General features: G+C 34.4%; 3 protein-coding genes and 1 non-coding gene across 5 annotated transcripts; 2 read left to right on the plus strand and 2 right to left on the minus strand.

Annotated features, from left to right (window-relative positions):
* Nucleotides 1-10,727: 10,727 nt before the first annotated feature.
* On the minus strand, nt 10,728-10,834 carry LOC127077753 (small nucleolar RNA R71). The gene has a single exon (XR_007787529.1). It is a non-coding gene; the product is annotated as a small nucleolar RNA R71 (small nucleolar RNA).
* A 2,049-nt stretch (nt 10,835-12,883) lies between these two features.
* On the plus strand, nt 12,884-17,017 carry LOC127135034 (probable receptor-like serine/threonine-protein kinase At5g57670). The gene is made up of 7 exons (XM_051061849.1): nt 12,884-13,504; nt 13,622-13,876; nt 13,972-14,129; nt 14,218-14,297; nt 14,463-14,598; nt 15,110-15,259; nt 16,775-17,017. The coding sequence occupies exons 1-7, from the start codon at nt 13,324-13,326 to the stop codon at nt 16,934-16,936; spliced, it is 1,122 nt and encodes a 373-aa protein (XP_050917806.1). The 5' UTR covers nt 12,884-13,323; the 3' UTR covers nt 16,937-17,017.
* Nucleotides 17,018-28,046: 11,029 nt separating this feature from the next.
* Nucleotides 28,047-35,444, minus strand: LOC127135035 (uncharacterized). Its single transcript, XM_051061850.1, has 15 exons — nt 35,006-35,444; nt 34,731-34,910; nt 33,678-34,086; nt 33,120-33,238; nt 32,937-33,014; nt 32,350-32,490; nt 31,465-31,509; nt 31,195-31,361; nt 30,987-31,065; nt 30,834-30,919; nt 30,266-30,395; nt 29,695-29,827; nt 29,290-29,435; nt 28,869-29,055; nt 28,047-28,727 (listed from the first exon to the last, which is right to left on the minus strand). Exons 1-15 carry the CDS (start codon nt 35,294-35,296, stop codon nt 28,522-28,524), a joined length of 2,397 nt encoding a protein of 798 aa, XP_050917807.1. The 5' UTR covers nt 35,297-35,444; the 3' UTR covers nt 28,047-28,521.
* Nucleotides 35,445-38,544: 3,100 nt separating this feature from the next.
* Nucleotides 38,545-40,135, plus strand: LOC127135036 (uncharacterized). 2 transcript variants are annotated; one of them, XM_051061853.1, is made up of 4 exons: nt 38,545-38,966; nt 39,221-39,318; nt 39,628-39,698; nt 40,006-40,135. In XM_051061853.1, exons 1-3 carry the CDS (start codon nt 38,690-38,692, stop codon nt 39,679-39,681), a joined length of 429 nt encoding a protein of 142 aa, XP_050917810.1. In that variant the 5' UTR covers nt 38,545-38,689; the 3' UTR covers nt 39,682-39,698; nt 40,006-40,135. The 2 variants fall into 2 exon arrangements, with proteins under 2 accessions (XP_050917810.1, XP_050917808.1); XM_051061851.1 differs by having other exon boundaries at nt 38,547-38,966; nt 39,789-40,135.
* Nucleotides 40,136-72,089: the final 31,954 nt, after the last annotated feature.

The raw sequence follows: 72,089 nt of genomic DNA on the forward strand, positions 1-72,089 counted from the left end.
GGGTGATGATGTAGATGCTACAATTTTTAAATAGTTGGTGGACTCATTGAGATATCTCTATAATAGCATACCAAACATCTTATATGTGGTTGGAATGTTAAGTATGTTTATGAGCAAACCAAAGTGGTCACATCACCAAGTTGTTGTCAGGATAGTGAGGTACATTAAGGGGACTCTGGAGTATGGAGTTTTGTTCCCTTATGGTGTTGAATCTGATTCAGATCTGATATGCTATTTAGACTCTGATTGGTGTGGAGATAGAGTTGACAGAAGAAGTATTTTTGGACATTTCTTCAAGTATCTGGGAGGTCTCATTTCTTGGTGCTTCAAGAAGCAACCAGTGGTTGCATTGTCAACCTATGAAGCTGAGTACAATTTAGGTGTTTTGTCTGATTGTCAAGTTGTTTGGATTCTGAACTTATTGCAGGATCCAAAGGCCAAGATGAGCATGCAAGTGAAGTTGATGATTGACAACAAATCATTTATAAGTCTTGCCAATAATCCAGTGATGCATGGGAGCAGCAAGCACATTGACACAAAGTTTAACTTTTTGATAAATCAAGTTCATAATTGAGTGCTTGAAGTTGTTCATTGTAGCACTCAGAAACAACTTGCAGATGTGTTGACCAAAACAGTCAAGACTAAACACTTTATCCATTTGAGAAATGAAATTGGTGTTGTTGATGTTAGTTAGTTTAATTTGAATTAAGGGATTGTGTTAGTTATAATTCATTTCATTTGCATTTAGAGTCTGAATTTGAATTTTATTCAGAGACTCTGATAGTATATAAATTGGGTCTAGTTCAGTTGTAATTGACTCGAGTATAATCAAATTTTATTTTGAAAGTTAGTTACAGATTTCTTTTTCTCTCTTCCATCGTTATGTTCATCTTCAACCTTGTTGTAAATTAGACTCTCTTTTCTACTTAACAAACGACTCTTTCACAGTCGGTGAGTTTAACCAATCTCGCAAGCCTGTATACTTGAATTGTGCGATCCAAAACTAAAGAAATAATTTGTAACCGAATAGATTTAAAGACTGTGGCTCAAAGACTCACTTTTCATTTGTGGAAGAAATTTGTTTGGTTGTTTGAATTAAAGAATTGGATTGGTCTCTAAGCTCTTTAAATTATTGATGTTCAAATCTTGGTTGGCTTAGTTAATATTGTTGTTTTTAGAATGTGGATGGGAAAATATGTGGATGGGAAAATATCTTTCAGTATGCTTGCAACTTCTCTTTGTTATCTAATGAGTGTGTTTACCATAAAAAAAAAAGTAATGATTTTTTTTTTGAGAAAATGATGTCACGTAGAACGTTGCTTCTTTTTTACTATAACAAAGTATTGAATATTTTTACAATTTGAAACAAATTTTTATGCATAAAACATATTAAAAAATAAAATAAAATAATAAAATTGTTCTTTAATATATTTATTATTATCAAACTTAAAATTGGAGATTGTTATTCTTCAAACTAACTTGGTTATAAGAGCCTCTTCATTTTCACGATGAATATTTTTTCATTTTAAAAATAAAAATAAAAAATATTAATGACTCTCCCAAAAATTGTGTTAGAGTATGTGATAACAATTGACTAACTATTAAAGCATTTTCTTTAATGTCTTCTACAAAGATTAAAAAAAAAATTAAAAAATTTCAAATACTTTTCATTTCATTAAATAAGTTTGATGTCAGGGTAAAATAACTAAATGCAGTAATGATAAATACAACAAAGTATGATGACAAACATTAAAATAAATTTTAGCACAAGTTTGTTGACAAAAACAAAGTACGAAAAACAAAGACAAATGAAAATAATTAAAATATCGTTTAATATAGAACCAATTTGTTTTTTAAAAAAATTTAAATGATTTTTTAGTGTAATATTATTGCATAAAAAAAATTTATAAAAAAAAATTTCATAAAAATTTTAAATGAAAATTTTTTTTGGATAGTTATTTTTAAAATATTACTTTAAATATTTTATTGTTAAAACTTTTTTTAATATCAAATTTTAAAAAAAAAATTTAATTTTAAAATTATTTCAAATAGTTTTTAATAAAAATTATTTTTAAAATACGATTTTGGTTATATTTTGATCTTTAACATATATATTTATTTTGTAGAATATCAAAATTAATCTTTTAGTTTAGAAAAAACAAATATAAAAAACTTATTACATTTTAAAAAATAATTTTATAAAATTCATTTTTTAAAATAAGAAAAAATATTTTTTTAAGTTATTAAGGAAGAGATTTGAAAGCAATTTTTTTTATTATGGACCAGTTTATTTTGGCTTTTTTTAAAAATAATTTTTATAGTATAACATAATTGTGTACAAAATTTTACAAAAGAATTTTTTTATAATTTTATAAATGGCACACCATATAATCATCCAAAACTTTTACGATAATAATAGATGTATAGATTCTTTTATTTATAAATTATTAAGTCTCCATAATTTTAATTAATACGAGACTTCACCACACTACTCAATTTATTATTTTTTATGTTTATGAAAATATTGCTCTTTGAATTTATTTTTAAACCGAGACTATTTTGGTTATGTCGTTGCATAGTATATTCTTTGAAATTTGAGCCATTGTAAATATTGTACTACTATGCACACAAAATATTGCATACAACATTACAACTTATATTATTTTGAAAGATTTCTCACATATAACTTATATTATTGTGTCATGGTACTATTGTCAGATGTAGTGATTTGAAAATTATTTTTTGAAAGATATTTTTTCTTTCTCTTTATTCAATTAAAATGTTTTCATTATTTGATTCCGTAAACAAAGATGAATTTTCAAGAGTGATATAATAAAATCATTTGCAAACTTCAAGAGTGATATAATAAAATCATTTGCAAACTTCAAAAATTTAAATTTATAATCTTTATGAAAGATGTAAAGAAGAGTTTATAAAATTAAGATTATAAATGAGAAAAATGCATCTTAAAACTATTAAAACTATTGAAAATAAAATCAACTTAGACGTAAATATATATATATATATATATATATATATATATATATATATATATATATATATATATATATATATATATATATACTCCCTCCGATCTCATATGTAAGCAAAAAAAAAAAATTTGGAGTCTCAAATATAAGCAAAAATTAATTACAATGGTTACAATTAAATATACCATTCCAATTTTACCCTCAAATTTAGTTTTTCAATATTCATGTTTATTCCTATAATAACTCCACTTTTTACACTTCCAAAAGAGCATTTATTCTGAAACGTTGCATTTGTTATCATTGGCTTTTGAAAAGTCATATCCTATTATAAATGGTGCAGTATCATCTTGTACAAAACTCCATGAGTCTTGTTCTTCCTTTTTTTTTTATACTCTAAAAATGGCAAACCCACATCATTTAGCTAATGAGTTTCCATCTTTTGATTTAGGTATCGAAGACAATAAAGTTCCTGAAACAATTCAAACTCCAACAAATGAAAGTGCAGAAAATATCACTCCAAAGAATGAAAGTGAAAATGCTCTAACTCCAACAAATGAAAACACCATTGTTGAATACTTAGATATGGATGAGTTTGATCTGAACAAATTACCAGCATTGAACTTTAGTGTCAAGAAAGAAGAGGTTAAAGATATGATAAAAATTTACTTAGATTATTTAAACTAGGTGTGTTCTTATTTGGATTTTTATGATGTTTAATGTTTCTTTGTTGTTTCTATTGCACTGTTAAAGAATTGTACTGCTATGTTTCTTTATGATTGTGATGTTTAATGTTTATTTTTCTAATCATCTTCTATTGGTTTTTTGGAGTATATATATATATATATATATATATATATATATATATATATATATATATATATATATATATATATATATATATATATATATATATATATATATATATATATATATATTCCAACCATAAGGATCGGCCGTTCAAAGAGGGAAACAATTTATTTAGAATCTTCTCCCAAGAGAATTATCTTACATATTAATATTAATACATTTGATATAAATCTTATAAATATATATCAGTTATTCGCATTGCACACCTAACAAATAGCAGGTTGTGATGATCTATCCATTATAAATAGAAAGTGTGTCATTTTTAAGAAGATAATTTTGAATTCAATTTTAATTCACTCATGTCATTCACATACTGATTTGAACGTTAGAGTGATAACCTTGCATACCATCCCCCTTTTCACTTTACCGGAAGCTCATATCTATTAAACTCCTTCTTAATCACCAATTTTTACTCTATTTATGAGAATCAACTTCTAATACTCGCGGTTTCCACGATTTCACATTCATTCTTTAATTCGTCAATTCGAACCCTTTTGAACTCATCAAATCAAGAGCTTTTGAAATTGAACACGAAGATCCATCGCATTTTATCCAACCAAATAGCACATTTACTTTGATTTCTTGGATATCCAGATTTCTGACTTCCACACTTCTCGGTATTGGATGGATTCAAAGCTACTCGTTCCGTTGCAGCACGTGAAACCATTGTTAATGCTCAAGCGGCGATCAATCAACCGGATCCACCTCCTCCGCAAGGTGTTATGAATCGAATAGAAGAAACTCTTCTACTTTCAGATCTACTCCAAGCTATTCAGATCATCGGATATATTTCAATGCCTCCAATTGGACCTTCAATTATGCCGCCAAACTTGCAACCAGAGACCTTACATTGTTTCCAATTATTGTGAGCTAACCTCGGGCTACAAGGCACCAACGAATTGTTGAACAACTTGTACAACATCATTCGGCAGCATAACTCACACGCGATAGAGAAAAGGTTGATTCGTCTCAAAGAAATCCTACATAACGCGTCTCCACGAGGAAACACCGCTCACGAACCTATGTCAAAGAGAACTTAAACCGACATCCATGAGCTTAGCGCGATGAGAAAAGATGATGCTTTAAAATCACAGAATCAACATAGGAGTAAGAAATGCTAGAGTCCTCTCTAGAGCCCCGAGGGAGATCAAGGCAGTCACACTCTTCCATAGGACCAAGTAGAAAATCAGCCACAAAGAATCAGGAGAAGCATCCTCTGTGTGCCAACATTTTGGATAGTAGAATACCGAAATTAATAGAGAAACATCTTAAGCTGAGCGATTACAACGAAAAAGGATATTCAGGCAAACACGTGTAACTCATTAATAATCAGTTGAATTAATTTTATGTGGATAAGGATTATAAGGTGTAAATTGTTCACACTAACTCTGGTCGGACTGGTCAGGCTATGGTTCAACTATAACAACCTAATTAAATACAGATCTAGAATAGTATTAATTAAAGCATTATACATTGGTATTGAGTACATTCACAACTATCTAAGCGACATCCCAAGACATGTATGGTACAAGCTACATAACATAGTATGTGTACAAGAATAGATATCTAACAAAATACTAAATAGAGATCACACAACGGAAATACAAAACACATAACAAAATCTTCACACCATCGGGTCATCTTTCCATTGCCTTATCCTTGTCTAGAGTTACCTAAAATATTCAATATGGGGTGAGATACAACTATCTCAGTCGAGTCCCAACAAAACATCAAGTCCGCTCGACCAAGGATTTATAATACTCAACACATATCCTAATACTATACTCATGTATTAGGAAACAAAACAAGAAATCGTAGCTCTTATAGTTTCTAATAGTACATACTATATTGATCACCTAGCCACACAATCATATATATCATAGGAGGTGGTTAGTTAGAACGTACGTAACGAACTACTAAGCCTATTCTATTAGAGTGGGTTTTACATTGTGACATACCCCATAGACTCATGGAAAAATTCCCACTAAGGTGAGGTCTTCCGAGTTTACCTGCCTCCCTTTTCCTGGGTCTTATACTTCTAATAATCACCTACCTTTACGACCGACCCTAGGTACACCAATAATTACTATACTCATGTAATGGATTCCCCTTTCAAAATCCCATTATCGATACATGCCGAAATGAAGTTATGTTACACTTCTACAACTTATCCTTTTCTATGGAGTTCTCACTTGATTCCTAGGTTTTCTCACGTACATGCTTTTATCTTTCTATCTAATTAAAGAGTTACATGCCACTAGGGTTTCATTCATTTCAATTTCCTTCAACTTGGAAGAATATTATGTTAGAACCCTAATTCTCAATTAATACACATTCCCTTAATGATCATTATCAATTACTATAAGTGAATCGTTAAGTGTTTCCAGTTGAATGACTGCACTTTATCACTTATAACATAGCAATGGAAAGATACAAAATATGAACCAACTAGGGTGGAAAGGAAATACAAGAAAATGGGAAGTCAGAGGCTCGCACAACCCATCAGTGTCAGCCAACACGGGTCGTGTTGGGATTAGGATTCTCCCTTTATACATGAATCATTGAGGGACATTACCCCCCATGTTGGTCAACACGGGCCATGCCAGACTCAGAGCACGCCCCCATATCATAACCACAGGGAAACACTGATCCCCCATGTCAATGGGCATGAGTCTTATTGAGCCCAGAAAAACTAAGTTTTTCATATTTGTGATCTTAGTACATGCATTCAGTCCAATTCTTAAGTTCAACAATCATTCAATATGACCATTCACAATGAAATATACTAGGAACTCAACCAACAAGATCATTTACAACACATTCTCATGGTGTTCATGATCACTCAAATCAAGCTTCATGCTAAGAAGATTAATAAGCCACAACATTGTTCTATACCATAATCAAGCAAAAAAATCATGTTGTTGACTTAGAATGGCTACCAAAGTCGAATTTATCATAACATGTAAATTCATCACACATTCTAATCATAATCAACACATCTACAACACATGGATTCAAGCAAGATAACACATTTTCATCTAAGCTAATCCCACCCATCATGCATATACTTAGATGGTTCTAAATTACCAAATAAATACCTATAGAACCCCATATTTGATTTCAAGAATATGAATTTGGATAGGAGTTAAGTTGATTAACATTGATCCTTATCTTGCCTTGATACTTTCTCTTCAATAAATTAATTATTACTCATATATGCAATGGAAATAGTGTTTGGATTCAATATTTCTATTCCTCTTCTCTAAATTTTACCTCTCCCCGTCTCCTTAGCTTTCATCTTTTCACCAATTTATGAATTTTAGAGTGATAAAGGAAATGAGGTTATGAGCATTTTCTCTTCCAATTTCCTTATATACATACCTTTCCTTTTTACTAAAATACCCTTAATACTTAGGCCAAATTGCTAATGAAAGTCATTCTTACTAAATATGGATTAGGAAATTTAGATAAAGGCTCCTAATATCTTTATTAGATGTTAATTCACCATCTTAAAGAATGATAGCATGCTAATAAAACTTAGGGTATTACATCTTCCCCCTTCAATTAAAATTCGTCTTCAAATTTAAGAGGTTAATTGAAAATGTAAGGATACATCTCGCATCACCGACTCTAGCTCCCACGTGGCTTGGCCTGGATGCAATTTTTACCACATCATTTTCACAATGGGTATCTCTTTCTTACTTAATGCCTTGACTCCATAATTCATAATATAGTTAGGTTGAGATTGAAAAGAAAGACTAGCTTCAACTTTAACCGCATTCGGGAGGACATGTTGAAAGGAATCTAGAACAAATTTCCTAAGTTGAAATATGCGGAACACGTCATGAAGCTCAGATAGTGAAGGTGGCAAAGCTAACTGGTAATCCATTTCACCTACCCGACTTATGATCTGATACAACCTGATGTACCTTATACTCAACTTCCTTGTTTTGGGCGGTCCCTTTAGCCCTAGCTTCGGGGTAGCCTTCAAGAATACATGATCTCCCTCTTCAAACTCCAACAACCTTCTCCGCAGGTCTGCATAACTTTTATGACAGTCTTAGGCCTTCTACATCTTATCTTGGATCGTTCTTATTTTCTCAGTAGTTTCTTAGATTATCTCTGGTCCCAGAATCCCCTTATTGTCAACTCTCGCCCAATACAAAGGCGTTCTACATTTTCCTCAATATAAGGCTTCATACGACGCCATCTGATGCTTGAATGATAACTATTGTTTTAGGATAATTCTATCAATGGTAAGTGGTCCTTCCAATTTCCCCCATTTTACAAGATACATGCCTGCAACATATCTTCGTATGTCTGAATGGTTCTTTCTGTCTGACCATCTGATTGAAGGTGATCTGAGGTACTAAGATTCAAATTCGTCCTTATTGCATGATGAAGAGATCTTAAAAACCTCGAAGTAAACTTCGGGTCCCGTTAGGATGAAATACTAGATAAAACATTATGCAATAGAAAAATATCCATAATTAACTACCTTGCTAGGTGGATAACTGATAACTCACTATGTGAGGTATTCTAGCCCTTAACACTTAATTTTATTTTGTTATTAAGCAAGTTTGTTAGGTTTATTTAAGTTTATTTTGTTGTTTTAAGTAAGTTTGTGAAGAGAACAATAGGTGTTAGCATTTGTGAGTTTTTATGCGTTTGTCAAATGTGTAGGATTACTTAATGGTAAGTTTTAGCACGACAGAACTAGAGCATCAATTAGATGATTGGAGTGCAAATGAGTTAGAAACGAGAATGGATAAGATCAAGCACTAAAAGACAATGAGTGAATGTTCATGGAATTAGGGCACACATGGCAACAATTAGATGATTGGAATGCAAATGCAAAATAGGTTATAATGAGTGAATGTTCATGGAATTATGGCACACATGACAACAATTAGATGATTGGAGTGCAAATGAGTTAGAAACGAGAATGGATAAGATCAAGCACTAAAAGACAAAGTTCTGCAAAAGTTGTACTGCACATAATGGCATGCATTGTGTCTGGCTATGCGGCAGGCCTACCACAGGAGTATGTCCCCTGAGTGCTAGAACCTATGATACCGGGAGATGATTCAAATGAAAAGAGAGGGAATATGTTATGATTAGTGGGCCAAAACCAAGGAATATCCACAAGGTCCATGATCCAATGAAAAGACAAACCCCTAAAGCTAGTATAAAAGGAACCTCTTGGACGAAATGGAAAGAGGTTCAAAAAGAAGAATAAGAAGAAGAAGAAGAAGAAGAAGAAGCTTCCATCCTCCATTTAAGAAGTGTTGATCTTCTTGGTGTAACAAAACCCGCCTCATGTTGATTGAAAGGTTACAAGGACTATAGTGTCATACTTAGGTTTACATTTTCTTTTCATTTGTGTTTAGAAATGTTGAATGTAATAACTTGTGTTGTTCTATTTCTTTTGCTCATCATGAGCTAAAACTCTTTATGTTGAGAAATGTGAAGTTTAATGAAAACTAGTATTTGTGTTAACATTGTATGATTTAAGGAGATACATTTTGCTATGTGAAATAATGATATACATCTATTCCTTTGATTAATCGCCTTAGAAATAGGTAAAAGTTGGTTAAGGATTGAGAGATTCATTAACTAACAGACTTCAAAAGAAAATGTGGCTGTAAATAGTAGGATAGACATATTCACTAGATTAGTAACTTTAGAGATAAAGGCCTACAATCATAGGGGAAATCAAAAGATGAAAAAAAATATGATTTAATGTTATTGTGAGACCTTGAGAGTTGTTCCCTTGACTTATTGCATATGCCTTGATTTTGTAGACATACACCCTTAGATCACCTTCTGCCTTATCTGTCACGACATATCTCATCAGATACGCATAAAATATGAACTTTATTAGATGAATCATTGACCAATATTCCTCTTACTATTGGTTTAACTTCTTCATTACCACTCATACTTTATTGTATTTCAACATGAATCTGTGATAACCCATTATTATTGTTACCATTTTGCTTATGGTTAGTCATAAGATTTTAAAGAAAGAATCAATTTAAGTTATCACAATCTCAATGGGATTGATACTCTTACTTTTACATCACTTGCTACTATTCGATTGTGTATACTTTCACATAAAAATAGTTAACACAACAAGTTTTTGGCACCATTGCTTGGTATTGTATTGATAACATTTTGATTCTTTGAAAATTTTGTGAAAATTACATTAGATCTTTTGACATTTTTTGTCTTCTGGTGACACGAAAGGTGTATGTGTGTTGAATGCGCGGGTTATTGACTCCAATATACATAGGAGATCCCGAGCCTGATAGAACACTCAAATTGCTAAAGAGATTTCAAGTTATTGGTCACTTACCAGGAATCCCTCCACTTGTTCTTGTTTTTGGTAACTTAGAAGGATATTTTGAAGATTTATTTGAAGAAAACTTTGAAGAAGCACCACTAGGAGAGGAAGGAATCATGGCAGAAAATGACATTATTGTCATAGCCAGTTATAGAGTAAGGAACATAAGAGATTATGTTGTGTTTGATACAAATGCCATGAATACAAGAATTATAAGACCAGAGATCACAAAGTAACAATTTGAATTCAAGCCTATGGTGTTTCAAATGCTGCGAGCAATAGGCCAATATTCAGAAGTTGCCAATGAAGATCCACATTTGCACTTCAGTCAATTCTTAGAATTAGATAGTAACTTCAAAATACCTAGAATTATTGATGATGCTTTTAGACTTAGGTTATTCCCATATTCTCTAAGGGACAGAGCAAAATTTTGGTTGAACTCCTTAGAGCCCAATTCCATAGCCATATGGAATGCCTTAGCTGAAACTTTTTTAGCTAAGTACTTTTCTCCTATCAAGAATGCTAAAATGAGAAATGATATTAATTCATTTAGACAAGAAGATGATGAGTCTTTGTTTGATGCTTGAGATACATTCAAGGAATTATTAAGTAAATGTCCTCACCATGGGATATCAATCTGCAGTCAATTGGAAACATTTTACAATGGATTCGTACCATCTTCAAGAAACATGTTGGATGCATTCTCTGGTGGAGCTTTTCTATCCAAATCCTCTAGAAAAGGGTTACAAATTAATTCAAAATATTACTGCCAACACTTATCAATGGTTAGTTGCTAGAGCAACCATTATAGCTACTCAAAAGAAGCCAGATGGTGTCTATGAGGTCACTAGAACTACAACCTTAGCTACTTAGGTGGCCCAAATACACCAAATGATGAAGAACATGATGACAAGTTCTGATACGCCAGTTGCCTAGCTAATCAAGGTGGTAATTAATGTCAATGTTGTGGCATGTGTTTATTGTGGGAGAGATCATTTATTTGAGAAATGTTAAGCTAATCCACTTTCAGCGTACTATGTGGGAAACAACAAATATAACAACCCTTGCAACAACACTTACAACCTAGGATGGTATAGTAATACCCAAAATCAATTAAAGTCTCAAACACCACAAACTCCCCTTGGTTTTTCTGCATCAAATCATGTTATGGCCACTCAAGGAAGCAACCAGCTGGAGAATATTTTGAAGTCTTTTATACAAGAAATAAAGAACCTTTTTTAACTCAAGGTATAAGCATAAAAAACTTGGAGAATCAAGTTGGGCAAATTACTTGTACACTTAGTTCAAGCCCTAGCGCTTCTAAGATCTACTAAAACACCAACATCTGAAACAAAGAACACTGAAACATGTCAGGTCATTTCATTGAGAAGTGGTAAGTAGTATAAAGGATTTGGTCAACAAAACACTGACCAAATAAGAAAGAATATAACATCATAGGATGTATCAGAAGAGCCACGAATACATACAATAACTCATTTAGTCAAAGAAAGACAAGAGAGAGTGCAGACTGAGTAGTCAAATCTGACAACTTCTGGCACGAAAACTTCAATTGCAGAATTCCCAACTGATATGCCAGAAATCAACACAACACTCAGGTTTGTACAAGAGATACCACCACCACATTTTTTTCAAAGAATTAGAAAGGCTAAAGAAGAGTAATAATTTGGCAAATTCATGGAAATCTTAAAACAATTGCACATCAACATACCTATGATTGAAGTCATCCAACAAATGTCAAACTATTCTAATTTCATGAATGATGTGTTGACAAAAATAAAAATAGTTTGAGAGTATGTCATTGTAGAATTAATGCAAGAGTGTAGTCAATTTATATAGGGAAAGTTAACACATAAGTTGAAAGATCCGAAAGTTTCGTGATACCATTCAATATATATAATCCTCTTTAAACAATATTATATGGATGAAAATGGAAAGATTTATCCCCTTTATATCCTTAATATCATACTCAATTTCTTTATAGCACCTTTTGAGGACATGAGGAAACTTTTCAATTTCCTTTCCACGTAGTTATGCATTTACAATGACAAGTAAGGTAAATTTTTACCAAAAAATTCATACTTTAGACAATGATGTATTATATCAAAAACATGCAATAAGAATCCTTAACCTAAGAACTATTTATGAGGTTAGACAATATAATTTCAATTTTTTAATCCAAATATTAAAAGTAAGTCTACCATACTTAACATCTACAATCACTTTTACATTAGAAAAGAAAGGTCTCCCTAAGAGAATTGACACTTGAAAACCCTCTTCCATTTTCATTACAACAAAGTTAGTGAGTATAAACAATTGACCCATTTTTATAGGAACATCCTCTAAAATTCTTTTATTTTTTTCATTGAGTAACTAAAATAGTTCATATAGTAATAGTGAAATATGCTATTAACCCAAAAATAAATTTAAAATTACAAATCGATTATAGAAGTTAAAAAGTGCAAATCCTATAAACAAAATCAACTTAATTTATAAAAATAAAAAATAAAAACTAAATATGAAGTTTTGGTTTTTCTAAAAGATGAATAAGATACATTTATAATATGTCTAGTCATTCTTATGAATAGTAGTACTAAGTTGAAAGATAGAAGCAACTTTTTAGCTAAAGCTCATTTTCAATCATAAATGAAAAGTAGTTTACCTGAACCAATACCAAAATTAGAGTATCACTATTTACATCAACAAGTACCAATACCATCACCCTCATTAACTCACATATAATATCCTTCCATCTTAAAACAACTTTTTTATTTTTCTATCATTTACATCAAAATTATAGGGTCATCCCCATTCTAATTTTTCTCTTTTCTCTACACACATGTCTTTGTTTCATTGCTATATGCAATAACTAAAAAACTTGTACATATTCAACAAGAGACACACCATTTACTCTCTCTCTCTCTCTCTCCCTTAGTATAGACATGGCTCTTCTTCAACCTACACCTTGAAATCAACAAAATCTTGTGTTTGTTTGTCTCTATGTTTGTTAGACTCAAACACAGATAGTGATATCTATTTCATTGTCTTGTTTTTTGTTCTGTTTTTGCATGAAACAGAGTACTCTGTTTCATCTCCTTTGTGATGAGGTATATTAGGACAAATAGCTTTAAGAGACTCTTCTCATTCAAAAAACGTTCTTTAGAGGAAGAAAAAGATAACACCTTGAAGATTCTTCCATATGAAGAACAACATTTTCAAAAACCCACTTGGAAATGTTTCTCCTATGAAGAGTTGTTTGATGCCACCAATGGCTTCAACTCAGGTAAGTAAACGGCCACGACAAAACGGTATCTTGATATTATTCACTGTTTTTATGATTAAAAAAATAAACTTTTATACAACTTTTGTGAATAAAAGTTTGTTTTTTTTTTTGTTATAGAAAACATTGTTGGAAAAGGAGGCTATGCAGAAGTTTACAAAGGAATATTGAAAAATGGTGAAGAAATTGCTGTGAAGAGATTAACAAGAACTTCAAGAGATGAGCGAAAAGAGAAAGAGTTTTTGACAGAGATTGGTACAATAGGACATGTTCGTCATACGAATGTCTTGTCTCTCCTAGGATGTTGTATTGACAATGGACTTTACTTTGTTTTTGAGTTATCCACAACAGGTTCTGTTTCATCTATTCTTCATGGTAACTAACTAACTACATAAAACTTTGTTTTTTTGCATCAAAAAATGAAAAGGAAAAAAGGGTTGTTGATACTTTTTGAAAATCTTGTGTTGTAGATGAAAAGTTGGCACCTTTAGATTGGAAAACTAGGTGTAAGATAGTTCTTGGGACGGCGCGTGGACTTCACTACTTGCATAAAGGTTGCAAGAGGAGAATAATTCATAGAGATATCAAAGCATCAAACATTTTATTGACCAAAGATTTTGAACCACAGGTTCTTATTCTTATACTATGTAGTTTTTTTATGTGTTTTTTTGTTGTTGTTGTTGTATGATGAATGTTTGTGTTTTTTATTGTGGTAGATATCTGATTTTGGATTAGCAAAATGGCTTCCATCTCAATGGACTCATCATTCAATTGCTCCAATAGAAGGAACATTTGGGTAATCTACTTTTGATCATTTATGATATTCTGGGTCGTTTCAAGTTTTTGGAAGTTCGGAATAGATTTATTTGGGTTTAATTTAACTATGAAGATTTTGAGGTTTATAATTTTTTTTTTTGTATGAAAAGAAGTTTTGAAAATTTGAATGGTTTATGTTTTGTAGACATTTGGCACCAGAATACTATTTGCATGGAGTGGTGGATGAGAAGACAGATGTGTTTGCATTTGGTGTTTTCTTGCTTGAAGTCATTTCTGGTAGGAAACCTGTTGATGGGTCTCACCAAAGCTTACATAGTTGGGTAAGTAGAATAGTGTACACTAACCCTACTTCTAGTTGTTTGGAAAATTCTTTTTAGGTTTCTTCTAGTCCTAATCTTGATTAGTGCTGATTTTTTACATTCATGTGTTTTTCTCTAATCGAAAGATTCAAATTGTGTGAAGATCAGTCATCTTTATAATCGTTCGAATTAAAACTTAGACAATTCAAATCTTAAGATCAATATATTTTTCGTCAAAAAAATCTAAGAGGCCAATATCGGACTCTCCCCCGATCAGTTGTTGAACTAAAATTAGACTATTCAAATTTTAAGATCAATATCAAAATCTTGATTAGAATTTGAATCTTCATGTTTTGATTCATCACCACCAACACGATTGACTACATTATAAGTTATTTACAGTATTTGTTTAAATTTATCTATAAGCGATTTTTTTTGTCAAAAATTAAACCTAACTAGCAATATCGGACTCTCCTGATCACATTTTTTTCATCCACAAAACTCGAATTAAGTTTGATTTCTGAATGAATAGGCTAAACCAATTTTGAACAAGGAAGAGATAGAAGAGCTAGTAGATGCAAGGCTTGAAGGGAGTTATGATGTGAAACAATTAAAGAGATTTGCCTTTGCTGCCTCTCTTTGTATTAGGGCATCTTCCACTTGGAGACCTAACATGAGTGAGGTATAGTTTCTTTATCTTAGATTATTATTAATATTTTCTTCAAATTCCATCAAGATATATACTATGCTTCCTTAAATAATGCTTTCATTTATTAATTTGGTTGGCATAGTTTTATTCTTTTGCTATATAAGCAAAAACACCAAGTCATTCATGGACCCCATCTTAGCATTGATGGGTAGGGTTTGGAATTTGGATAGGAATACTTAGTATTTTAATAAAGAAATAATTTACATTACATATAATTAATGATTTTTAATTTGGGACAATGTGAACAATTATTAACTAGTTAATTTTATTTTTTACAATAAATTAATTATTTAAATATGACCGTTAAATCAATTCAGTTGATAGTTGTGCAGAGACATCAAATACAAGGGCGCTGATTTGAACCTGCGATATCTTATTTGGTCACCTTTAAAGAGTAAATTTCAACCATTAAACCATTTAACAAAAAATATACGTGGTTTATTCTAATACTCTATTTTCTTAAATATTGATTTTAAATGTTAATATATCTTTCAATTGAAATTTAAATATTGATTTGTTATGTGGTAAGAGTTTAACTTTTTGTTCTTAAATGTTATTTTTTTTATTACTTTTTCTTTTCCAATTATTAGTACTATTAATTTCCTTCTTCCCTAAAAAAGGAAGTAATGACCAACTTCATTTTGGTGATTATTTTAGAACATACAAATAGTAAACACAGGTACAACTACCACACTAGTAACTAATGCACAAGACAAGTAAAGCAACTAAAAATCTACTTTTTTATAATAAAAAAATTAAAAGTACGCAAAGTATCACAAAAAGGAAAAAAAATCTTAGTATTTTCATTTAAATTGATAACAATATTAAAAATATCAAAGTTATTAATATAAAATCGATAAAATATCTATAAATAATAAGAATTGTCAAACACATTTATATATTTAATAGTATAATAAAAAACTTCAACAACACAACACAACTTCAAAATACTTATCAATTATTTAAGAGCTAGAGTTTACTTTGATCATGTGATATCATGTAGATATTTTCTAAAACTAAATTTTGTATCTTTGCAAATAAATAAATAAATTGGATTGTTGGTGAAAAGTTTTGCATCCGTGACATATATTTTTTTTGGTCGTGGCAAATTTCGATATCACCTACGTAAACTTGATCAATTTGTCATATTATCTAAATTATCATGCATGTTGTGGCGTGTTAACTTCTCTATTTCATGCTTTTTTTTTCTTTACACACTTTTCCAAGTTACCAATTAAACTATACGCCACAATAAAATCAATTTATTTGTTCAACTTCAATGCTACAATAAACACAAAAAAAAACATTGTTTTATAGTGTAAGACTTGTCATTTTTTCTTGATGTTGTGTCTTACCTAATTTTGACTTTTGTTACAACAAGACATATTATTATATATATGTGACAAACATAAAATGTGTATAATATAGGAGTATATATGACAAGTTAAATTAATAAATGTGTTGGTTTTATTTGGCTTTACGTAACAGGTAATGGAAATAATAGAGGAGGGAGAGATTGATAAAGAGAAATGGAAAATGCCAGAGGAAGAAGAAGAACAAGAAGATGAATTCTGGGGGTTTGAGGATTTGGAATATGAATATGATACTTCATTTTCAATGTCTTTAATTGATTCAGTTGAAAGTATTTAGTTTTCAGTTGCATGTGTTTTTATGTATATACTACTACTACTACATGAAATAAATTAAAAATTAAGGGGTTGATTATGTTAATTAGTGTGTTATGTTATCTAATCAATCTCTTTTGTTTTTGTATTTTTGTGTGTGAAGTATGATCCGTATTATGTCGGCATAGGAAATGTCCACACATTTGGTCACGGATGTTAACTCTTTATGTAAAACAAGACAAAAATGGTCAACTCATCTATGCATATTTGACAAATAAATATGGAATTGTATTTCTTAATATATATGAAAAACCCTTAAACGACACTTATTTTAAAATGAAGGGGGTATTATAGGACTTGTCTTTGTATTTGCAATTTAATAAAATTCGTGTACAAGTCTATTTTTGTGTGGACACCAATAATTTTTACTTGTACATGTATTTTATAGGTATTTAAGTCTTCATATCCTAAGGATACATAAATACACATGCTCTTATCCGTTACACATATTTATAGTAAAAATAAATTGATCAATTATAAAATATCATATTATTTTAAATTTATAAAAATATTTTTTTAAAAAATTCAAAAGTATTATTGATAATTTAAATTAGTAAATTCTAATATTAGATATGAAATTTAAAAAAAAATCTAGCTTAAAACAAATGTCAAATGTTTCATGTTGTAATAATGTTGAAACTGTTGGAGTTAACATTGAACCTCCATTGTTGCACAAAAGGAAGAAGATGATGAAGAATTTGCACAGAGAGAGAACGAAAAACTGTAACCAACTTTCAAAATCAAAATTTTGTTACAATTTGTAACTAACTTTGGGTTTTATACAATAACCCAAATGAAACTCAAATGCAAATGTAAATGAAATTGAAACTAACGTCAATTTGAATTACATTTCATTTGACACCATCCCTTAATTTACATTCAAGTTTAAAAATCAACAACACCAATTTCATCCCTCAAATTAATGAAGTGTTCAGTTTTGATCGTCTTGGTCATCACATCTACAAGTTGTTTCTGAGTGCTGACATGAACAATCTCAAGCCCTCCATTTTGAACTTGATTGTGCAGAAAATGATATTTAGTATCATTGTGTTTGCTTCTTCCATGCAACACTGAATTCTTAGTAAGACTTATGGCTAACTTGTTGTCTACCATCAACCTGACTGGTTTGCTCGCCTTGAACTTCAGTTCCTACAGCAAATTCATCAGCCAAATAGCTTGACATACTGACAACGCACCAGCTATGTATTCTGCTTCATAAGTTGATAGAAAAATCACTGGTTGCTTCTTGGAGGACCAAGAAATGGAAGCTCCCAGATACATAAACATGTGCCATGTAGTGCTTCTTTTATCTACTTTGTCCCCACGCCAGTTAGAGCCTGAATAGCATATCAGCTCAGCATCATCTGACACTCCAGATATAAACAAAATTTCATTCCTCAAAGTCCCTTTTACATACCTTAGTATTCTGACTACAATTTGGTAATGTGACTATTCTGGCTTATTCATAAACCTACTTACCATTCCAGTTGCATAACATATGTCAGGCCTGGTGTTACGCAGATATCTTAGACAACGAACCAACTGTTTGAAGCTTGTAGCATCTACATTCTCACCATCAGCATTAGAATCTAGCTTATGATTTGTCTCAGCAGGTGTGACTGCTGACTTATAATTCATCAACTCAAATCTCTTCAGCAACTCAAGTTCATACTTTGGTTGGTGCACAAAGATTCCCTTTTCGGAGTGTAAAATCTTCATCCCTTGAAAATATATCATATTTCCAAGGTCCGTCATATCAATGCATTCATCATCGTCTTTTCGAACTTGTTTATCTCATAAGTACAACTCCATGTCAGAAGTATGTGATCCACATAAAGACACATCGGAATCACATTGCCGTAAGAAGTATACACACCATACTCCATTTCACATTTTTTGAATCCCAGATGCTTGAAAAATGAATCAAATTTCAGATTCCAAGTCCCTGGAGCTTGTTTCAGCTTGTACAAGGCTTTATCCAGCTTGTACACCATCCCTTCTTTTTTCTCTTTCACAAATCCTGAACGTTGTAACACATAAACTTTTTCTTGCAATAGACCATTTAGAAAAGAAAATTTTACATTTATATCTATCATAGGTCAATTCCTATTTATAGTTATAGCATTACCAATCTTATGGTTTCATGTCTAGCTACATGTGAAAACACTTCAAAGTTTTCTAAACCATACTTTTGTATGAAGCTTCTAGCTACTAACCTTACTTATGCTTGTAAGCTGAACCATTTGGCTTCAGCTTTATCTTAAAAACCCATCTCACACTGATGGATTTCTTGTTATGAGGTAGAACAGTCAATTCCCATGTCTTGTTTCGTTCGTTGGCCTCAAGTTCTTCATTCATGGCATTCACCCACACCTTCTTATTGAGAACCTCATTAACACTAACAGGTTTAGAGTCCACCAGCATGGCACTCTCTATGACTTCCCCTTTAGAGTCAATCTCAGTATCATGCAGCAACTCAAAGTATCCAAGTCTCCTTGGTGCCTGTTTATATCTTCGGGGCCTCTAGAACTGGATAAGTTCACCTTCAGAAGCAGGACCACCTTCAGATGATCCACCTTCAAAAGCTCCACATTCAGAGGCAGGACTACCTTCAGAGGCAGGATCAACTTTAGAGTTAGACTCACCTTCAGAGTTAGACTCTCCTTCAGAGTCAGACTCACCTTTAGAGTTAAAGTCACCTCCAAAGTCAGACTCGCCTAAAGAGTCAGTGTCATCTTCATATCACCTTTAGAGTCAGAATCACCTTCAAAGGTAGAATCTCCTTCAGAGGCAGAATCAGACTCTAGTGTTGACATTACACTAGAGTTGGATTGAGACTTGCTCCAATCTGATGTTTCTGATTCTTTTACCATGACATATTTGTTAACTTCAACTTTGTTGGTGATTGGGAAATAGAGCTTATATGCACTTGAATTATGGTAACCTATGAGAAACATGACTCTGCTTCTGTTATCCAATTTCCTTTTGGTAACATCTAGTATATGTTTGTAACATACATAACCAAACACCTTGAAATGGCTACCACTTTTATTTCTTCCAGTCCATTTCTCAATAGAAACTACTTCCTTTAACTTCTTTATTGGACATATGTTGATCACATATGCTGACATGGTAATTGCTTCACCCGTCAATGTGTAAGGTAGATTATTCTCCTTCAGTATGCTCCTTATCATGTCAAGCAAAGTTCTATTTCTCCTTTTAGGAAGACCATTATGATATGGAGTGTATGGAGAAGTCACCTCATACTCAATACCATGTTCCTCACAAAACTTCTTGAACTCTGTTGAATTGAACTCACCTTCATCATTGGTTCTAAGGATCTTCAATATTTATCCACTTTGATTTTCAACATTCACTTTAAACTTCTTGAGCTCGGTAAATACCTCATGTTTAAACTTTATGAGTGTTACCCATGTCATTCTTGTGAACCCATCCAGAAATGACACAAAGTACTTTTTTCCTCCAAGTGAAGGTACCTCAAATGACCCACATACATCATAAAGCAGCACACTTAAAGCATGAGTTAGTCTTGGAGGCATTTATGACGAGAATGTAAATCTTTGTTGCTTGCCTCTCATTCATATATCACATCATTTTTCAGGTGCCACAATCTTTGGAAGTCCCTTTACCAAATTCTTTGAACTCATATTATGTAAGCTTCTATAGTTCATATGTCCCAACTCTTGGGCCACAACTCACTTTCCCCTTTAGCACTTGTCGCACTAAGGCATTGAGTGTTTGTTGTTGCAATATTCACTTTGAATTTTGTTTCTTCCCAGTTCATATTTCATAATCAACTTCTGATTACATTCATACAACTTCAAGAGATCGTCCTTCATGGTTACTGAAAAACCTTTTTCAAGCAACTAACTTACACTCATCATATTGTTATTCATGTCAGGAACATACCATAAATCCTTAATCAGTACAACTTTTCCATTGTTCAATTTCACTCTGACATTTCTTATTCCTTCAACATTCAGATACTCATCATCAGCACATTTAATCTTTGTATTTCTACTAGAGTCAAAATCAATCAATCATTGCTTGTTTCCAATTAAGTGATTTGAGAAGACAGTGTTTGTATACCACCAGTCTACCATTATTCCATCTACATTCTCAGATGTCATCAATAGCACAGGTTCATCATCATAATCTCCTTTGGATATGTTGGGTTCTTCACTCTTGCTAACCTTGTTTGACCAGCAATTAGCAGCAAAATGGCCAAACTTGTTGCAACTTTAGCACTGAACTTTTACATTATCAAACTTGTCATTTATCTTTTTAACATTCTTATGTTTCTTCTCATCTGATTTGGAGAGTTGTGACTTTTGAGCACCACCACCATTCTTTTTCTTATTCTATAGTCATGCTTGCTTCTGGTTCTTCTTTAAAAATAAGCTTTCAGAGCATGTTTGGTCTCCTCTTCAAAATTTATTTCAGTCAGATGCAACTCTTGTGCCTCTAAACTACTCTGAAGCTCTTTAATTCTCATGGTGTCGGTGTCTTTAGAGTGTTCTATGGCTACACCTATGTAAGAAATTTGAGGAGTAAGTGATCTTAGTACCTTTTCAATGATTACTTGTTCATATAGCATTTTTTCACAAGACTTCATCTAATTCGTGACCACAATCACTCTGGATATGCAATCAAGCACATTCTCAATGTTTTTCATGCTGAGATTCTCATATTGCTTGCATAGGGACTGTAGCTTTACTTTCTTCACTGATGTGTCACCATCATAGCACCGCACAAGTGTATCTCACATCGTCTTCGTCGTCATCGAGTTAGCAATCTTCTCAAACACCTTCGTATCCACACACTGATGAATATAGAACAATTTCTTCTTATCCTTCTTCCTCGTTTCATGTTGCGCATTTATTTACGCTTCTGTTGCATTTTCTACAACCGGCGTGTAACCTTCATTAACGAGATCAAGAACATCTTCAACTCCAAAGAACACGCGCATTTGAATCGTCTATTGTTGGTTCGTCAACAATCTCTAGCCTTCCTATAAGAGGGTTACTTACAGGACCGACTACAAAGTCTTGGACTTGGTGCTTGGGTGTATGATTTTTTGGTAAGCAATGTTCTTAAAAGATTTAAAAGGAGTAGACGCAACTCTTGATGAGTTAGAAACGTAGTAAAAATAAGGTAAAAGTGAATGTATAAACGATAAAGCAAGAAAAATAAAAGGTAAACTTTGTAAGACTAAATGACTTGTAAATATAAAGTGGAGGCAAAATACATTTTTGTGAGGAGATTGACTTTTTTCTCGTAAACACTTTGATACTTCAAGCTTTACCCCTATTGCAAATGTTCAAAATGCCACCTTTAGAATTTCACCTAACATTGGCTTGAATACTAGCTGAAAATAACCATCCGGAGGTTACAAAACTTTCTCATGATGTCACGCGTCGGTCCACTTCCCCCATCTTGGCGAATAACTACCCACGATCTCTTTGAGTGCCCGCGTTTTCCTTCACCGCTCAAAACCTTCGACTTCGACCGAGGCTTACAGGTGTTGACCTACGGACTCGTCCACCATCCTGTCGAGGAGGCTCCGACAGGTCCCCTAGTCGAAACTGGCATTCTCCCTTAGTCGAAATTGGTCAGCTAACATCTACTGATTCCAATTCTTTTCGTTGAGTACTAGAAGCTTTGTATTCAAGCTACCTTTTCCGTCGTTCATCTTCGTTCTTGTGTAAATCACTCAGTTCTCACCAACAGTCGTGTTTCCAAAACCATGAGAATCAAGATTTGTGATTCTCTTCGATTTCGATCTTCAATTCAACGCAAATTTGAGGAACGAAATCAATCACACACCTCACGTACACTCATGTTTCCATGTGAATCAGAACCGGGGCTATGAATATCAATTTATTGGAGTTAACGTTGAATCTACATTGTTGCACAAGAGGAAGAAGAAGATGAAAGAATTTGCAGAGAGAGAGAGAGAACGAAATACTGTGACTAACTTTCAAAATCAAAATTTTATTACAATTTGTAACTAACTTTAGATTTTATACAATAACCTAAATGAAACTCAAATGCAAATGTAAATGAAACTGAAACTAATTTAAATTTGAATTACATTTCATTTAACCAAAACTAAACATGACCATTTTTAAAAACGCACGAAACATCTGTTTGTTGTATAAATTTAAAATTTGTCTTAATTAAACCGTACCTAAATAAAATTTTATAAAATCTTTGTAACTATCTCTAATTGTTTTGTAATAATAGAACTGTACCTAAACTACACATTAGGGCATATGGCTTAGTGACCTTCTGCAAGCATTGTTGGTTCCAATTCAAGAATGCAGCAATAACCACAAGTTTGTTGGATGTCAAGCAAGTTGCCATATGCGATGTGTTAATCATATGAAAATTGTTAGAGCTGTCATGTACTTTTGTAACCATATGATGTGACATTAATTAATACTGTAACTATCAATTGGGGGTTCACATGCAGTCTTTTAAATTCATATACTCCCAAATTAAGCACAAATCTGTGGACAGATATACTTTGATTTTATATACTAATTTTGGGCTTAAAAGTACCCTTTTGTTTCCTTAAGGCAGGCAAATGAGTTAAAAAGTAGTAATGTCTTTTAAATTAGACATTTTTTAAAATGTTGGAATTTTCTTTTTAAATAATTAATTTGTTTTTTTAATAAATGTTTACATCTATAATTTTTACCCACATTTGTTATTAAAATATTAAAGTGTTTGTTAGTTACTATATATTGTTTGAAACTCTTTTTATATTTAACAAAACAATAAAACAATTTGTATTTTTTGAAACTCTTTTTATATTTGACAAAACAATAAAACAATTAGTTGAGATTCAAGTATAAGTCTTTATAAATAAATAAATAAATAAATAAATACTCATCAATAAAAAAATATTAGATTATAAAAGAAATGGCTTGTATCTCTATTTATGAGTGTATATGAATCGGTTTTGGTTGAATTTTATCAAAAACATGATCCAACCCATACAGGGTACATTAGTTTGGATAAAGTAAAATAATCGGAAAATTTTATCCTATACCCCTACAATTGTACCCATACCCCTACATTTAAATTTTTTTGACCAAAATACCCTCATATAAATAGGGTATATTTTCCCTTTCAATTTTTTTTTACCATTTTCGTTGAAGACTTCCGGAGAAGACAAATATTTGGCGTTTTTGCATTGTATACCGGAACACTTAAGAGTAAGTCTTCCGGTTCATTAATTGTATACCGGAACACTTCTCTAAAGAGTTCCGGTTTGTTGTCTTTAAGGGACACTGAACCGGAAGTCTTTTAGAAAGTCTTCCGGTTTGTATAGTGTTATACCGGAACACTTTCTTAAAGACTTCCGGTTTGGATGATGTATACCGGAACTCTTTAAGAAAGTGTTCCGGAAGGCTTTTTGTGTTTTTTACTAACCGAAACTCTTCTTTGAAGTGTTCCGGTACGTAATTTTTTTTTATTTTTTTTTATTTTTTTTTAATTTTAATTATTTTTTTAAACATTATTTTTGCAGTGGTTCGAAGAAGAGGTGCAGATGGCCGGATTTCAGTCCGCACGTTAGACCGGGGTGCATCTTCATCTGCAGCTGTAGCTGAGCCGACTGGATATGGAACCACGCAAATAACCATAAAAGGGACTTACGTGCGCGTGCTCAACTTCGTAAAAACTCTTTTGAAATGAAGCTCTAATGTTTCCCAGTTGTAACCTCAAGTTGTTATTCATGGCTTCCCAACATTTGACCATGTCACCTATACTGTTTCCTAACATCTGCTTTAACTTCCAATGAGCAGATTCAACCCTAAAAATATCAGATATAAAAAATACCATTAGATATTGAAAATATCAAATATTAAAAATATCAGATATTGAAAATAACACATAAAAAAACATAAAAATAATATCAGATATAAAAATAACACATACAAAATTATAAGACGTACCGATTAGTCGTTGTGTTACCCAAATGTAGGACTCGATTAATCCATGCTCCAACAAATCTATGCCTATGTGGAGTCAACCATGTGTCTTTCACATAATTAATAAATCCACTATAATCAACACATGCTTGCTCAAGTTGATGCAACCGCTGACCATACTCAACCTCATCACTAGCCCAGACAACTTCCATCCATAATGTGTCTATCGTCTTTTGCAGGTCATTCACCACATGTTGTTTGCATTTGGCACCAACGTTTTTGTTAATGTGAAATCTACATAGCAAATTAATCGAGTTGGGAAACACAACTTCAATTGCTTTCATCAAAGCAAGATCTTTATCTGTCAAAATCACTTGTAGACACATGTCTTTCTTCACAAACAACTCTTTTAATTTCTCCAATACCCAGCAAAAATTCTCTGTTTACTCAGACTCCATATACGCAAATCCAACAGCAAAAGTCAACTCAGTCGATGTCATGCCAACAATTTCAAACAAAGGTTGTCTATATTTGTTTGTCTTGTAGGTGTTATCCATAACTAACACAATCGGAAATATATTCAACAACTTAACTGAATCAGGATGTGCCCAAAATATCTCTCTCACCACTTCCGAGTCATCCTTTTTTCTACTCCAATACACATATCCTGCATCCTCAATAAGCTTAAACAGATGTTGTATCTCACTCCTTGGACCTCTTATCTCTTTTTCTATCACACTCTTATGCTTGTATACTTGCGTAATCCGAGTGACATTCTCAGGAAACTTGTCTTGCAAGGAAAGCAAAATGTTTCTAGGTGTTACATGTCTCTTTGCCAAATCAGCGACATGTTGCTTCTCATCTGTGGTCAACCTACCAATAACCGAATGACCTTCTAATATATCAGGTAAACCATGATTATGTAACCCACATTTTACATCAATCTTCCAACCAGATCCATCTTTCGTCGGAGTCGACCTGATTTTAAATGGACATCCACATTTCTTGGACGCACTTTGGGTACCACTATCACTAATCTTGTGTTTCTCACCTTTATCACAACCAAATATTATTTTGTTACTTCTCCCTCTCTTCCCCGTTTCAGTATCTGAACGACTGATAATAACAGTTACTTTATTGTCGATTCCAACCTCTTTAATCCATCTGATAACCTCTTCTCGTGTACCAAATCTTTCCGTCGTCATAAACGCATTAGTAGTATCTACACATATTTTGGGAAGATTTTCCATTTCTGCAAAAAAAAAAATAATAATAAAAATAAAAACAAAATAAAATAAAAAAACGTACCGGAAGACTTAAAGAAAGACTTCCGGAACACACATAATACATACCGGAACACTTCTCCAAAGAGTTCCGGTATGCAAAATTTGTTCACCGGAACTCTTTTAAGAAGTGTTCCGGTTTTGAAAAAAAAAATTATTTGAGCCGAAACTCTTTCCTTAAGTGTTCCGGTTTGCTTTTTTGTGTGTTCCGGAAGTCATTCCTAAAGTCTTCCAGTTTGGAAAAATACATACCGGAAGTCTTTTTGCAGGAGTTCCGGTGCGAGGGGTGTGAAAGTGTAATTTTTACAATTTTCAACTGAATGGTAAAAATGAAATGGTAAATTGGTTAAAACCAATTAAGGGTAAAATGGGAATTTTTAAATTTTTGTAGGGGTATGGGGTTAATTTTAGGGGTACAAGGTTTTCAAATAATCGTCCACAACATTATTGAATCGGATTGGATAAAACCACATAATTGTGGGTTGGATTGGATTGGATAATGGATTATCTAATTATTATTTTTATTTTTTCTTTCTTATATAATTATAAATCATTTGTATATTTTTTCTTAATAAATAATTTGACATGTTACCGATATTTTTTTAAACATCAAATGACTAAATGCAAAATAAATATTATCATAAACATATTTACAAAAATCAAATTTATTACAATAAATATATTTCACCTGATGATCAATACATACAGATTTAAAGAATATTGAATTAGAACTCAATTAACAAAACAACCTTATCTTTGATATGAAGATATGAAAGTTATGCGCTATAAGGTGCACAAATAACAACAAATACAAAGAATCAAATATCAAACTCTAACACACACTAGATCTCCAATTCTTGGGCACACCTTTTTGTTAGGAATAAGTCTTCTTATATAATAAAATATTTGTTGGATCTAGACATCTAAATTAAAAGCAAACAGATTTGATTTTGATGCAAATTTTATTTTGAAGAAGATTTGTTTTGCTATACATTAATGTCCACTAAGAGATTTGATCTGATTTACTTTAAATCTTCATTTAATTTAATTTAGTCTATGTCAATCTTTTTATCAAATCTTTGTTAGAAATATCTTTACTAAGAAATACAATTCATAAACAACAAATCTTCGTAGAAACAAACAGAAACACGCTCAAGTTTACTTCACAAATAAAACAAACAGAAACACACTCAAGTTTACTTCACAAATAAAACAAACAGAAACACACTCAAGTTTACTTCACAAATAAAACAAACAGAAACACGCTCAAGTTTACTTTACAAATTAAAAATAATTTGAGATCAAATGTTTCACACATGTTCGAATGTTGGCTTGTCCCACATAATTTACATCTTGTTAGTTATGTTATTTTATCCAAAATAGTCAATCAAAAGAATTTGAAGATAGACTTCCAAATTAACTTTTAGCAAAATAGAGTGAGTGACTCACTTAGTGGTGTATTTTGAGTATGTACAAAAATTTATTTCCGAATTTGAAAAGAGCAATTTTGAATTTTATAAGGGGTGGCTGTTCACAACAAGGGGTGGGAAGAGCAATCCCCAAACATTTGAGTAAAAGTTCGTAAGAAAAAATGTATTAAAAAAGGAGGATTTGGTCAACATAGTCACTTATGTGCTATCTTTAAACAATCGCAGTTATGTGGTCCTCTCCTCCCTTATAACTTCCTGTAGTTGCATCTTTATCACATCCACCTATTCCAGTTCACCACCACAACATCATAGTGTGATTTCATTTAATTCATTATTGCATCTAACTTCGTGATGCTGACTCCTTCACACAAATGAGGTAAAAGTAAATGACAAGAAAGCAGTTGTAAAGAATGCAGAAAACTATTGATAAACAGAGTAAATCAAAATTCACAGTACTGTTACATGGAATTGTTACAATCCAAATAAACTATCTAGACTCATTCACAGTATCACAATCCTAAAAAAATTGTTACAATGCAAGCTTACCGTTTTTAAACACACTCACGTCGTTACTGTCAAAATTTTCATCCAAGAGATACTAAAGAACATATATAACTTTAAGTAACTGGCAAAACAAAATTTTAAAGCGTGGGGTCCTCTCCGGTACACTGGTTGTCCATTCTCGTACTGCTTAAGCTATAAGCATACAAACAGTTACCATTAAGTGCCATGCCCACCTGCAGCAGCTAGAATGTAGGGTTTAGACATGTTATATAGGGAGCAATCCTTATGCCACTTCAGCTTTGTTGAATTAAGTGTAAGTGGTACCAAGAAACAAATATCCAACAAGAGATGATATGCATGTAGTTATGTCATTCATTCTATAATTGAAGTCTTTTTCTCCAGCAGAGACTCCAAAAATTCACAACACAATTTGGAGAGGGGAGGCAACATATGTGATGACCCACTAAATATGGTTTCCCAAGGCCTATTTGATGCGGCGGAGTAAACCGATGAAGTTTTATTCCTTTTTAAATCAAACTTGGGTAACTCTCCATAAATTGATGTATATCCAAATTGTCCTGAAATAGTGGAGACGAGGGAAAATGAAAAGTTAAATCTTAAAACATGTAAAACCAGGAGAAATTGAAACTGTGGTTTCTTCGGTTCTTCATATATGTGGAGAAAACAGTTAAAAAACAGTATAAGCAAAGTCAACTCACCATTTTCTTCAAGCCCAACAAAATCATCATTCTTAGTCATATTAAGCTCGCGTGCTTCCTTGTCATACGGATCAAAGAGGACATATTCACGATCTCCATTTAAATACGCAAGCAGTGTTTCTGATGATTTTCCATCTGCTAGTTGAGATGGATTTCCTTTAAGAAAAGCAACACTCCCTCCCTTGGCCTGAATAAAGAGAGTAAGACAGAGAAGAAACAGCTAAAACACCACAAATTTCATTTCACATCAAAGAATTCATTCTAGCATTAAATAAGCCAATTCCGGAAGATATGTCTAGTTGCAGTCCCAAAACAATCTGATTATAATGAACTTCTATTCCTTTAGAGATGATTATGCATAGCACATAAACAAAAAAGGAAAAACATATGAAACTAAAAGGATTTTGTAAACAAACAATACCTTCGTTACAGACCAGGAAGCCACAGGAGTAGGATCTGTTGCGTTGAACAATAAGATTATTCCATCACCTTTAAACAAACTTTCATTTGATTTGGGAAGGAATGCAAGGATTGCAAAATATGATAAATCTAATGCACAGGAAACAGCTGCATGGATATGAAAAGCAAATTTATCAGATCAATACTACCCTCATTCAATGAGTCATAGGTTATACAAACAAGGACTATCTAGTAAAATGCAAATAACGGAAGTGAAAAACATGATTATCAATAAATAAAATAACAACTTAACAAGAGCAAAATATTTCAACACATTATCTAAAGATATAGCATTGCAAGTTAGAAGAGTAAAGCTGGCATGACATACTGAGTATAAAAAAATCGTAGGGAAAATATATCTTCAAACCTTCTATTTGAAGCCCGTATGACCAAGAAGCAGCTAACTTTGACATACTCCAAACAGATAGCTGTGGTGTCAAACCATTAGATACAGAAAGAAGATACTCTGACTTTCCAACAAAACTGAGCCTCCCAATTGGCTGCAAACAAAAAGAAAATATTAGACCAGCAGGGTAGGTACAGGTACAAATTAATGAGCCCCAAAATACAGAACCCAAAGTGATACTTAAATAGGCATGTATTCTTAAACTATGACAGAAGGAAATTATTTTCTCATGTGATGTGTTTTCTTCCCCTTCTTTTATTTTCACACTCCTGTATTTGATGCCTCCAACAGTAGCCATAATCTTCACCACAATTCCACAAACTACTAATCACACAAGCAATAGCAAATGAATTTTACCACAAGCATCAGAGTGAGGAGCTGGCTTGTCTTATTTGTTGAAATGGAACACATTTGAAAAAACTTGTGAAGAAATACACACAAATATAAATACACATGACTACAACAACAGCAACCAAGCCTTATCCTACTAAGTGGGGTCATAAATAGACATGACTAGAGTTCAAAAGATCACCGATGGAGTCTCTCCCACAACAGCAATGAGCTCATTCTTGTCAGGATCCCACAAAGTAATAACAGTGTCTGCTGCAACTGCAAGCACAGAACCATCAGCTGAAAAAGCAGCAGCGCTCATTGCCTTATTTCTGCAAGGGATGGAGTAACAGTGTGATCAATTAGTTAGCATATCAAAAATGTCACACGATCAGCTATATAACTTTTTTTGCTTGCCCTACTGAAGATCAAAATTAGTATTCAACTATTCAAATGAGTAATCATAATGAAGACTCGGCAAGGGGCCAGATGACACAGTAAATAATAGACTAAAATGCAAGGAATCTTGATTGAAATTCAAAAGAGAACTTTCACGTCAACACTAATTCTACAATTTAACTAATTAAGAAAGAAATATGCTCAACAGGCAAAAGATGACTAGGGGTTGGTGAAACTTGAATATTGAAGGCAAAGCTTGTTAGTAAAGTTTTGTTTATTTTCTATAGCCTACAAAAGAAAATATCAATTGTTTATTTTCTATAGCCTACAAAAGAAAATATCAAGTCAAGCAATTAAAATAGGATTTATACTTATATGACCCAACAGCATGGCACATCCAACTAAAATTCTGTGGCGTCTGGTCTTTATTCTGAGTTTCTTCCCTGCAAACCCATATCTGTAAGAAAGAAAGAAATGTCACCAGGAAATTCTCTAAGCAATAAAAAAAACCTATCTAAAAATACCTTGAAATCTCCACCATAAGATGTGCTGACAGCCATATGACGGGTCGGATGAAAAACAATAGCGGAAATATGAGCATCCCTGTTAATAAGCAAAAATGTGTCAAATCCACTTTCTAATATATCTGAAGGTACAGTACATGCAACATACAGCTTGTGATTCAGAAAAGTTACAACTTAGAATTCTTGTTCAAATAACTCATTGACACACCTGTGAGGTTCATAAATAAGGGTGGACATTGAAAATCTTTTGGTATCTGAATACAAATCCCAGAATTTCAAACAAATAAGACCTCCTATTCCTTCTTCGGGAAGCTTGACTTCTACTGTACCCATCATAGAACCATCAATAGACAGTTCCACCATGGTCACTACTACCTGCAACCACATTATTCAATGAAAAAATGTAACAATCAATAGTACTTGGTATGCAAGATTGTCAATGTATCATTTTAAAGAAGCAATAGACGAATTAACATACCGTGACCTCGTCAACTGGTTGATAATTTCTTTCACATACTTGAACCTGCAAAGCAACAAACTTCAACATTTTAAAATCCATGTGTTTTATTTAAAGGTTGTTAACTTATCACAGTTTAAAGGCAAGGCAAATGCCAAGGAGTGTTTTTAGAGCAAGGAAATAAAAGTAAACCAGTGAAAGGGAAAACGTTTAACACATTGAAAAAACAAATAATTTATTTACTGTTTTTAAGTACTTTTATGAAACATTTAATAGAGCATACTAAATACTTCTTAACCACTGTTCTGAATCAGAAGCTACAACCTAAAAGTAATTATAAATTAATCTAGACATACCAGGCCAAACACCAAATCAACCAACATAAACTAAATAATGATGAAATTTTTAATTAGAACCTAATGATATATATATATATATATATATATATATATATATATATATATATATATATATATATATTTTCAATGTCCACCCTTGTATATGAACCTAATGATAGGCAATAGATCAAACAATAAATAGTCGAGATAAAAATACAAGGTCATGTGACTTCTTAAGTGGTTATGTACCCATTAAAAAATATTTAATGTATGGCCAAGTCTTAACCCTCTGGCTCTTGTATAAGAAAAGCTCTACCAGATACATCCCGTGTATGTGTGAAGATGTTGGCAAGTTCTGCACAAAGACATGAAGATATTTTGTACGCAGATACTAGGTTTACTTAAATCAATTGTATATATCTAAAATTAGCAATAATAACTTCACTGAAACAAAATGTCTTTAAGAAAATGTAAAATCCATTTTTGATGTATTTTTTTAGAGGCAGAGAATCAGCCAATCAGGCAATTATAATAATTTCAAAAGGAAACTTGAACCTCAAGCTATTACCTCATAAAGTCCACGATTGCCAAACAGGCTGTAGAATTGGATGCCATAATCCTCTGTTTGTACAGCCACTAAACCAGAAGTGCGGTCAAAGGCAGCTGGGCTAGAAATGCTTTCACATATTTCTTGAGAAGACAGAGGTGGCTGGAAAAAAGTGAACGTAAAGATAGTATTGTATCAAAACCACAACAAATGCATTTTTATGCATGTGATGAAAACACACATTTAATATAAAGATAAAATAGAAATGAGTTTTCCCGTCATTCTAACAAGATCATTTTCAAAAGGCGAATGACCATTTTGCATAACACAGTTTTTATATATTCTTGGCACAGTTAAGTTGTGGAAGTGAATCAAAAAGTCATTCATCAAATCAAATAGTGTGTTTAAAGTGGTCAACGTGATGCAAGTTTGCATGTCAAATTAAGGAGAAAATTTATAATGATGGACAATAGTTTCTAGTTTTCAAAAAATAATTAGCATCCATCCAGATAATCAACATTTTAGGCTTTTCAGTATATTAGGAATTAAGACACTGACGACTTAACAAAAAATACAAGAATATGAATAGATTTAATATAGGAACTAACCTTTATCCCTGAAATAGACCTCATTACTTCCATGGAAGAGGTCTTTAATATATGAATTTGGTTATCTGCACAAGATATCTGCAGACCCTTAATTAGTTAAAACATTATAAAGAGCTAGTTTGCTGTTGGGACATACCCATAGACTAACAATCATATGTTTGACTACACAAAGATAATCCTCACCGAGGAAAATGAAGGATCTGGGGAATCTATAAAATAACGAAGCGGAGATCCAATTCTTGGTAAAAATTTCTTCTTTCCAGTGTCTAGCTGCCAAAGCACAAGAACTCCCTCCTTCCCGCCTATTATAAAATGAAGCCACACAAACAAATTTTATAGTCGAAAAGCCAATGATTTTCTGCTCAACAAAGGATAAGACAGTTGGACCATCATCAACCTCGTCTTATATTCGTTTAGCACAACTTCTGGTTTTTGAAAGACTGGGTTGCTACTAGGTGTTTAAAAATATACACATTATTCAAAACAGTTCAAAGGGTTACTTGAAACCCTAAAGACATTTAGTAAGTAAATAATTTATTAAACCCTAATTGGAGCTAGTGTTGCATATGAGCCGTTATGTGACATACTTGGAGAAGTTAAAGTCCATATAAGATAATTGGAAAAGTTTTCAAACCAAACAAAAGAAGAATATTCAAAACAGACTAGTTCTAGTTCTAGCTTAACAAACAATCATTGTCCAGTTCAATGGTTTCTTATATTAGATCCAGGCATATGGTTTACCTGAATACAAATAGACTCCATCCGAAGAAAAGGATAAGAGATTCACTCCAGCAGAATGCCAATGCCATGTGGAGCATGATTCAGCATCATCATTATGCCTTACCCCGGGCTTAGATTCATCATCAGTCAATGATGTTCTGTTCAACAGGTCACCCCTGTCATGAAAGTTCTGAGCACCAAATCCTCTATAAATTAAAAGTCTTCCAGTTGAATCACCTGCAGCCACAATCCTCTCAGTTGGATGGAATGCAAGAACTGCAAAGGTTTTTGTATGATGCAGGGTAATCTTCTCTGAAACAGCAGAATCAGATTCCACTTTAGGAAGTTTCCATATATGAAGTTTGCGTTTGTCCTTTATGCCCAAAAACTTTCCACATGGACTAATCGTCAAATGTTGAGGCCGTTTAGTCTGCCATACAGTGAAAGAAATAGTGGAAATGTTCAACTTAATAGGATCAACAGTAAAACAAATGACTTCTAATTAGAGGATCAATAGTTGTTGTGTAGCTATAGTCGCTATCTGGCAACATTTTGTACTAGACAGCATATCGCATAGCAATGGTAACTAGTTCACCTTCTGCTACACTATAGTCAATAACAACATAGCACCACTATAGACATTATTTAACAACACTGTCTACAACCCTCAAACTATACTATCATTGACAACATCCAGTTACAAAACCTACAACAACAATAAAGCCGTTTCCCACTAGGTGGGGTCGACTACATGGATCAACTCTCACCATAATGTTCTATCAATGACCATACTTCTATCCAAATCATTAATCTCGAGGTCTTTCTTAATAACTTCTCTTATAGTCTCTTCCTCGAATTGTTTGCATTCTCTCCATTTGATCTACTCTCATCACTACAGAATCTACCTGTCTTCTCTCTATATGCCCAAACCACATAAGTCTATTTTACACCATCTTCAATACTATAGGCGCTACCCGACACTCTCACTAATGTTTCCGTTTCTAATTGTATCATATCGAGTCTTACCACACATTCACCATCTCGTAAAAAAGAAAAATACTACAAAATAGTTACCTCTTTCAAGACAAATTTTGAAAGCCTTTGAAAGCTTGTCAAGTTACACTTCCTGATCTGTGCAGAACAAAGTTTAGGCTTATTATCTTTATCATTTTCAGTTTGCATACACACATATGCATAAATATTCTGCTGATTTCCACTCTTCTGCTCTGGAGAGGATAATAACGAAGGTATAACCTAAAACATTAAAAACAAAAAATCAACTCAGAAAAATAAACAGGTATAATAATGAAATAGAAAATGTAAACTGAATACAGAAAAAGGTCTCGTACCATGGAGAAAATAGGGAGGTGAAGGTCGATTGTTTTGATACATTCGAGAAGGGAGAAATTCCAATAACGAACGGTTCCGTCGAGGGAAGAGGTCCAACAGAAGGAAAGAATCTTTGATCCGGGAACAACCGCGACGGAGGTGACGGTGTCGGTGTGACCTTCCAGAGATGAAACCTGTAAGGCGGTGGCGGTGCTGAAGATAGCGACGGAGCTTCCGCATCCGACTAGGAGACGGTTGGCGTCGTTGGAGAAGGACGGAGGACATGAAACGTAGCTTTGGCCTCCTCTCATGGTGGTTGTGAGTATGGAATTGGAGGTTAAGAGAGAATGGAGGCTATGGTAGAAGAGTTGAGTGATGGAGGCGCCAAGGGAGATACTGGTTCTATTCGGTGTATAAGGGTTTTGGGTTTTTGCCGTGTATTTTTCTTATTATTACCCCCCACCTTCTCACTTTCATTTCCACACCTCCTGTTTACCAGTCGTAAAGCATTCACTAAATTGGACTTTTGGGCCAAACTGCTATGAGTGCCTCATTGGGGGGTAGCATTCCATAATTTTAAAATTTTAAAATTTTCTAATCAAATTTTATTTTTCTTCTAAAATTTTCACAAACATATTAAAAAAAAATGGTAGTATTATCAAAAATTTTGGTATGAACTTTTTTCGTATTTTTGAAAATTCTCGCATTTATATCGAAAATTTGAATTTTTTTGAAAAATATCAAAAATTTGAAATTTTTTAATAAAAGTATCGGAATTTTCTAACAACATGCAAACTATTAAAAACAATAAATCTTCTTAGAAAGATTTAAACAGAAAATGAAGATAAAGAGTTAGAGGGATACTCATTTCCACCAAGAGGAAAGGAACTGAGCTCTGAAGACCTACCTTAACACGCAAGGGAAACTTTATAACAAAGAGAATATCAACCAACACACCCAAAATACTTGACATAAGTCTCCATCTCCATTTGACTAAGAGGTCTAGCTTAACCAACCGAATATCTCTAACACCTAAGTTTTTGTCTCTCTTAGACTTAACAAACAACAGACCACTTAATCCGAGAGATCTTGGCTTCCCCTTTCATACCTCCCTAGAGGAACCTTAACTTAATCTTAACCAACTTTTTCACACTTTCACGGGCATATTTAAGAAGGAGAGAAAGAAAACAGAGATATCATTGAGGATCGAGTTGAGGAGAATAACTCTACCGCCTAAGCTCACATACTTATGACTCCATGAGTGAATTCTCTTCCAATCAGGTTGGACAGGGTTTCCCAAGTGGATTTCAACTGATGATTGGCTCCTACTGGAAGCTCAGATACCTAAAAGGAAGAGAGTCGGTCTTGAAATGGAGAAAATCCTTAACTAACTCTAAAAGGAAGGATCAATATTAATCTCAATCAAATTACTCTTATGAAAATTGACCCCAATACCAAAAGTTAGCTCAAACCCCTCATAAACGCTTTGATAGTCCATATATTCTCAACTTGTATGATATAAGTATGGAAATGCAGTAAAGTTATGGCACAACGTGTATGAAATGCACGATACATGATTGTTGAATGCATAATGCACATGCAGAAAAAGAAAAAAGAACTTAGATAGAGGTTGGACTCTCTTTAACTTTTGTTTTATTTTCCTCTCTTAATTAAGTATCGATGTTTTTAAACTCATACTAATAATTGATTCAAAATAACGATTGGATCACTGAGTCAAACTAATGAATTGTTCATTAAACTACATAATTGTTAAATACGTTAGTTTAGGAAAAATACCCTTTTTGGTCCCTTATCTTTACCTCGGGCCCATTTTGGTCCCTTATCTTTACCTCGGGTTCCATTTTGATCCCTTAATTCTAAAAGAGGCCAATTCGATCCTTTAATTGTTCAAACAACATCGCAAAAGTTATTTTCGTCTATTTTGTTTAAACGACATTTATTTATGGACACGTGGAAGCTGAGTTGACAATTAGTCATCTTCTTCATCACCAAGGTCACCAAAATTCCAAAAATAAAAATAAAAATTTACCTTTAGTAGAAATTGAACCATGATCACCATTGTTACTAGGAAAGATTATTTACCACATGTTTGTTTATTTATTTTATGAATCAAATATATATTAACAATCCATATATTTTTCAAAATTGTGTTCTATCCAAATTCATACCATAATATATTGATGATCCAGAAAACCATAATCAACCATCACATTTTTCTTTTATTGGAAGATTGAGAATTAACATTAGATATTGTCGGTCCAACTCCACAACTATGAAGATCTCTAAGCAAAAAGTAGCATAAGAGCTTCAGTAATAAAATCAGTCAAGGTTCCTAAAACTCCATAAGCCCAATAAGGACCAATCATTGAATATAATCTTATCAATGAAACAAGCTTTGACTTTTCAATATTTCCTGTTTCATCATCACATGCATGGGCAGTAGGGTCTTTATCTGAACGAAAACTACCACCAATAATTGATGTATGCGAAGTTTCTCTTAAGTTCTTTATGCTACAATTAAAAACATCCTATATACATAAGTGAAACTTAGAGAGATTATGACACTGCATATTACAAGGGTTCATAACATAAGAACCAGACAATTTCGTAATTTAGGGGCTGACATTGGTTGGTTTTTGATGCGGAAAGGATCTGATTTTCCCTTCAATCCTTCCCCTAATATCAAGTGCTCATATTTAAGCCCTCAATTTCGTAACCTCATCTTCCAACGACGCCTTTTTCTTCCGGACGTTTCTTCGAATTCTTTTCAGTAGACTCAACAGTATCATCAGTACCAACTTGATCTTCTTCAGATGCAGGCATAATTTTGATCAAAAAACATATAATCATGTAAATTAAAATTCCAAATAGATGATATTGAAATGCGTTGTCATAATTGATAAAATAGAAAAATAGAATTCAATTGATGAAAAATTGAAAACGAAACAATTGAAAATGAAAGGTGAAACCCTAAAAAAAAGAGTAACATTGATAAATGAAGAACATTATTCTTGAAGAAATTGGAATTTGAGATGTCTGACAATCTTCCAAAAATTATTGATAAATATTGCATGCCAACTATTTGATGTTGGACTACTGTGAGCATTGTCTAATATTTCTTTATTTAATATTTTATAAATTATTGAAATTTTAATTATATTTAATATGTAAATTTAATTAAAAAAATAAAGTGAACTAATGATAAAGTATTATGCCCATTAACCAAGGGGAGCAAGATTTGAATCTTAAAGAGAGATAGAGAGGGGGGTAGTTCAGTTAAATATAAATTTAATCTTGAAAAACATGTAAAAGAGAGTATTTATTGTTAATTTGAATTCTTATATTGATGGATATACTTTACAATTATTATTAACTAAAGAGGATTGAGTAAATAAACACTCTCACTAAAATTGAAAAAATAATGGGTGAATTCATCATTAAAGCTTTTAAATTTGCATGCCTTTATATCACATACGAAAAACAAAAAACAAAAACAAAAAGTAAAAAGCTTTAATAAAAATAAAAAGCAGTAAATAAAAGTGTAGTTGAGTTAAGAGAAAGAAAAGAATGCGAAACAACTAGGAAAGTACACTTCACAAAAACAAACAACCACATCTTCAACTCCGGTTCTTGTTTTTCTCATTTTCCGACCAAACCTGTTCCAAATTCGTCATTCTCCGGCAATGTCTATCAACACCGAATCTTCGCCGCCGCCTCCGGTCATCGGTAAAATTGGACCGTACACTGTTTTCATGACGCCGCCATCAACCCCTAAACCCTCCTCTTCCGAACCGGTTACTACTCTTCCTTCACCAAACATCAACAATGTTAACAATCATGCTAAGATCCTTCCTCCTCCACCTCAGATTCATAACCCTCTCCCTTCTTCCAAAACCCTCTCCTCTGATGCTTCGTCGTTTCTCGGATTTTTCAAGATCGCTGTTAACAGGGTTCAGACCGGTAATCACTTTACTCTTTCGATGTCTCTGTCTCTGTCTCTGTCTCTGTCTCTGTCTCTGTCTCTGTCTCTGACTATACTGAGTAGTTGAGTTTTTCAGAATGAGTTGTTGAAAAGTCTGATTCTGATTCTGTGATTGTGATTTTGATTGTGGAGAGTGAGTGAGTGAGTCATGTTTTCTATTTTTAGAATTATTATTATTTGTTTCAGGTTTTTGATTAATTATTAATGATCTTGTTTATTTTTGTTTTCACAGCTCATTCTAATTTGGATGACCATTTGGCTCGTTGGTTTGGGTTGAATCAGTCAAAGTATCAATGGGCTCTTGATGATTATTACGAGACCAACGGAACTGTGAGTTATTAATTTCATATTAAACTACTAATTAACACTTGAATATTGCTTAACATGCTTATGGAAATGCATAATCTTCTACTTGTTTCACTATGCTGCAATGCTTGAGTAGTTGCACAATAAGCTGCATATGCCATACAGTCTTTGAGGGCATTTCCACCTGTTGTTGAAAATGGTGAGGATTAGCCGAGAACAATTCGGAGTCTGAAAAAAGTCACAAGAGTGAAAATGAGTTTGTGGGAGAAGAATATGAATTCTCATATGCATATTGTGTATATTAATGCGTCTTGCGTCTCTGTTTCATTGTAGGCAAAAGGAGATGTAAAAGTGAAAGAAGTATCAAGCAAAGTACAGAGTGTTTGACCTGCGTAGTTCTCATGGTAATACTTAGTCCCTGTTTGGATAACGTTCAATTAAGCGCTTATAGTTTAAGTTCTTATCATATAAGTGCAATTGGTGTCTTTATGTAGGATTTAATCAAAAGTGAGATGCGAAGAGTCTTGCTTTGAGTATATTTATACCTTCGTCGTATTTACATGTGGAGTAGACAAACAACAATTCTTGTGATATGTTCAAGAGTTATTTGATCTACAACCATTGATCTTCTGATTCAATGCTTCAATGCTTTGTTGTTCTTGTATTGTATTGTATTGTAGTTTAAGAAGTGTTTCAATTTTCCTTGCCTAGGAGCTGTTTTTGTATTTGCATTTGGTTAAGGAAAAACATTGGTACTTGCATTCTTATGGCGACGACAACAACGTTATTATCTCCAAAACAGTTTGTATGACTTAAGAAATGAAAGGGTCTGATAATTTTATTGTTTTGTGTCAAATTTGATAAGATTTGAGCAGAGGTGTATGCATTCTGTCAAAAGAAAACAATAGTGTATGTGATATGGTGAGATATGTAGTCAGATAATGAAGTCTTTTAATAATGTGATTATAGATATTATTCCATGTCAATGTCTATGAATAGAGATGTCTTAACAATGCATATTCCCAAGTATGACCTAATATATGTCTTAAATATTCTAAAGAAATTAAATCAATTTCAAATGCTATTATTAGCTTTAATACACACACACACACGTAAGAGGAAAGGATTACAAAGAGATCAATATGGGGTGACATTCTCCAAACGCATCCTCATCTAACAAATGCCTAATTTGATTAGGAGGAGACTTGAAGAAAACATTGCCAAGTTATATGAATGAACCACAACTACCTCCCATTACAAATCTAATAAGCAAACACATATTTCTAATCAAAGAATGGCCTACCATACTCCTAGACATCCCATTCTTAAACACTTAAACACCCGCTATAGAATAGAATTGATATTTAGCTTCACAAATGTAGCTCATAATCCTTACACATATTTCATACTTTCAAAAAAAATTTGAACAAGAGACTTTTACTGCCCATGCAAACTAGCAATAGATTTCCACTGCTCAAAAAAACTAAACTAGCAATGAACTTTCTCTACTTTAAACAAACAGTTTAGTAGAAAAGATGACAACTATACTTGATGTAAATCAGAGGTATAAAAGTAATATAACACTCACAAAAATGTGTTCGAGGTATAAAAGTAATATAACACTCACAAAAATGTTGAACACTTAAGATTTCTAAGGTATACAAAGATAAGAAATCTTAAGAGCTTGTGTAATAAACAAATAAATACTTTAGCTCAAAATTCTGATTAATAGATTGTTCGTAAGTTGTTAAACTTCCTTCAAATCTTTAGCTCCCTTTTATAGAGGCAGAAAAAGAGTCATTGGAAAGTAGCTTGCACAAGTGATCTTTGAAAAGTAGCAGTTCCAAGAGAGAGACGTTGGAAGATGAATCATGTTAAGATCTTTGACCAATGTGTAATAACAAAGTCCATTGGTTCATTTTCATACAAGGTATAAATCAGACGTTGGGGAGGACTAGAGAAGTCACTTCAACTTTCCTTAAGCCTTACACTAAGAGACTCTAGTTGATTTTTTCCACAAATCTGATGATGATAGGATAATTAAGCTATGGAGACAGAGTACAGACCAGAAGCTGAGAATCTTAAGCTGAGGTCTACAGAGTCTAAGTGTCACCAGAGGCAGGGATACCATGATCAGGTGTTGTTCCTTCAGAAACTGAACAACACATTCAGAGTTATCAGATTCTGATCCTTTAGAATCTAAGACATTCAATTTCTCTAGATATGCTTTCATGGGAGACAATTTTGAGTTAAATATTAAGCTTATGATCATATACACTTAATCATATGTTAGTATACCCAATTGTTCTTTAAGTACTTTGTTACCATCAAAATTTAAGGGATGTGGACAATTTTGTTCCAACACCTTTTTCAATTTATTTTCATCTGCATCAACATGACCATTTCATTTGGTCATGAATTGTCCTCACTTCTAAAACCATTCATCTGCAGAGGTTTGAATTATTGATATTGTTTAACTATTTCCATGCTTTTCTATATTGGTCTCAATTTCATACGCATCTTGTATTATTCACTAGCTGACATTTGAGGAAATGTCAAAGTCAATATTTGACTATTGATTTTTCTTTATGTAAATATCATGCATTTTGATCTTTAGTCTTGTTTTTTTTATTATTTTATTTTTGGTTTGGTTTAAAGTTTTGGTAATCTTAAAACATTTTCTAACTTGAGTTAGACATTTCAAAATAAATTGAATTTTTTGTCATTAATTAGAAATTAAGTGAGACAAAATATTTTGCATATCATTTTAAATACAAAATGACATACAATTTAGTTTTTTTTATTACACCACGTAGTTTTATCCATTTTACAGTAAAAAAAACTTGTAATACAAAAAAAATTGTTTTTACTTTTATACTTAATCATTTTTTTTACCACATTCAATCTACATCCTTTGAGTTATAAAAGAGGTTTTAAAAATTAGGTTAATTAAGGTTTATTTTCATTTTTTATCAATGTTATATTTTACAAGAAAATAGAATAAAAGTAGAGGTTTATTTTTATTAATAGTATATCATAAGAAGGAAATAAGCTTTTTCAACAGCATCTCACGCCTCTCTTGTGTTGTTCTGGCGTTCATGATCATCATCACCTATGCTCATACCATTCATGCCACATTCATCACATGGAAAACAAGGGGGAAAAATTCACTAGGACCATACTGTCGTACCCCAAAATTTGTCCTCCCCTCTTCATTTTTTTATTCAACCATCAACTCGAGGATCATCTGTATTCAGACATGTCTCATACATATGCATTCATTCATGTATTCAAAACTCTAGTCCTTTGCTTTGAGGTTTGTGAACCCTATGGTTTGCATTGAGGTAGTGGAAATCCTGGTTGTGGTTCATGGCAATGATGCACCACTCGAGTTGACTTCTCACCTCGCTTGAAATTCTTGATTGATGCATAGCTTTGAACTTTGACCTAGTAAACCTTAATTCATGGTGTTATGTGATTGATTCAAGGCATGTTTGCATTCATGTTTCATTGACCTCATGGTCTCATGATCCATTTGATCAGAGTCTTATTTCATTCCCATTTCATCCATTACTTTCATGGTTTTATTAAAATGTCAAAATTCATTCATGCTTTGATTTATAGTCCTATTGATACAAATTCATTGTCCATTTGATCAAGTCATTCCATGACCCATTAATTCCATTTTATTCATTCATTCAAACATGTTCAAAAGTGCATTGAAAGCTTTTGTTTCAAGTTGATTTCATATTGAACAAGAAATAAAGCCATGCCATTATGCCTCACACATGAGCCCAGGCATCAAAACGAGGGGAAAAACATTTTGTGTGATGGAAATAGATTTCCATATCTTGGGTAATCGATTTCCCTGCTCCTAGTAGCCAAAAAAATATTTTTCGTGATGGAAATCGATTTCCATATCTTGGGAAACCAATTTCCCTGCTTCCAGTGGCTAAAAATGCATTTGTGGGTGATGGAAATCGATTTCCATGTTTTGGGAATCGATCTCCCCTAGGACAATAGCCAAAATACTACATTTTTCAGCAGTAATGCAACAATCCTTGCACTCCAAACCATTTCCAATGTTTGCATCAATGCACATTGAAATTTTTACATAATTACATAGCAACCAACCATATCATTCATGCATTGGACCAAGCTCTTAACACTTCAATTTACCAACCTTCTCAACATTTGTGAGTTACTCATAATAGTCCCAAACTAATTCTAAACCACACCTAACTAACTCCAAACCTCTTCAAACTTATTCCAACCCATTTTAACTAATTCCAAGCCTCATTTAACCAATTTCAAGCCTCACAAAACTAACTCCAAACCTCCATTTGACCCAAACCTATAACCTATATAAACACATCACTCTCATTACACCAAGAAAAACTCAGAACTTGATCATCCTCTCAAATTACCCATTGCAAATTCAACTTTCCGCCTCTCACTTCATCTTCTTCAATTCCTCTCCCTACACTAAAGCTCAAATCACCATTGGAGCAAACTTCACATTGAAGTTTGTTATCAATTGAGCTAAACTTCTTGCATTCAACAACCATCCCTATATTCATATAATCAACATCAACAACAACAATTCAATTCAGAATTTTTCAGAGTTGATTCTTGAAGAGGAGGAGTTCATAGTAGAAGTAGAAGATTAAAGGTTTAAAGTAGCATACCTCTGGTTTTCACTTCATCTTCTTGATCACTGTCACACCCCAATTTTGACCCTGAATCGCCGATTCAACACATTCATCATAGCTATTGCATATCTACATTCCATATCGCATAATGCCTAGAATATCAGTCGAAATAAGTTTTTGGAATTACAGGCGAACCGGTTGAGTTAATCGCCAGATGTGCATCAAATCAGTAGACGAAAATTTTTAAAATCAAGCTTGCAAACACTATTTTTATTAATCTACGTTTCGCGTAGTTTAATCTGGTATGCTCGAATTATTTTTCGGCTAAATTTTCGGCCACCTTTCGACCCGCCTGAGTCTTTTAACTGGTCAAAATTTATTTCAAAATTAAAAGAAACGCTGTATTTTTCCAATAAGTTTATTTTGCATTGATCATTGTAGTACATTCATTTTAATTTTTCAGACATCTTTGCGCCCAATTTTTACTTATTTTGAGTCAGTTCATTTTTATTATTTTGTCAAAGTATCCTAAATAATTAAATAGAACTAATTGTATTTTTGTGTTGAATTTATTATAATTATTTTTTAGTGCTTAATTTTATTTAGTTTTAATTTATTTTGATTGTTTTTGTCTCTAATAACACCCATTAAGGGCAATTTTGACATTTTAAAAAGTAGAAAAAAAAACTTTTAGGTCACCAATAGCCAACCCATTTTGTACACCCAAAGAAGGAAAAAACAAGATCTGACTGTAAAAAAAGCAACTCTTTGCTTTTCATTAATAAGTGCTTTTCATTAATAAGAGGCATGACCCTCACCTCACAAAGGAGGACCCCAACGTCTCTTAAAAAAGAAGAGGAATCTCTTTCCCATAAAGGATCCATGTTACTGCATATCACAGAGAAAAGGTCTCTTCACTTGCCGGTCTTTTTTTGAGCAAAAATCCAAGACACATGCTGCTACTCCATACAAACCACACAATCTCCATGCTTGACTATGTAAAAAAAGACCACCTACTGTATACATATACATCACCTCCTATATAAAAAAAAAAACGAAAAAACGCTCTCACTCTCTCTCTCTCTACCGAAACCCCATACTCCACTGTCTTCTTCCTCTCTACCATGCTTCCTCTCCACCACAATAAACTTCACATTCCTCACTCCTTTTTCATCTAACCCTCTCACACATAACCCATGGCAAGCAAATGGAGAAAAGTCAAGCTAGCTTTCGGATTCAATTCCTGTATTCACGTTCCTAAACACTTAGATGATTCCTCTCCATCTCTCCACACCAACGCAAGATTCTCCGCCGACACCTCCGCCTCTACTCTAACTGTTCGATCACCTTCCTTCTCTGCTCACTGATCACTCAAATCCCCCAAGGGAACTTGTGCAATATGCCTGAACACATTGAAACCAGGGAATGGCCAGGCCATTTTTACTGCAGAGTGCTCTCACGCTTTCCATTTCCACTGTATCACTTCCAATGTAAAACACGGGAACCAAATTTGCCTTGTTTGTCGAGCAAAGCGGAGAGAAGTTCCTTTTCAGAGCCCTGAGTTACATCCTCGAAGCAGTCAATTAACAAGAGATAATGGGTGGCCGGCTGCCATAAGGAGGCTTCCGTCTTCTAATCAAGTCAATCCCGGTGGACAGATTTCATCACTTTATCATGTTATCGAACCAGCTATTTTTGATGATGATGAACCTATTGATCAACACCCTTCAACTCCCTGCAAGAAACAGATACAAACTTCAACCCTCCATCACTCTTCATCCATTTCAATACTCACTTCACCATAGAACCTGAATCCTCACTCCACCATTCTTCATCCTCCAACTCACGAACCGAAACAGAACGGATAACTCTGCAACCGGCGAACTGCAATCAACTTCGCTCTGCAACCTACATAAATACATGCAGAAAACCAGCAAATAAAAAAACTAACTCTCTGGATTCTCCATCATCTTCACCCTCATTCCATAACCCTCCACTACATCTTCTTCAACCGACCAACTCGGAATGAGTGAAACAAAAGGATTCTCTTTTCATCTCCATGTGGTAAACACCATCACGGTGCAGCAATAACTCCTCTCTTCATCGACGACATATCAACATCGCACGAAGGCGGAACAAAGTGGATCTTCACCTCCGCTCAAGGAATTGGTTATCATCTTAATCCTTCATCTCGAACACGATACGGCGAGACGGAAACGCAAAGTGTCATCATCAGCGACGTGAACTCGTGTTCTGCGCGGAGTGGATAGAGGTTGCTCGTGAGGACGAGTCATCTCCGACACCGACGGTGAGGTTCAGTCTTAACATGAGTGGATTTCCATGTTCATCTTTCTTGCCACGAACAACTTCACCTGCTATCTTGTGATGAACACTAGGGTGGATTTGTTTTTTCTTCTGAAAGAGGAATCGCCTGAGGAACAATAAAGAATAGGTTGGTTTACTTTTTTCCCTTTCAATACCTTGCCACGTGTCCCTTCGTGATAGGTTGGACCTGGATTTCAAAATGAATGTTGGATATGGTGCGCCGTCCCACCCACATATCAGATCCATTTTCTTATTTTTTTTTCTTTTCACTTATTTAATTTAGGTTATATTTGCTTCATTTTAGGATTTTTATGCGATTGGGCTTTAGGACCATATCTTTCCATTGCCACCCCATATTTCAGATCCATTCTCTTATATTATTTATTGACTTACTTTTTTAATTTAGGTTATACTTGCTTTATTTTGTGGATTTCATGCGATTGGGTTTTAGGCCCATATTTTTCCATTGACACCCCATTTCCATGAGTAAACCCTCATCGTTTAATGCATTTTTTTAAAAAAATATTTTTTGTTATAGTTAATTAATTAGTTAGAAGTTCATTTGATGAAGACGTTCAATTTTCATTTAATTATTAAATTACTTGATGATTGGTTTGATCGATTTTCATGTGTTGGGTATTTTATTTAGATATTATCTATCCGCGTTCACTTCATACACGTAAGTATTCGCATTTTAGTTTCACTGATGTTGCATTCGGTCCTACTAACAATTTCAGTTTTGAACTCTTTTCACCATATTTTCAAAAAAATTAATCGACATCATTTCTAAACTGGTTTCAATCATTTTCAAATAAATAATTCCAAACTTTCGTACATTGATCATATCAATTTAATTTCAAACCATTTTCTTAATAAAATTGGAAGAAAAAGATTATCATGGATGGAATGTCCAGTCATAATCCCGAATGTTAGGCTCAAGCTGTAAGAGCTTGTAAGCCCTATGTATTCATCTTCTCTTCAAATATTTGTAAATATTCAAACGTATTTTTCAATAAAAATCTGAAGAAAAAGATTATCCTGAATAGAATATCCATTTATAATCCCGAATATTAGGCTCAAGCTGTAAGAGCTTGCAAGCCATAAATGTTCGTCTTCTCTTCCCCACACTCCATCAGTCAAATCATTTTCTTAACAAAGTTGGAAGAAAAAGATTACCTGGATGAAATATCCAGTCGTAATCCCGAATGTTAGGCTCAAGCTGTAAGAGCTTGTAAGCTATATGTATTCGTCTTCTCTTCAAAATACTTGTAAATATTGAAACTTCTTTTCTCAGTAAATTGGAAGAAACAGACTACCTGGGTGGAATATCCAGAGTATTAGACCCAAGCTGTAAGAGCTTACAAGTCACAAGTACTCGTCTTTCAAACTCCAAAATACTTAATTCCTATCTTAACCTCTTTCAATAAAGATGGAATTAGAACATGGTGTATATCGTGCACTCCTGAGATTAAGATTCGAGGTGGATGCCTCGCCTATCTTGACTCTCGCCGTCGTTGTCAATGCGGTTTCTTCAAACCCTTTCTCAATCAAATTCAAAACACTTAATCTTTATTAAACACTTTTGCCAATAAAGATGGAAATGGAACATGGTGGATACCGTGCACTCCCGAGACTAGGATTCGAGATGGATATCTCGCTCATCCAAGTTCTCGCCGTCTCTCAAAATACATCCAACCGATCAAACTCTTTTCTTCACCGTCGTGCGATTAACCGAAAAACCTTTTCATAAACGAAAGATATCTTGTCTTAAGATGATGCAAAGCAATGCTTCGGCCACAATTGTTGAGTTGAGATAAGTGACGTTTTCCGAATGTTGATTTATAAATCCATTCGATGTGTGATATACGTCCGCTCCTCATCTGTTTTGGGTAAAACAATGTTTTCGTCGATTAATACAATATAGCTTTCGCTAAAATCGACCAATAAACAAACATTTTCTACCCAGAACTACGTAAGTCTTGACTTCTCTATTGAGATACGTAGGAGCAGGATTTGTAAATCTTGTCAGGCCCACTAATAAAAAACTTAGGTTTAGTCCTTCGTCAAAAATCCAAAAACATTTCTTCTCTCTTCTATTCTTTCTTTCCCACCTAATAACTTGAAAAGCCTAACATTTCAAACTAACATTAACGTGCACAACTAACCTAATGGTTCCCGTTGAGTACAACGGACGTGAGGGGTGCTAATACCTTTCCCTTGCGTAATCGACTCCCGAACCCTGATATTGGTTGCAACGACCATAATCATTGTCGTTCTTTCTTGGGTTTTATCGATATTTCCCCTTTCCTTTTTAGGAATAAATAAAGTTCGGTGGAGACTCTGTTCAGTCCATCATTGCGAGCGTACGATTGCACTTTGCTTAAGTCGTGTTCTCATTTTTCAAGAGGTACGACAGATGGCGACTCTGCTGGGGATTCGATAACTCCTTAAGTGAGTCAAGCCTAGTTAGGTCGTTTGTGTGCCTTTGTTTGTTTACCTATGTGGCTTTTTTTTCTCTTCTTTATTGTTTTGCTATATTTATTGTCATATTGATATAAATCTGTTGTATTGGTTCGAAATGCTTTGGTACTTGGAGATACTCTGATTGCAAACCTTGTGGGAAAGACTTTTTATCCGAGTCTCAGGTAAAAACATACGATATGACAAGGTTGAGTAGTGCGGGTCCGCGGGATGAATTTCTCGTTGGGTCGGTGCGAGAACCTTACTTAGAGTAGATTCTTGAGAGAATGTTGTTGCTCGGCAAGTAAGTTGCCGTAAGCTTCGATATTTTCTTTAGGATCCATGACTCTGGGAACCATTTGTAGAACCTTAATCCTTTGTCCAATTAGGAAAGATGGTTGCGTAGTGTGGGTTCGCGAGATAAATTTCTCGTTGGGTCGATGCGAGAACCTCACTTAGAGTAGATTCTTTAGATGGAGTTAATGCCCGACAAGTAAGTTGCCACAGGCAGCAAACAGTCTAATGGATCCATGACTCTAGGAACTTTTTTGGAAACCCTAGATCATACCCGGTGAGAACCTATTCTTGGAAAGCAATCAGATTCATCAGTACCTCAGACTTTTGAACCCGTGTATTGAGAAAAAAAACAAATATGCATGGCTTGCATTGCATTCATTTACATTCCATTGCATCTGCATCTCATCATAATACATGTCATTTTCCAGACAAAATACAAAAAAACTCATCCATCCTTTGTCCATGATCAACAAAGTGATTCCTGACACGAGTTTAGAACAAAATAACCATGTCTCAAGAGATGATGGACGAGCTAAGGAAAAGTTAAGAAGCATTGAATGAGGGAACTCAATATTTTGAAGAGCCAAATGGGATGGTTCGTGGAAGCCCTGCATGCCTTATTGAGAAAAGAGGGTCATCCCATACCCATTACTGCAGTGGAGGGAGCTACTGCTCCACATCTATCAGGTGTTACTCCAAGTCAAGGGAAATTCTATGTGGAAACTCCTCATCTACCGGTATATGGAACTCCCACAAGATGTCACATCAACATCCTCTGGCTATTCCTCCTCAAAATCACCGAAGTCAGGTTCAGAACAAAAATAAGAATCAGAACAAGGGGAACAAAATCACAACGACCCGATTCCGGTGCCATATAGCAAGCTCTACCCGCAGCTGATCCAGAATGCTTTGGTGACCCCTCGAGCTCTCACACCTGTGTCACCATACCTGCCATGGTACAATCCAAATGCAACATGTTAATTCCATAAAGGGGCAGTGGGACATGACCTAGATTCTTGCTTAGCGCTGAAAGCCTTGGTACGAGAGCTGATTAACAAAAAGAGCTTAGTCTTTGAAGAAGATCACCCGAAGGTCAAGTGCGGATACCATACTGGAACAACGGGGCACTCCATCGAGGAATGCAAGAGTTTTAAGCTCAATATGCAAAGATTGATTGACATAAGGTCACCAACACTCAAGGAGGAAGTCTCAGGTACATATATCTTAACTTCTGGGCCAAGTAATGAGAAAGGGAAAGGACCCCTGAAACCCCTCAAGGTTTTGTACCACAAGGAAGGGGTCAAGGATATAGCTAATGAGATATCATCATTTCCTGGTAAGAGCATTGAGATATCGCCTTGGATTTCCAATGTCACGACCCATACCAACGAAAGAAAAAGAGAAATGAGTAAAGGATCCAAGAGGGTTGCATACAACGATGAGATTGAAGGAAAATAATTTGAAGATCATTGTGCCAATGTCAAAAAGCTCGTTGATCCCAACCTTCAAGTGGCTAAAAATGAGCAGTTAGTAATGCCCAAAGTGCCATACCAACAACCACTACCTTTTGATCTTCATTACCAACAATCCTGGTTTGCTTCTCATCCAAATCAACGAGCCCAAGGCCCGAGATATCGGAATCAACATCAAAATCAGCCTAGGCCTCAAAATAACTTGGAAAGAAGAAATGTTCCTCGTCATCCAATCCTCATGACCTACAACCTCTAATTCAAAACTCGTTGGTGGTTCCCAAGTCTCTTAAGCCGGTTCCACAACCTTACCCACCCGGGTATGACCCAAATGTGCAATGTGGATATCATGCCGGATCAGAAGGGCATTCAACCGAAGACTGCAACACTTTCAAAGCCAAAGTACAATAGTTGATTGATAACGGGTACATAGCCTTTCAATAAGGAAGCTTGGTGGTAAACGTTAAACCATCGATCGGATAAGTGTGAAGATCTCAAGGGGTGTCCCCATAAGTTAATGGATCAAGTTTGAAGAAGTCATTCCCTAAACCTGGCAATCATTTGGTTGTTTCAGCATTTCTTTTGTAGTTTCCTCGCATGTTGATTGTTATTTGCTTTTAAGCATTGTTATTTTCTTTGAATTGGTAAGCTTAATGAAATGTTTATGCATCTTTGGAATTAATCCATTCGTATTCACTCGTTTTTCATTCATGTTAAAAACAAGATACTCCTCTCATTCACTTTTTTTTATAAAACCGTTGTGTTAACAAAGATTGGAAGGAGGATGATGAAAACGAAACACCTCAAATTGTTATGGTATGCTTTTGAGTAAAACCTTGTTGATGATGTAAGGCATTGTTTCAAATCCCCAAACATTGAAGAGATAAGGAGTTAATCCCTAGTCAACCACTTTGAGCCTAGAAGTTGGTGTTTATTTCGGATCTAAAACCCTTAATCTTAACCTGGGGCAGGGTAGTTGTGTTCAGATAGTTTGACCGTGCATTCGATCTTTCAAAAAATTCGTCCATATGTACACCCTCCAATTAGGTTCAACCACATGTTATCCTTCGCGCACATGTTGAAGTGTCGAAGAAGCTGAGAAAAGCTAAGATTAGTGTTGGTTGATCCTCATCCACCAATAATGTTGCAGTCAACATCTTAAAAAAACAGAAAAAAGTCCGCTAAGTCAAGTACCACAAAATGACTTAGGCAAAAGTCAGGGAATCCCGATGGACCGAAAGCTTCAAAGAAGCGGTCCAGGCAAAATCAGGGATAAAGAAAATCAATCAAAAGAGGTCATTAAATCCTTAACAAAAACAAAATAAGGTGACTGCCATTTTAAGAAAATCTCACCTTGAATCCTCATTTTCACTTTCGCACCTTCGAAGTCGAATGCGTGTATCGAATTAACTAAACATAGGAATTGGAGATCATCAAGAAGAAGGGGTGGGTAAAAATAAATTTTGAGCCTTATATCCTTTTGTTTCAAAAAACCGTGAACCAGACCACGTTACAATCCTTAAAAGACCTAATTGAGGCAGAGTTTATTCTGAAAGCATACTAGAACAAGGTTGTGTTAACCTGACTCCAAATGATTTTTGCTAACCATTTGATGGCACAGACTTCATGTTGTGAATGACTTGATCGTCATTGTGTTCTTATCAATGACTCGTTCACTGTATTTCACCCATTCATATCAATAAACTCTGATTTCAAATTTTTGCATAAGGACTGCATTAAAATTACCATTTTTTAAATGAACAATCTTATTTGCAAGTGAACACTTAGCATCAAGGAAAATCCAACAATATACAGTTGAAGAACTTGATAAAATGAAAGAAATCCAGTCAGGGGAAATCACTTTGAGTATCATTCGATCCGAGCCAATCACCCCAAGGGTCATTTAGTTAAGAGTAATTTGCTTCAAGACTCAGACTAGGGCAAGCCACCTCAGAAGCTCATTGAGTCCAACAAGCCAAGGACAACCAATCAAAAGTCTATCATTCCAAGATTTGGTTAATCAGGGGTAGACCCCTGCAAGTCTCGAACACTTGGGGCAAGCCATCTTGAGATCGTCTCATGTCAAGCTGTTTCAAACCCACTTTCAAGGTGAACATTTTCAAAGACCCAACAGACTGGGGCAAGATGAGCCACAGAGGGGCAGAACCTCTTTCTTCATGCTTCATGTAACACCCTTCTAAAATACCCCAAAATTAAATTGAAACATCAAAACATAAATCAGAGTAGATATGCAATTTAAGGGTGTCACACTTGACACTTCACACCGTTTTCCAAAATATCCTGTCATGCTCATTTATTTAATCAAAATAAAACATTTGCATAATTCGCAGCGGATAAAGTCTAACGACAATGCAAAACATGTAACATATTACATGTAAACTTGTTCAACAATCATCAATGAAAAACAAGTAAAACATCCCGTCCCGATGTTACATCTACCAGAGCATGACCCACTAAGGAACTACACTAGACTCCAAGGACTAGCTCCTACTCAATCACTGCTCGTTACCTGAAACATAGTTGTAAGGGTGAGTTCCTCAATCGATATAATAAGCATTATAAATTATCATGTAATGTTAAGTAAGTTAACACATTCAATCACCCTAATCAGGTCACACAATCAGTAACAGCAATATCAACTCCAAAATCATACTCAACACAATCACCAAAACAACACGTATAATATTGGAATACATTCATTCATATTATACGCCATACATACATACATTATGCAATGAGACTCCATGCATGCGGTACCGACTATTCGTGAACATATAGTTCAACCTCACCGATCAATCCAGATACGGCTACCAAGCTCACTAGTCCCACTCATTTGAGACCTAGTGACTCACTCACTAATTCCTCACCATGGGAATTAGCTACCACCCCAAGGGCTATGATATGCACGCTAACCACCTAGCATGCAAACATCAACAACAATCCACAATAACTCACTCACTAATTCCTCACCATGGGAATTAGCTACCACCATAAAGGCCATAATATGCACGCTAAATCAACTAGCATGCAAACATCAACAATCCACAATAGACATATGCTCACACTCTAAGCCATAAACAGTCCATTCACAATTGCATACATAATAGATACATTCACAACATTATGCATACCATCATACATCATCAACATATTTATCCCATAATCATATCATGTCATGCCACATAATCAATCACAGTATTAGCACACTCTACTAATACCTATACTGCTCAAAACAACGGGAAATGATCCCTACTATATCATTCATCAGCTAAATTACATCACTCAGCTGAAACGACTAAAAACTGCACAACAACAGCTTAGAAAAATCACAATTCTGCTCATACGCGTATTGCCTAGTCCCATACGCGTATGGCCCATTTCTCAGCCAATCCCATACGCGTATCACCTGTCTCATACGCGTATGCTACGCGTACCACTTCCCCATACGCGTACCAACAGAGACCAAACCACGTTCAAAACATCATCTTCCTCATCCATACGCGTATGGCCTCACCCCATACGCGTACCACTCACAGAATACGCGTAATAACATGCGTATCAGCGTCAATCCTCTCCCTTCCAAGCCATCTCATACGCGTATTGCCTAGTGCCATACGCGTATGACCAGAACCAAAATTTCAGATCTGCAATGGGTTTTCTCTGCTACGAGATTCTTCAGATCCAACCTCCCACAGTCCAATTTTACACAGTATTCGTTCATATCATCTAACACAAATCATACCCTATTCAATTTCACAAATTCTAACATTATTACATGTAATTCCTACGAATTTCCTTCCATTATAATCCAAATTTCGTTCATCCAATATTCCACAAATTTCAGCATACATCATTCTAATCAGAGTCAAATCAATGGTTTATCACTACCCATTACATGTTAACCCATAATACCCATCAAACGACGATAAACCCCCCTTACCTGAGTTAATCCGACAATCCTTTAGCCTCAAGCTTTTCCTTTCTTCAACCCTTGTTCTCTTGCTCTTTCTCCACTTTCTGTCGCTTCTCCCTTTTCACGTGAAAAACCCTTTTTACCAAATGGGACCTTTTTACTGATTCCAACTTTTATTATTCCAATAATAATAATTCCAATAATATTCCAATAATAATCCAATTATTTTAATTAAATTAATAAATATACTATTAACTTAAATTAAATAATTATCATATTTTTATCGGGGTGTTACACTTCAAACTACTCAAACAAATTCTGCCATACGTCAACAACTATTGAGTTTAAGACGAGTGCCCAAAAATTATGATAGCATGATTCATTAATCCTCCAAGAGGATCTCATTGGCTAAGTTGTGGCCGTCAAACTTGATAGAATTCCCCTTTGACAACATCTATCATAAAATATTTGGTTGAGTTCTCGGTGTTGAGGAATCATGATCTCCATAAACAGTCCCTACAAACTCCCAGTCTGCCTATTGTCAGCATTGCATATCATGATCATTCATATATCATGCATACAACAAAAATTAAATCATCCATGGTTCAAAGTGTACTCTGTACTCATGTTTGTGGCCCCTTAGGTCCCATTATTGATTGTTATCTCTTGACCTAAAGACCAATTGTCACTAGTATCGTTTCAAAAGTTCAATCGTCATTGGCATCTCCAAAATTCAGTCATTACTGGCATTATCATCAAAAATACAGTGGTCACCAGAACTCATTTTAAACCCAATTTTTGTTGGCATCACTGTCACTTCATTTGTAAATACAATCGTGTTTGGTATCTGGAGTTTGGTCGTTGCCAACATCATTTAAAGTCCAATTGTTGTTGGCAAAATATGTTAAAAGCTGGTTGTAATCCATTGCTTACAGTAAAAGTCCAATTGTTGTTGGCAAAATCTGTTAAAAGCTGGTTGTAATCCATTTGCTTACAGTCAAAGTCCAATTGTTGTTGGCAAAATCCGTTAAAAGTTGGTTGTAATCCATTACTTACGGTTAAAAGTCCAATTGTAGTTGGCACATATAGAGAGTTTGATTACCCTGTCTTTCCTGATGGTTCCGTGAAAGTCATGTATGACTCATCATCTTGAGGAATTTCCAGAAGCTTAGAGGTTTTTCGTGTTAGAAAACTCCAATGATGTTGGTTTTATTTGATTTCTTTGTAAAGAATTATCATAGCCTTTTGCGTGGATGATCTACTTATAAGAAGACTCCCGTTTATCTTTGTTTTTCATAAATTCCCTGTTAGGAATCTCCAAAATCTGTGATTGGATGAATTTCTTGTGAGAAATCTCTAGAACTGTCTGGTGTATCATAAAGTGTCAGGTCATGTATGAACCTATTGATGAAACTTGATATGTATGTTCTTCAGTATTTTCAGGTCATGTATGAACCTATGGTTGAAGTTTCCTTTGTGTTTTCTAGTTTGTCAGGTCACGTCTGAACCTGTTAATAAATTCTTTGACTTTCTCCAGAATCGTCAGGTCATGTCTGAACCTGTGAGTGAAACTTTCTTTGAATATCCAAATGTTGAGGTCACATATGAACCTGTTGATTAAAAATTACTTGGTTTTCTAATATTCTTAGGTCATGTTTGAGCCTATTGTTGAAACGCTTTGAATTTTCCAATGTTGTTAGGTCATGCGTGAGCCTGCTGATGGAACTTTTCTTTGTACATTTTCCAGTATTGTTAGGTCATGTTTGAACCTGTTTATGGAACCTTTTTATATCCCCTAACATTGTCAGGTCATGTCTGAACCAGTTGTTAAAAATTCTTTGATTATTCCAGTGTCGTCAAGTCATGTATGAACTCGTTGTGGAAATTTTCTCAAAATGTTCAAGTTGGTCATCAGGTCATGTATGAACCTGTTGATATACTCTTTTTGAATTTTTCTGAGTTTGTTAGGTCATGTCTGAACCTATTGTCAGAACTTCTCGATATCCCCCAGCATTGTCAGGTCATGTATGAACTTGCTGTCGAGCTTTCATTCCAGTATTACCAGGTCATGTATGAACCTATTTTGAAGACTCTTTCTCTATGATTGTTTCAGTGTTATCAGGTCATGTATGAACCTGTTGTAGAAATTTTTCTTATTCGGGTTTAGTAAGTCATGTGTGAACTTACTGCCGAAATCTCTTGTATTCTAAGTGTCGTTCATCGAATTTCACTTTGAGTGCTCTCTAGTGTGTGTCTGATTCTCCAGCAGGATTGTTTTCCCCAGCGAGTTGGTTTTTACCATTTGTCTGTCTCCCTGTGGACCATCAGCATTCCCCATAGATCTTTGTTTCATTTTGTATCCATCATAAAGCATCATGCTAGGGTTTATCTTATGTCTGATCATATCCCTAGCAAATCAAATAAAAAAGAGTCATTCATTCAGGCATTCATCTCATATCATATCCTATCATTTGCATTTCAGGATCAAAATTTGGGTCTTCTTAGTATTTAACTATCTCCCACTATGATCATATGAAGAGTGTACTTCTTCATATTCTCATGTTGAAGATACTTAAATAGGGGCAACTGTCACACCCCAATTTTGACCCTGAATCGCCGATTCAACACATTCATCATAGCTATTGCATATCTACATAGCATAACATGCATTCCATACCGCATAATGCCTAGAATATCAGTCGAAATAATTTTTTGGAATTACAGGCGAACCAGTTGAGTTAATCGCCAGATGTGCGTCAAATCAGTAGACGAAAATTTTTAAAATCAAGCTTGCAAACACCATTTTTATTAATCTATGTTTCGCGTAGTTTAATCTGGTGTGCTCGAATTATTTTTCGGCTAAATTTCCGGCCACCTTTCGACTCGCCTGAGCCTTTTAACCGGTCAAAATTTATTTCAAAATTAAAAGAAACACTGTATTTTTCCAATAAGTTTATTTTGCACCAATCATTGTAGTACATTCATTTTAATTTTTCAGACATCTTTGCGCCCAATTTTTACTTATTTTGAGTCAGTTCATTTTTATTATTTTGTCAAAGTATCCTAAATAATTAAATAGAATTAATTGTATTTTTGTGTTGAATTTATTGTAATTATTTTTTAGTGCTTAATTTTATTTAGTTTTAATTTGTTTTGATTGTTTTTGTCTCTAATAACACCCATTAAGGGCATTTTTGACATTTTAAAAAGTAGAAAAAAAAACTTTTAGGTCACCAATAGCCAGCCCATTTCGTACACCCAAAGAAGGAAAAAAACAAGATCTGACTGTAAAAAAAGCAACTCTTTGCTTTTCATTAATAAGTGCTTTTCATTAATAAGAGGCATGACCCTCACCTCACAAAGGAGGACCCCAACGTCTCTTAAAAAAGAAGAGGAATCTCTTTCCCATAAAGGATCCATGTTACTGCATATCACAGAGAAAAGGTCTCTTCACTTGTCGGTCTTTTTTTGAGCAAAAATCCAAGACACATGCTGCTACTCCATACAAACCACACAATCTCCATGCTTGACTATGTAAAAAAAGACCACCTACTGTATACATATACATCACCTCCTATATCCAAAAAAAAACGTAAAAACGCTCTCTCTCTCTCTCTACCGAAACCACATACTCCACTGTCTTCTTCCTCTCTACCATGCTTCCTCTCCACCACAATAAACTTCACATTCCTCACTCCTTTTTCATCTAACCCTCTCACACATAACCCATGGCAAGCAAATGGAGAAAAGTCAAGCTAGCTTTCGGATTCAATTCCTGTATTCACGTTCCTAAACACTTAGATGATTCCTCTCCATCTCTCAACACCAACGCAAGATTCTCCGCTGACACCTCCGCCGACACCTCCGCCTCTACTTTAACTGTTTGATCACCTTCCTCCTCTGCTCACTGATCACTCAAATCCCCCAAGGGAACTTGTGCAATATGCCTGAACACATTGAAACCAGGGAATGGCCAGGCCATTTTTACTGCAGAGTGCTTTCACGCTTTCCATTTCCACTGTATCACTTCCAATGTAAAACACGGGAACCAAATTTGCCTTGTTTGTCGAGCAAAGCGAAGAGAAGTTCCTTTTCGGAGCCCTGAGTTACATCCTCGAAGCAGTCAATTAACAAGAGATAATGGGTGGCCGGCTGCCATAAGGAGGCTTCCGTCTTCTAATCAAGTCAATCCCGGTGGACAGATTTCATCACTTTATCATGTTACTGAACCGACTATTTTTGATGATGATGAACCTATTGATCAACACCCTTCAACTCCCTGCAATAAACAGATACAAACTTCAACCCTCCATCACTCTTCATCCATTTCAACACTCACTTCACCATAGAACCTGAATCCTCACTCCACCACTCTCCATCCTCCAACTCACGAACCGAAACAGAACGGGTAACTCTGCAACCGGCGAGCTGCAATCAACTTCGCTCTGCAACCTGCATAAATACATGCAGAAAAACAGCAAATAAAAAAACTAACTCTCCGGATTCTCCATCATCTTCACCCTCCTTCCATAACCCTCCACTACATCTTCTTCAACTGACCAACTCGGAATGAGTGAAACAGAAGGATTCTCTTTTCATCTCCATGTGGTAAACACCATCACGGCGCAGCAATAACTCCTCTCTTCATCGACGGCATATCAACATCGCACGAAGGCGGAACAAAGTGGATCTTCACCTCCGCTCAAGGAATTGGTTATCATCTTAATCCTTCATCTCGAACACGATACGGCGAGACGGAAACGCAAAGTGTCATCATCAGCGACGTGAATTCGTGTTCTGCGTGGAGTAGATAGAGGTTGCTCGCGAGGACGAGTCATCTCTGACGCCGACAGTGAGGTTCAGTCTTAACATGAGTGGCTTTCCATGTTCATCTTTCTTGCCACGAACAACTTCACCTGCGATCTTGTGATGAACACTAGGGTGGATTTGTTTTTTCTTCTGAAAGAGGAATCACCTGAGGAACAATAAATAATAGGTTGGTTTACTTTTTTCCCTTTCAATACCTTGCCACGTGTCCATTCGTGATAGGTTGGACCTAGATTTCAAAATGAATGTTGGATATGGTATGCCGTCCCACCCACATATCAGATCCATTTTTTTTTCACTTATTTAGTTTAGGTTATATTTGATTCATTTTAGGATTTTTATGCGATTGGGCTTTAGGCCCATATCTTTCCATTGCCACCCCATATTTCAGATCCATTCTCTTATATTATTTATTGGCTTACTTATTTAATTTAGGTTATACTTGCTTTATTTTGTGGATTTCATGCGATTGGGTTTTAGGCCCATATTTTTCCATTGACACCCCATTTCCATGAGTAAACCCTCATCGTTTAATGCATTTTTTAAAAAAAATATTTTTTGTTATAGTTAATTAATTAGTTAGAAGTTCATTTGATGAAGACGTTCAATTTTCATTTAATTATTAAATTACTTGATGATTGGTTTGATCGATTTTCATGTGTTGGGTATTTTATTTAGATATTATCTATTCGCGTTCACTTCATACACGTAAATATTCGCATTTGAGTTTCACTGATGTTGCATTCGGTCCTACTAACGATTTCAATTTTAAACTCTTTTCACCATATTTTCAAAAAAATTAATCCACATCATTTCTAAACTGGTTTTAATCATTTTCAAATAAATAATTCCAAACTTTCGTACATTAATCATATCAATTTAATTTCAAACCATTTTCGTAATAAAATTGGAAGAAAAAGATTATCATGGATGGAATGTCTAGTCATAATCCTGAATGTTAGGCTCAAGCTGTAAGAGCTTGTAAGCCATATGTATTCGTCTTCTCTTCAAATATTTGTAAATATTCAAACGTATTTTTCAATAAAAATCTGAAGAAAAAGATTATCCTGGATAGAATATCCATTTATAATCCCGAATATTAGGCTCAAGCTGTAAGAGCTTGCAAGCCATAAATGTTCGTCTTCTCTTCCCCACACTCCATCAGTCAAATCATTTTCTTAACAAAGTTGGAAGAAAAAGATTACCAGGATGAAATATCCAGTCGTAATCCTGAATGTTAGGCTCAAGCTGTAAGAGCTTGTAAGCCATATGTATTCGTCTTCTCTTCAAAATACTTGTAAATATTGAAACTTCTTTTCTCAGTAAATTGGAAGAAACAGACTACCTGGGTGGAATATCCAGAGTATTAGACACAAGCTGTAAGAGCTTACAAGTCACAAGTACTCGTCTTTCAAACTCCAAAATACTTAATTCTTATCTTAACCTCTTTCAATAAAGATGGAATTCGAACATGGTGTATACCGTGCACTCCTGAGATTAAGATTCGAGGTGGATGCCTCGCCTATCTTGCGACGACCATAATCATTGTCGTTCTTTCTTGGGTTTTATCGATATTTCCCCTTTCCTTTTTAGGAATAAATAAAGTTCGGTGGAGACTCTGTTCAGTCCATCATTGCGAGCGTACGATTGCGCTTCGCCTAAGTCGTGTTCTCATTTTTCAAGAGGTACGACAGATGGCGACTCTACTGGGGATTCGATAACTCCTTAAGTGAGTCAAGCCTAGTTAGGTCGTTTGTGTGCCTTTGTTTGTTTACCTATGTGGCTTTTTTTTCTCTTCTTTATTGTTTTGCTATATTTATTGTCATATTGATATAAATCTGTTGTATTGGTTCGAAATGCTTTGGTACTTGGAGATACTCTGATTGCAAACCTTGTGGGAAAGACTTTTTACCCGAGTCTCAGGTAAAAACATAAGATAGGACAAGGTTGAGTAGTGCGGGTCCGCGGGATGAATTTCTCGTTGGGTCGGTGCGAGAACCTTACTTAGAGTAGATTCTTGAGAGGATGTTGTCGCTCGGCAAGTAAGTTGCCGTAAGCTTCGATATTTTCTTTAGGATCCATGACTCTGGGAACCATTTGTAGAACCTTAATCCTTTGTCCAATTAGGAAAGATGGTTGTGTAGTGTGGGTTCGCGAGATGAATTTCTCGTTGGGTCGATGCGAGAACCTCACTTAGAGTAGATTCTTTAGATGGAGTTGATGCCCGACAAGTAAGTCGATGCATTCCATACCGCATAATGCCTAGAATATCAGTCGAAATAATTTTTTGGAATTACAGGCGAACCAGTTGAGTTAAGCGCCAGATGTGCGTCAAATCAGTAGACGAAAATTTTTAAAATCAAGCTTGCAAACACCATTTTTATTAATCCCGAATGTTACGCTCAAGCTGTAAGAGCTTGTAAGCCATATGTATTCGTCTTCTCTTCAAAATACTTGTAAATATTAAAACTTCTTTTCTCAGTAAATTGGAAGAAACAGACTACCTGGGTGGAATACCCAGACGTAGTCCCGAGTATTAGACCCAAGTTGTAAGAGCTTGCAAGTCACAAGTACTCGTCTTTCAAACTACAAAATACTTAATTCCTATCTTAACCTCTTTCAATAAAGATGGAATTGGAACATGGTGTATACCGTGCACTCCTGAGATTAAGATTCGAGGTGGATGCCTCGCCTATCTTGACTCTCGCCGTCGTTGTCAATGCGGTTTCTTCAAACCCTTTCTCAATCAAATTCAAAACACATTAATCTTTATTAAATACTCTTGCCAATAAAGATGGAAATGGAACATGGTGGATACCGTGCACTCCTGAGACTAGGATTCGAGATGGATATCTCGCTCATCCAAGTTCTCTCCGTCACTCAAAATACATCCAACCGATCAAACTCTTTTCTTCGCCGCTGTGTGATTAACCGAAAAACCTTTTCATAAACGAAAGATATCTTGTCTTAAGATGATGCAAAGCAATGCTTCGGCCACAATTGTTGAGTTGAGATAAGTGACGTTTTCCGAATGTTGATTTGTAAATCCATTCGATGTGTGATATACGTCTGCTCCTCATCTGTTTTGGGTAAAACAATGTTTTCGTCGATTAATACAATATAGCTTTCACTAAAATCGACCAACAAACAAACATTTTCTACCCAGAACTACGTAAGCCTTGACTTCTCTATTGAGATACGTAGGAGCAGGATTTGTAAATCTTGTCAGGCCCACTAATAAAAAACTTAGGTTTAGTCTTTCGTCAAAAATCCAAAAACATTTCTTCTCTCTTCTATTCTTTCTTTCCCACCTAATAACTTGAAAAGCCTAATATTTCAAACTAACACTAACGCGCACAACTAACCTAATGGTTCCCGTTGAGTACAACGGACGTGAGGGGTGCTAATACCTTCCCCTTGCGTAATCGACTCCCGAACCCTGATATTGGTTGCGACGACCATAATCATTGTCGTTCTTTCTTGGGTTTTATCGATATTTTCCCTTTCCTTTTTAGGAATAAATAAAGTTCGGTGGCGACTCTGTTCAGTCCATCATTGCGAGCGTGCGATTGCGCTTCGCTTAAGTCTTGTTCTCATTTTTCAAGAGGTACGACAATCACCTTCAAATTTCAGCAAGTTCCAAGACAATCCTCCGTCTTGCAGGTCGGTGAATTTTCATCCTTGCTTGTTTGCTGAATTTTTGATACCACATTGTAGCTTGTGTAGTGGAGAATCAAAACCCCAAAGTTTGGTGGTTTGATTCTCCTTCATCTCCATTTAATTTCAGATTTTGTGCTTAGGGTTCTTGACTTTAATGACTCAATTTCCATAATTGATTAATTTGTAGTTATAATGGATGAAGGATTGGAATAGAAGAGGTTGAGAGGAGTAAGAAAGTGATGTTTTTTCTTGATTCTGGTCAACTCCGCAGCCTCCGGCGCGGTGGTGTTGGAGCTCCGATGGTAGTTTTGTTTTGACATGAGAATTGGAAGATGATGTGTAGAGAAGAGAGTGAGTTGTTGAGTTTTTCACATGTCCCTTTGCAAATTTTGTTGGGCTTAGCCATTAAGCCCAATATTTTGCTTTCTACACCCCTATTTTTCTTAGCAACATACTTGCTGAATCCAACTACATTTCTTGGTATTTTAGGCTTATTCCGTTGGGCCCAAAGCCCTTGTTGCTGAATTATGCACTCTATTTTCAGGACCTGCACCCCCCTTGGCCCAACATTTTAATTACCATTTTAATTACCTTTAATTTCATTTTATTTTGTGTTGATATTTTTGGTAATTATTTTTTAGCATTTTAATTAGGTTTAAGTAGGCTTTAGATTTTTAATTAGAATTTAGGACTTTATTAGATTTTTGTATAATTTTCTAATTGGTTTTTGATATAATTTTAATTAGATTAGAAATTAGAAAATAATTAGATTTTAGTTAATTTTATAATTTAGTTAATTCTTGAACATTAGGTTAAAATAAATTTTAGGACTTACTCAATTTGTAGGTTCTAATTAGATTTTAATTAGAAATAAATTTGTGTTCATGATTGGATATTTTTGAGAAATGAACTTTTTATCCTTAGGGGCCATTTTGGCATTTTGACCATATAATTGTATGTTCCCTTAGGGATTTTTGACATAGATTTTTAATTAAACCATGACTAACTATAACATGTTCCCTTAGTTTAGGGTCTGAATTAGAATCGTCTGATTTCATTTAGATGATTAATTCCATAGGATATTATTGTATATAATTCAATCTATCATTTCAACCCCATTGATTAGTGTTGACCAAAGGTCACTTTGGTCAACCAAATCCTTTGTAAATGTGATGTAAGCCCCAAAGCCTATTTCAAGTGATCAAAAGACCCTTGATCACTTGATATGGCAAGTTCATTACACTCAAGCTATTGTGGATACGCTGAACCTCAAGGTTCAAATGCATGATTAAGGCTTCAAGTCAACATCAGTCAAGCATAGCTAGAAAGGTGGACCACTTCTCAAGCACTACAAAGGTATCAACACTTGTCGATCATAATTCAAAGTGTGCGGCACGAGCCTTAAGCAATAGAGAAGGAATGGGACTAAAGAATTCCTACCCCCATTTTGAATATCTTTGGGTATAGGACGAATAACCCCGTGCTCATCGTATTCACCTCTATTCATAGACTTTAGTACAATTCAAATCATAAGATTGGTAAGTCTCTCTCTGCATAAAGCATTAGTACAACAAGCAAAAAATTACACTAACAACTCATCAATCATAATTCAAAGTGTGTGGCACGAGCCTTAAGCAATAGAGAAGGAATAAGACTGGAGCTTTCCTACACTCATTCTGGATATCTTTGGGTGCGGGATGTTTGGCATGTGGCTCATTGTATTCACCTCTGTTCATAGACTTTAGCACAATTTGAATCACATGATTGTCGAGTCTTATTCTACAACGGATGACACAATATCAATAAGGTCAACACGCGGGATCTCCTGTCAGCAACTTGTTAATTTTGATTTGAGTTGCACGCTATGAGCCTTAAGAAACAGAGAATGATGAGAGTGGAGAATTCCTATCCTTGTCTAGAATATTCTTGGGTACGGGACGAATGACCCAGTTGCTCAAGGTATTTGCCTTTGTTCATACACTTTAGTACAATTTGAATCACACAATTGACAAGTCTTCTTCAAGCAAGCATTAAACATTCAACACTTCAACAGTGAAACATCATTGTACATCAACCCTCCTTCAATAGTGAAGCACCATTACTCTCCTCCTGGATGTTCATACATTTCTTGGGATCATTATCTTGGGGTCACACACCTATCTCTCAATCAATTACTTCATGCATTACCTATCAGTTCAGCTTATGGCATACTTTGCTGCTTGCCCTCAAGGTGAAGACCTTGGCAACTTCTTTTAGCCTATGGAGTACAGACTCTGGCTTTTCTTCTTGCCCTCAAGGTGAAGACCTTGGCAATTTCCTTCAGCCCATGGAATTCAGAATCTGGCTTTATTCTTTGTCCACGAGGTACATACCTTGGCATCTTTCCCATATGGTTCATGTTGTGGCATCTTTATTCTTTGCCCATGAGGTACAGACCTTGGCATCTTTATTCTTACCCTCAAGGTGCAGACCTTGGCATATTTCCCATACAGTTCAGACTATGGCATCTTTTGTTCATTTCTTATAAGATACAGATCTTGGCATCATTGCCTCATTAAGTTCAGACTCTGGCCACCCTGATTTTGTCTATACATTACAGACTTTGACATATTATTCTGCCTTACAGTTCATACTTTGGCATTCATTCATCTAGCCTGTGGAGTTTAGACTCTGGCTACCTCTTTTAGTGCCTTGAAGTTTAGACTTTGGCATCTTACTCTTTCTCCCTTATGGAGTTTAGACTCTGGAATTCAGATCAGTTCCTTTGCCTTATATAGTTCAGGCTATGGCATGCTTGTACATCTTGCCCATGAAGTTCAGACTTTGGCAACCTTTGATATCATCTTGAAGTTCAGACTTTGGTATTATATCTCCTTTGCCCTTTTTGAGTTCAGACTCTAGAAATCAGTTTCTTGCCTTGTATTTAGTTCAGACTATGACATTAATCTATCTTGCCCTGTGGAGTTCAGACTCTGGAAATATCTCATTTGTCAATGTGGTTGATTACCGTCATTGGTTAATGCCGCTCTTGCTTGTTAAGAAATCTGCCTTGCCTCTGGGTAATCCTATCAAGTATCTCTCTTTGTTTTCATCCGTAGTGGGTTGAACTATGATTACTCTGATTTTCTTATTGTACGATAAGAATACATAAGCACGAGGGTTCGAATCCTCCGCGATCATACTTATTTATTATTCCTGCCTTAGGGCATTCATCCCACTCATTTCTATGAGGCATTAATATTCTACCTTCATTCGTTTCATGTGATATACCTATTCTTTGAGCCAAATACAGTATTTCTTTGAGCTCCGTCTTGTACTTCCTTTGCGAACCAAGAGATGTTCGTGTTATGAAACCAAACAATTAATTCACTTTGTTTTCGGCTATACCATATAGTGGCGAATATTTAGACAGTCCACATATCGGTCGATGCCAGTTTTACTCTTGGGCTCACATTCTCACCCCTTGTTGGAGTTCAAATCATATTATCCTTGGTTCAGACCATATTGTTATCACAATTCTTTTCATCTCTTACCACTAGTTCTTTGAACTATGAAGCTCTGAACTCCTCATTGCACTATAAGGATACATAGGCATGAGGGCCATAAACCTCACTGAGTACTTTATCTATTTCTTTCCCATTCTTTTGTGAGTAATCTTTAGATCACACTTATTCGAGTGAGAATAATCAAAACGGTTCCCATGGAGTACCAAGGATGTTAGTGGTGTTAGTATTTTCCCCTTGCATAACCGACTTCCTTACCCATCATATCTTTTCCCCCGGGTTTTATCGATGTTTTCCCTTTCCTTAGGGAATAAATAAAGTTCGATGGCAACTCTGTTGTATGTTCGAGCGTGCGATATGTTCGGGTATATTTCCGCTAGCTTCACATAAAATCAAGGATATATACATACATACATGAGAAATTGGGACCACAAAAAATTACACAAAACTCATGCACATTTCACAACAATCCAAATTCAAATTTCATCTCCATTTCATCTAAATTTTAACAAAACCAAATCCAAATTCACAAACAAAATCATCCCTAACATGGATTCATTCACAAACTTCCCCCCAATTCCATTTTCACTCACCAAATTTTTTCCATCTCAAATATCACTAACATCCCTATATAACATGATTGTTTTCACACTAAATTCATCAAGAAAAATCTTAATATTACTCTGCAAAAATAACTCACAACCCTCAATCTAAAGTTCACCGCAAAAATTCCTCAAGCTTCACATTGAAGCTTAAGTGAGTTTGAACTCAGACACAACAACAAACAACGCAAGGAAACGAAAGGAGAAGAAGAAGGGCGAATTTGAAGTAGAGAAAACAAAAGCAGTAAGGGTGCTACATGTATCATAAGCGTTTGGACTCGATAGTTCTTCCTTTAAACTTTAGTTTGTTGCTGAATTTTTGCTCCACTCGGTTTTCCCTTTGCACATGTAAACATGTAAAGTCACTTTGAATAATGAATTGGGGTAGGGTTTGACTTGGGATGAAGAGGTTTTTCTTGTTGTTTTTCCTGCTTTAGTGTTGAGTTTTTCGTGAGAGTAAGAAGACGAGTGTTTTTGTGTAGGTCATCTCATGTTTTGATGAAGTTTTGAGTCATGACTAGGAAGTCAAGATCTGGTTACATGACTTAGTTTTAGAAGAAACTAGTTTTATATTTGGAAAAAACACGAAAAATTAGGGGGTGTTTGTTCTAATTTTTTTATTTGAGGAAGGGTCCGACGGAGGAGGCGGCGATCACGGTGGGTCGTCGACGGCGATGAGGGTAGATGACTAGAACACGGAGAGAGAACTAGAGATGGAGAAAGACGAAAATAATTTTTATGAGGGAGAAAGTGTTTTTATCTGTTTAGTGTGAATATTGGTTTCCAAGGCTTTGATTCCATTAATTAATTTTTTTTAAAGTCATTGAATGCCATGTGTGTGTGGGGGGAGAGAGAGAGAGAGAGAGAGAGAGAGAGAGAGAGAGAGAGAGAGAGAGAGAGAGAGAGCAGACGGTGTGTGGATTGATAAAGAGAGGAAACATGTTGCTTTATTCACATGTTCTTTCATTTTCCCATTAAGTTCAACTAGCATGCAGACATACACTCGCATGCCCGTCTGTCCTATTTTTTACTGTGCATCAATGAAAAAATAAGCAATATTTTATATTTAAGTATAAGTTTTAAAAAATGCAGCATGTGGAAGTTAATAATATGAAGTTATGTGGAAGTTAATAATAGTAGTTTCAAAGTTAATAAATAAATTACTCAATGAAATAAGGGTAAAATTGGTAGAAGAAAATGTTACACCAAAATAAAATATTCCATTTATATACGGTTATAGATTAATGTCAAGTGTTTTAACTTGAATTTTGAATCCCCCATTTATCTTTGACACGCGTGGCAGCTAAGGAATTTCCTTTCCCATTCTTTCTCTCATTATTGTTTTTAGACTTTCAGGATTTTCTTTTGGGCTCACAAAGGTCCAGTAAGATCAAGACTCGGCCTTTACTCCATACACCCCAGTTCTAAGCAACACCTCCAACCTTTGAGCCTGTTTCCTTTTATTTTTTTTGTTTGCCCTTTTATTTTCTTATTATTATCATTTCTTCTTTACTTTTATTACTATTACAATGTTATTAATTAATAAATATTTATTTTAATTAGTTAATTAAGAGGATTTAAACTTAGTTAGTTTAAATTAATAATTGGATTAAGTCTTTCAATGGACTAATTACATTAATTAATTTTAAATGACTTAATTAAGTAATTTAAATAAATATTAATTAATTAATATAACTTGTTCCTATCATTTACTTCATCATATGTCTTTTTTGACCATGCATTTCATTCTTGCTCATTCAACCTTATGATCATTTCATCATTTTTATATTGCTTATTTTTGAATGACTAGTTAATAATGTAAATGAATAATTTTTAAGTTAAAAAACCTTGGTCCAACGTCAAGTGGGTTTTTCAAAACCAGACACACTTCAAAACCATTTTCACAATTCCCTCTGCAAACTCGAATCAAACGTTTGACCCAACATCAATCTTTTTTCATAATCAAACTCAAAATGATTAATTCATACTTCGACCACTTCAAACAATAACGAAATAGAAAGGCTACCTGGGTGAAAGTCATAGTCCCAAGTATTAGACCCAAGTTGTAATAGCTTGCAAGTCACAAATGCTCGTCTTTCGCCAAAATTCAAACGTGTCACATTTTCATAATAAATCGAAAGAAAAAGATTAATTGGGTGAAAGGTCCAATCATAGTCCTGAACACTAAGGCCAAACTGTAATAGTTTGCAAGCTCAAGTATTTGTCTTTCATTCAAAACACTTGTAAATATTTGAACCTATTCGCAAACAAATTTGAAAGAAAAAGATTACATGGGTGAAAGTTCTAAATCCTCATTTTCCAAACCCTAAAACACACTAAAACACAATAAAACATAATTTCTCACCCATGTGCGATCGAAAGCCTTTTCAAAAAGAACATTATTTAGTCAGTTCTAATGTGAATACAAACAAATGCTTAAGCCTCCCCCGCAAGAATACAAGTCAACGTTTAACCGTTAGAATGCAATCTAAACACTTGTTCGATAAAACAACCCAACCAACAAGATCGTAGTCTTCTGTGCAAAACTATATCGCTTTGAGTTCCTTATCGCACCTAAGAATACGTAAGAATAAGACTCACAATCTTGTCAAACACCCTAATAAAAACATTTTTGCGACCCTTTTTATTTTTCTTTCGCACATTTTTATCATTAGATAAAAATAATAAACATAAGCTAACATTCAATCGTAAATTTAACTAAAAGGTCCTCGTTGAGTACAACGGACGTAAGGGGTGTTAATACATTTCCCTTGTGTAGTCGACTCATGAACCCAAATATGGTTGCGACGACGATCTTCTTTTTTAAGGGTTGTATCGATATTTTCCCTTTTCTTTTTGGAATAAATAAAGTTCGGTGGCAACTTTGTTCGAATCATTTTCCGTGAATGCATGAACGCCCCACGAAGGATCATATTTTTCGAGATGCGAACTCGACTGGTTGATTGCACATATGTAGATATGATGAGAGATATTGATTCTAGGAAATCTACTTCCCGACTCCTAATTACATTTTCAGGGGGAAGGTGTTGTGGTAGTCAAAGTTACAAAAGTGTGTTGCTTCGTCTACCACATAAGCAGAGTTCATTGCAATAACAATAACTTGCAAAGAAAAACTATGGATGAAGTACTTCTTGCACGAGTCATGGCATGAGCAACAAAAGTACATTATGCATTGTGATAGTCCGAGTGTTATCCACTTGAGCAAGAATTTGAGATTTTACTCAAGGTCAAAGCACATCAATGTCAGATATCACTAGATAAGTGATATATTAGAATCCAAACAATTACAGTTTGAGAAAATACATACTTGTGAGATAAGTTCAAATATGATAATCAAGTCCCTACCTAAGGATATATATGAGTTTTACAGAAGAGATGTTGGACAGCTAGAACCCTCCACCTAAATAGGAAGGGGGATATTGATGAATTTTTCACTTTAAGATAAGAGAAAAATGAAACATAAATAAAAATAATTAAATAAATAAAAATGAATGAAGGTGCGTTAGAGCTTTGAGGAAATAGACGAAAGAAGAATAGGAAAAATATTATTCTTTGAATATGGTCACCAACTAGCTTGAATTATTGGCTATAAAAATCTTCCAAATTGTTTATTTATCATCCCTCAAAAAAATTAAAATTTAAAGAGTTTTGAGATATCTTAATTATACACCAGATACAAAATATTTTAAAATAAAAATTCAAAAAAGAGTTTAGTCACTCTCTATATAAATAACATTCTCTGTAATTACTTTTTTATTTTTATTTTTGTTAACTTAAAAAAATATATATATAAAAATAATTTTTTGGCCCCTATAAAAATTGACATGTTTTTAACTTTTGCCTAATTTTTTTTAAAAAAAATAATTCTCTAATGTTAAATTTAACTGGTTTTAATCCTAAAAATTAAAATCTATAATTTTTTTTACGGATTTTAACTTTAAGGATTAAAAACAAATGAAATTAAACATTTAAGACTTTATCCAAAATGGATGAAAATAAAAAATAAACCAAAAAACTATTTAAATTTTTTAAAAAAATATTTGATATTTAATTGTTATTCTTATTATTTATAGTGTAAAAAAAGTATGATATTGGGACAATTAATTATTTGTTGATCTTGTATTACGTATATTTAAATAAAAATCCATATGTAATTTGTTTTTCTTGCAAATCTATGTGAATTTTTTACTCAAATACCCCAGATTTTCAAAAAAAAAACAAAATAACACAGTTTTCAAACTAATTTCCAATATACCCCAGTTTTAAAAAAAAAATAGTAAGGCATAAGCGCCAGACCAATTGGCTTATGTCCTTAATTTTTAAGAGAGGGCGTCAATTGGATTGGCGACAGCAAATGGTGTTGCCAATCCAATTGACGCCCATGTACACTGGATAAGAGGAGGTGCCAATTGGTCTGACGCCTCAGTGTAATGTGTATTTTTTTTTGTATAAATAGAGGTATTATGTGATTCATTTTTCCACGTCTCTCTTCATTATATTGCAAACATGTTTGGTGTTCTCGCTGCTATGGAAAAGTGATTTATTCGAAAGACAAACCTCTGATGGTGATGCTCTTCTGGAACATCTGTCATTTCAATCAAGTAAGGAGGGAACTAGTTCGTTGGTTAGATGGAAAAATACCATAAGGGGGAAATTAGAAGTATTGAGAGACTCGATAGTATATTTGGTTGGATGCGAGTAAAGACTGATAAGGATGTTAGGAAAATGATGTTTGGACCATATGACATCAGTTTGATTGTTGTAATCAGTTAGAAATGTTGTTTTTAAATATTGTGGTTAAGTATTTTCACCTGTATTCGATATTTGTTGTTTGTATTATTTATTTAGACTTGTTCGGTTTTAAGTGTGCTTATGTTGGAGTGATGTTTGTTGTTAGCCTTGTTGTAACAAAAAGTTATTAATATATAAAAAAACCAAGGTTACAAAAATTGAAAGGAGGTACTAAATTATGATGCAAATGTTGCTCCTAGATTGGGACATTTGTTCTTATTGTATCCGGGTTGACGACATATACTACATAATCT

The sequence above is a fragment of the Lathyrus oleraceus genome, chromosome 4 (assembly GCF_024323335.1).
Source record: "Lathyrus oleraceus cultivar Zhongwan6 chromosome 4, CAAS_Psat_ZW6_1.0, whole genome shotgun sequence".
Taxonomy (NCBI): domain Eukaryota; kingdom Viridiplantae; phylum Streptophyta; class Magnoliopsida; order Fabales; family Fabaceae; genus Lathyrus; species Lathyrus oleraceus.

Bases quoted from the DNA above. Each gene is read 5' to 3' on its own strand.
- LOC127135035 (XM_051061850.1), bottom strand. From the start codon at position 35,296: ATGAGAGGAGGCCAAAGCTACGTTTCATGTCCTCCGTCCTTCTCCAAC. The intron at 33,239-33,677 runs GTAAACCATATG...ATTTTATAATAG, and splicing joins TGGAGTCTATTTGTATTCAG to GCGGGAAGGAGGGAGTTCTT. The intron at 29,436-29,694 runs GTTTGAAGATAT...ATATCCATGCAG, and splicing joins ATACGGGCTTCAAATAGAAG to CTGTTTCCTGTGCATTAGAT.
- LOC127135034 (XM_051061849.1), top strand. From the start codon at position 13,324: ATGAGGTATATTAGGACAAATAGCTTTAAGAGACTCTTCTCATTCAAA. The intron at 13,505-13,621 runs GTAAGTAAACGG...TTTTTGTTATAG, and splicing joins CACCAATGGCTTCAACTCAG to AAAACATTGTTGGAAAAGGA. The intron at 14,130-14,217 runs GTTCTTATTCTT...TTATTGTGGTAG, and splicing joins CCAAAGATTTTGAACCACAG to ATATCTGATTTTGGATTAGC.
- LOC127135036 (XM_051061853.1), top strand. From the start codon at position 38,690: ATGTCTATCAACACCGAATCTTCGCCGCCGCCTCCGGTCATCGGTAAA. The intron at 38,967-39,220 runs GTAATCACTTTA...TTGTTTTCACAG, and splicing joins TGTTAACAGGGTTCAGACCG to CTCATTCTAATTTGGATGAC. The intron at 39,319-39,627 runs GTGAGTTATTAA...GTTTCATTGTAG, and splicing joins ATTACGAGACCAACGGAACT to GCAAAAGGAGATGTAAAAGT.